This window comes from Sphaerodactylus townsendi, unplaced genomic scaffold (genome assembly GCF_021028975.2).
Source record: "Sphaerodactylus townsendi isolate TG3544 unplaced genomic scaffold, MPM_Stown_v2.3 scaffold_31, whole genome shotgun sequence".
NCBI lineage: Eukaryota > Metazoa > Chordata > Lepidosauria > Squamata > Sphaerodactylidae > Sphaerodactylus > Sphaerodactylus townsendi.
The window spans coordinates 41,314-113,402 of NW_025950484.1; the positions used below are offsets into that span (position 1 = coordinate 41,314).

Sequence of the window (72,089 nt, forward strand, 5' to 3'; positions counted from 1 at the left end):
GAAATTCTTTTAACCTGATTTATCCTGCTTGTTTTCTTTCTGGCTAGCCATCTGCAAGGCAAAAGCCTTTGTGTAACTGTGGCCTCTTTCTGTGTTTGAGTGAACCAGAGTTCAGGAACCAAAGTACAAAAAAGAAAAATAAATTTAAAACTTCCTTAACAAGAACCAATTAATTCTTAATATTTCTAAATGACAAATCGTAACCTATAACTTTATATAATGTAATTATCTATCATACTACAACCTTCTACAAACTTATTACCTTTATTTCATAATACATAGTTAGGTCAAAAATATAATTCCTGCCTACACATAGAAGTGAATTGATGGCACTTTACACACACACACACACACACACACACACACACACACACACACACACACACACACACACACACACACACACAGCACCCTGCTTAGGGCTGCTTCCCTTCTCAAGTAGGAATAGTCCCACCCCTTCCTTCCCCAGGAATGTAAAGCAGTTAAACAAAAGTTTTACAAAAAATTCACATGCTGGAAATAATTAATCCAAACCATTCAGTGTCCTTATGAATAATAGTTCCACTTGAGGAAAATCAGAATCAGTTAACAAATAATTCACACATCTCAAGTGTTTTTAATTTGCAGGGAACATTATTCATCCTGAATATCAAGATCTGATCTTCAAAGTATCCTGAATCAGATCACTGATGCCACTTCAAGCCCAAATGAGACACAGATTAAAATGTATTGTCGAAGGCCTTCATGACTGGCTTCAACTGGTTGTGGTGGGTTTTCTGGGCTGTATGGCCATATTCTGGTGGATCTTGTTCCTTTTTTTAAAAAATACTTTATTTAAGTTTCAACATAAAATAGCGAATAGACAAGAGTAGTAGTACATATAGAATTGATAATCTTTGGGAACATATAAAAGGAAATATACCATTAACTATAATAATGACATTTGTTCATTATGCTGCATGCTTCTTTGTTATCATTTCGTCTTCATATCTTTGAAGATGAAATATTGTGTTCCCTTATTAATATATTAATTAATATATACATTGTCTACTGCTTTAACCCTCAAGAATAGAAATGAAATGATAGGCACTGGAGGAGGAAGAAGAAAAGAGAGAAGGAAGGAAGGAAGATTCTATTAGCCTTCACATATATATAACAATTTTGTCTTCACTTCTACATGGACACTTTACTGTGCTGAGTAAAGATGAAAATTGAGAAGTGGGAGGCAGAGAAAAGAGTAGGATTGTATAAGATAAGCCCCATCTCCAACACCCTAGTGATTGGACTTCTCCTTGAACGTTGTATCGCTTATCTAAGCGAGACTGAAAGTTTCAACTTGTCTAACTAGTATGCTGATAGTTACTACTTATCCTGAACTTTTATTACATAGTCGTAATTCTACTCTTTGTCATCAAGATATAACTGAAAATAATGAAATTTTGCTTGTACAGCTTAACTCCTAATATATTGCTTAGTATTGTAAGGTTGTGGTTTGATTTCTGTTTTCTGTTTGCCTGCCTGGCCTTGGTAACATTCCACAGACTGGGCTGCATGCCGGGGATGGCTGTTATCGTTAACCTTGCTTTCTGTCTGCGCTTATATGCGTGTGAAGCCTTACTTTCTGTTTGCATGAGAACCAGCTTCGGAGGCTGGGGCTTTGGGGGAACATACTTTGTGTTATGGGCGGGGTAATAAACGCTCGTAAAAGCAGCGTTCTGGTGGGGAAAGGTCAGAGTCTGCATTCCGTGTATTGTGCATCATGGAAGTTTAAGAAAATTAAGAACTGCTGAAGTTACTTTGATTCTAGTCCTTTCAGGTTCCTTACATTATGCAGACTCTCGCTTTTTCCTTGGATTGAACGTCGTCTTCGCTCGGCCACGCCATCCAATCCTGTTGGACTCTGATGTCTTTCGACATGCAGAAGTTGAAATTCCAAGGTCAGCTGAATGCGGAATATGAGGAGGGTATGGTAGCCCCCAAAGAGGGCTTCGTCTCTTCTCTTCCGGCATCGGCTGAGTCAGAGGAGTCCATCTCCCTGGTGGCGCTCTCTAGGCCTCGGCTCAGTCGAAGCATGGCCTTCCTCCAGCTCCAGGAGCAGGTGGATGAGGCTACCCTGACGGCCAGGTGCACGGTGTCTGCCAAATGCCTGGAGGTTCGTCAGGAGTTCTGTGATCCAGGTGGCGGAGTGTCGATGGATCTGTCAGGGAAGCAAAATAAATATGGAGTGCATCTTGTGCACAGATCTTGGTGATCTAAATGACAGCACCTGTCATTCAGGGTCAGTTGGCAAAAGCCTAATGCAACTGAACCAAACCAGTCTGATCTGGTGCTGTGACCTTCACAGTGATTGGGCAGTGATTGTATATTAGCAGAGCATTATCAGTGCACAATGTCTGTTAGGGTTTCTTGTTTACTGTGAGGCATGCTGCCGGTTTGTTCTTTGATGTTCACTGTATATAGCTTGCACCTGAAAGTAAAATTCCTTCTTTGAAGTGAAGCTACTGTGTGGTGTGGAGTTATTCGTCTGCAGTGCCAAGCCATCTTCAACTGCGCTTATCTTACTCTGGTAACGCACCTATCCGCTGATAAACCGCCTACTCTGTCAGGTTATGGGCCCAGAGTTTGCCGTTACACAGGAGTAAGGTAGTGCTGAAGAGTGTTGTTGGTGTGAAGTGCACGGGCTGTGTGTGGAACAGAGGCAGTCATGGCATTTACAGCTACCACTTTGCCTTTTGAGAGGCTGGACAGGACGAACTACATGCCGTGGAGCTGCAAAATGAAGAGTTATCTTATCAGAGATGACCTGTGGGGCATTGTTGAGGTACCCCCTGCCGCCAGAGTTGCAGCAGAACAGAGGGCTGATGAAAGAGCAAGAGCTACTATTATCCTGGCAGTGGCTGATTCTCAGCTGGTGTATGTGCAGAACGCCGTAAGTGCCCATGATGTCTGGGAGGTGTTGAAGCTGTACCAGTGAGACACTGCAGGTTCCAAGGTTCTACTCACGTGTAAACTGTATAACCTGAAGCTGAAGGCTGGTGAGTGTGTCTCAACTCACTTGCAGGCTATGCAGACTCTTTTCGCTGAGTTAGAAAGCAGAGGTCTGGCATTCCAAGAAGCTCATAAATCTTATCTCCTCCTTTCGTCCTTGGACAGTTCTTGGGAGCAGCTTGTTTTGAGCTTACAGAATGTGAAAGAAGACGAGCTTACTTTCGATTTTGTTACTACCAGTCTGCTGGAGTGGCAGAAGCAGAGGGATTATCAGCATGAATGCCGTTTAGAGGAATGTGCTGGAGAGAGCAGTGCTCGGCCTGTCGGTGTCCGGAGAGGAAAAGCCGTGACAGAAGCCACGTCTGTGAAATCCTTTGCTGTGCATCATTGCTACACTTGCGGGTCAGACAAACATCTAGCCCGTAATTGGGCAAGTTCTGGATCTAGCCAATTGAGGCAACAGAAGGGGAAATACAAAAAGAAGCCTTTTTTGGGAAGCAAGACAGAGCTGAATCTGCTTTGTTGGTTATGTGTGCTGAAGATTCAAAGACTGTTTCCTGGCTTATTGACTCTGCTTGTACTGAGCACATTGTAAATTCCAGGTCCCTGCTGCAGGACGTGAAGGAATCAACAATTGCTCACGTAAGCCTTGCTGACGGCAGTCCAGTGGAAGTTAGCCTACAAGGAACTGCGTTTGGGCCTTCCTTAGGCAAGTCTCTTAAAAATGTATTGTTAGTGCAAAATCTGGACTTCTGTTTGTTATCTGTAGCTAGTCTCACACATGATGGCTATAAAGTTGATTTTGTTGATGATATGTGCTATGTGAAACTAAATGGCATTGTTTGTGCAAAGGGAAAGCTTGAGAATAAGTTGTATAAAATGATTCCCAAGAGTGCAGGCAGTGAAGAACATGTCTCTTGTTTATCTAACCATCCTATGCATGACAATTGTGTCCATGCCTTACACAGAGTACTTGGGCATTCCAGTTTTTCTACTTTAAGGCAACTTGCTAAAGTATGTGATGTGAATGTAAAGCCATGCCGCAAGTACCTTGACTGTGCAGTGTGCAGTAAAGCTAAAGTGAAAGCTCACCCCTCCACTGTAGTCAGTCAACAACAAACAGAGAAACCTTTTTCTCTAGTTCATGTCGACCTAACTGGCCCGTTTTCTCCCACACAAGGCGGTGCCAAATATTTCATGGTGCTGGTAGATGATTTCAGCAGATATACTGATACTGTGTTGTTGAAGACAAAAGCTGAAGCCTTTGAAAAGTTTAAACAGTGGGTGGCAATGGTTGAATGCAATTTTCCCTATTGTGTGGCCAGATTACAATCTGACCGAGGCGGAGAGTTCCTGAGCAATGATTTTCAACATTGGTTGGCCCAAAAAGGCATAATTCATAGGAAAACAAATCCTTTTTCTACATTTGAGAACAGAGTTTCTGAGTGTAAAATTTCCTATCTGCAAACCATGCGTGATTGTTTGTTGATGGATGCAAACTTGCCTTTTCACTTTTGGGGTGAAGCTGTTAGCACAGCCACCTATATCATAAATAGATTGTGGAGTGTGACAATCAATCAAACACCCCATTACCTGCTTTTTGGAAAAGCACCCTCCTTAAAGCATTTGAGGATTTTTGGAAGTTTTGCAAATGTTCTCATTCCAAAAGAACAAAGAAGAAAAGGACAACCCAAATACCGATGTTTAAGGTTCATTGGCTACCAGCCAGAAACGAAAGGTTATAGATTTTTTCTGTCTTTTGGCCGTGTAGTGATTTCTAGAAATGCTAACTTTGAGGACCATGCTGGTTGGGAGCAACTCCATGCAAATACTGAAGTTTTTTTGCCCCTGTTGTCTGATCAACATGCTGCTTCTAGCAGCAACCAGTCAACACCGGTTCCTCCTTCACCTATTCAAGGTCATGCTCGCTCACCTCCTGTGAAAACAGAAACTGTAGTGAAAGAGGAGGATGAGACTGAGTCAGAGCATAATAGTACTGACATGCAAAGCCCAGTTATTCCAAGAAGGTCTGAAAGACACAATAAAGGTGTTCCTCCTGATAGATATGGGTTCACATAGACAGTTAGAGTGTGTCAAACCTGGGTTGAACCAAAGTCATATAATGAAATGTTAACCAGAGATCCTGAAAAGCAGCAAAAATGGCAAGAAGCCATGCAAAAGGAATATGATTCCTTGGTTGAGCAAAAGGTTTTTGAGGAAGTAGAAAAGCCTCAAGGTTGTAAAATTGTAGGTTCTAGGTGGGTTTATAGAAGAAAGGCCTTACCTGATGAAAGTGTCATTTTCAAAGCACGTGTCGTGGCACAGGGCTATAGTCAAACCTACATGCAAGATTTTGAAGAAACCTTTTCTCCTACAGCTAAAAGCGAGTCTTTAAGACTGTATCTTACTTTAGCAGTTAAGAAAGGTTTGAAGATATGTCATTATGATTTTACAACTGCTTACCTTAATGCTCCTTTAAATCAGGAGATTTATATGCAACCAATACCTGGCTTTCAAACTAAGCAAAAGAACCAGGTGCTTCTTCTGAAGAAGTCTTTGTATGGGCTTCGTCAATCTGCAAGAAATTGGAATCAATGCTTAAATGATTGTTTGCTAAACCTTGGTTTCCAGAAAAGTGTTGCTGATCCATGTGTTTACACAAAAGGCTCAAATGACAACCAAATCATATTATTGGTGTATGTTGATGATTTATGTGTTGCAGCTAAAACTGATGAGACAATTGATTCTGTCTACCATGAGCTAAGCAAGCATTTCAAAGTGAAAGACCTAGGATATCTGAAATTGTATTTAGGTATTGAAATAGCTCACAATCCTAAAGGTGGTCTTGTTTTGCTACAATCTAAGAAAATAGGAGAGTTATTAAAAACATGTGGTGTAACTGATGCTAAAACATTTGATACTCCTATGTCTGTAGATTTTCTCAAAACCGAATGTGAAACTTTATTTGATAAACCTGACCTCTTTCGTTCAGTAATAGGAAGTATTTTGTTTTTAAGTAACTGGACAAGATTAGACATTGCTTATGCAGTAAGTGTGTTAAGCAGAAAAGTGTCAAAGCCAACGTTACGTGACTGGCAAGGAGTCAAAGAGTTGTCAGATATTTAAAAGGAACATGTAACAAAGGATTATTGATTTGTCCTGATGACAGTAACATCTTATCAGCAGTAGCTGATAGCTCTTTTGCGGAAGAAAGTGACAGAAAGTCGTGTTCAGGGTTCTTAATTAAATATGCAAACACTGTCATTAGCTGGAAAGCTAGAAAACAGAACACTATAGCATTGTCAACTTCAGAAGCAGAGTTCTATTCGCTCTCTGAAACTTGTTCAGAACTTTTGTGGACTCAACAATTGTTATCTGATCTGAATGAAGTGTATGAAAAGCCTGTGAAAATCTTAGAAGATTCCCAAACATGCATACATATGGCTAGCATGGAAAGCATGAAGGCTAGGACCAAATATATTGCAGTCAAATACCAAAACGTAAGAGAGTTAGTTCAGAAGGGTGACATTAAATTGAAATATGTACCTACTGAACGTAACTCTGCAGACATCTTAACCAAAGCAGGTACTTTGCACAAGTATAGAAACCTGTTACCTGAACTTGGTATTGTATCTGTACCCAATGTGTTGCATGATGTGTAATGTAACCATGTAAAATGTATTGTAAATAAATAATCTGTACAAAAGATGAGAAGGGGTGTCAGGGAAGCAAAATAAATATGGAGTGCATCTTGTGCACAGATCTTGGTGATCTAAATGACAGCACCTGTCATTCAGGGTCAGTTGGCAAAAGCCTGATGCAACTGAACCAAACCAGTCTGATCCGGTGCTGTGACCTTCATAGTGATTGGGCAGTGATTGTATATTAGCAGAGCATTATCAGTGCACAATGTCTGTTAAGGTTTCTTGTTTACTGCGAGGCATGCTGCCGGTTTGTTCTTTGATGTTCACTGTATATAGCTTGCACCTGAAAGTAAAATTCCTTCTTTGAAGTGAAGCTACTGTGTGGTGTGGAGTTATTCGTCTGCCGTGCCAAGCCGTCTTCAACTGCGCTTATCTTACTCTGGTAATGCACCTATCCGCTGATAAACCGCCTACTCTGTCAGGATCGTGCCCCTCATGAGCGGCACATCACCACCCATCAACATGTGGATTATAAACCAGTGATGCGAACAGTCACTGAAGAAATTGGACTATCGACCATCCATGGAGACACCCAGGGATCTCTGGAGAAATTCTTAGATCATTACCTTGAGGAACCTCCTCTTCAACACCAGTGGCAGAGCACCGAGGCGTGCCCTAAGGGTGGTGCTCGCTCGTCAGCTCCCTGAGAATCTATGGACTTTGCCCTACCTGGGCCTGGAGGTGCGTCCAAGGGCATAGTGGACCTAACATGAGCATCCCGAATCTGACTTTCCTTTGTGGAGGATGCCCGCGATCGAGACCCAACGGACTCAGATGACCTTGCAGGGGCTGCTGCCTTGCCTGGAAGGGATTTGGCGCAGCCCCTGGAACCAGAACCTACCCGATGGGTCGAGCAACTTGAGGCCCTCGAAGCGGCTAAACGCGATTGGCAATTGGAACGTGAAGCCCTTCTGGAGGAACGCGAGCAGCAGCGCCAAGAGTTTGAGGAAGAACTGGCCCGAGAGAAGGAGGTCCTTCATCAACAATTCCTACGTGATCTTACAGTCCAGGATAAAGTGACGGAACAGTCCAGGCTTGACCTCCAACACCAGAGAGAAAGTCTAAAAGCCCTTCACACCCAGGGTGAGGTCGACTCCACGATGCATCAGGCCAAGCATGTAATAATGCAACGCAAAAGAGACGCCCTGGATCAGCAACGGGATGCACTCGCACGTAAGGAAAGAGAACTCGCTGATTTGGAAAGGAGGCTCCGGATGGACAGGTTGCCAACCCTACCAGCAACTCAGCCCGCCCCGCCCCGAGCAGACGTTGCAACGAGACCTCTTCCCCCTGTCGCCGCAGGTCCTCGAATCGACGTGGTTGGCCCACCTCGTGCAGCAGCTCCCCATCCGCAACCCAGGATTATCCACCCTCCGGGTCAAATTCCACCACCACCTCCTCCGGCACCCATCCCTGCCCCACGAATTGCGCCGGCTCCTGGTAGAGGCCATCCTAAACCTCGCATCCCAGCGCGCTTCGATGGGACCGCTTCCAAATTACCCTACTTTATCCTGCAACTAGATGCCCACATGCAGGAATTTGATGATTTATACTGCTCAGAGGCGGAAAAGATCCGAGACATCAGATCCGTGTTGGATGGGGAGGCTGCTGAATGGTTTGTGGAATTATACGAATTGAATGCCGATGAACTTCGAACCGTAGCTGAACTGCTCCAGGGTCTCCGGCTTCACTTTGAAGATAAAGACATGGTCAATAAGGCTACTAAGACTCTTAAAACCATCAAACAGGGCAACCATCCGTTTGCTGATTTCGCCCGGGAATTCCGAGCAACGGCCAGTAAGCTTCCTGATTGGCCGGAACGCATGAAATGCAAATACTTCTATGAAGCTGTGGATCCGGAGATCTGTAAGTGGGCAGTAATGCACCGAGAACCATGTACTATTGCAGAATGGATTGAAGTGGGCAACGCCATCGCTACTCGGCTTACACATTCCAACGTGCCTTCAGGAAAACAACCAGCAGCCAAGTCATCCGCTGCCCCAATGAAAAAAGCGAGTGGGGGAGCGCTGACCACCGAATCTACGTCGGATCGTCGCCACCGTCTGGGATTATGCCTCTATTGCGGGGGTCCGGGACATATGGCAGCCAACTGCCCAAAGAAGCCGAAAGCCCCCACCCCGGCTCCACGAAAGTTAACAGCCAAAACTCCCTGCAAACCGGGGCCAAAGGGCCCTCAGGGAGTGTCGAAGGCAGTTTTGGAGGACAACTTGGAAGACTTTGAAGGCGGAGATGAATCGGGAAGCGCACTGAGCCTTTCATCAGCCCCGGCGGAGGAGAATTCCACTCCAGACGCAGTGAGTGACAGAGGTGCCCCCATAACAATTATGACTTCTTTGGCCAACCCTGCTAAACACACACACATCCTTGCGTGTGCCCTAGTAGACTCTGGTTGTTCTCACTGTCTAATGAGACACCAAGTTGCCGAGCAATTGGGCCTCGAGCGGATTGCCTTAGCCAAACTCATCCCATTCACCCAGATGGATGGCAGTCCATTGGGCAGCGAATGTCCTGCACGCTTTAGAACCCAACCGGTACTCCTACGTTGTGCCGAACACTGGGAAAGACGTAGCTTCATATTAGCTTCAGTCGCCAAACATCCCATAGTCCTAGGTATGTCCTGGTTACTGACCCATGAACCAACCATACAATGGGGCCAGCGCATCGTCCGTTTCACGGACCCTCCTTGCGGGGATCATATGCATGAAGGGGAAGTGCCAGAGGACTCTCAAGGACCCCCCAGTTGTCCACACCCCACGGCTCTCGATGTCTCTCCCAGCTCTGACCTAGAGGGCATTCCCAGAGTCTATTGGGACTTGTCTAAAGTGTTTGAAGAACAGGAATGTGACCAACTACCCCCCCCATCGAGACACGGACTGTAAAATCCTATTAGTACCAGGAGCCCAACTTCCCAAGGATAGGATTTATCGAATGAGTCCTACCAAGGAAAAAGAACTTTGTGCCTTCCTGGATAAAAATGTAACTCGAGGGTTTATTCGTCAAGCTACGAAAAGTACCTACACTGCTCCCGTATTTTTTTTTTAAGAAGAAGGATGGTACCCTTCGGCTGTGCACGGACTATAGGGGTTTAAATGCTGTCTCTATTTCTAATAAATATCCCTTACCCCTGATTAAAGATCTCTTAGACGCTTTAGGGACGGGACGGATTTTTACAAAACTTGATTTACGGGAAGCATATTATAGAGTGCGAATCGCCAAGGGTTTTGAACATTTAACTGCTTTCAACACTAAATTTGGGCAATATTTATACCTTGTAATGCCTTTCGGGTTATCTGGGGCCCCAGGGGCTTTCATGTCTCTCATCAATGAAGTACTACAAGAATTCTTGTTCAAAGGAGTAGTTGTTTATTTGGATGATGTCCTTATATATTCACAAACGGAAGGGGAGCACGTTCGTCTGGTTCAAGCCGTATTACAACGTCTCCTCGATAACTCCCTATTCGTGAAATTGTCTAAATGTGCCTTCCATCAGACCTCCATGCATTATCTCCATGGTTATCAAATCTCACCAGAAGGGTTGGAAATGGATCCCGCCAAAGTGGCCGCTGTAGTTAATTGGCCCATCCCAACCACCCGTAAAGACCTACAATCCTTTTTGGGATTCGTCAATTTCTACCAGGACTTTATCCCACAATTTGCTGAGCTTGTGCTGCCCCTCACTGACTTACTTCGTACAAAGGGGGAGGGACCATTAGCTTCCAAACCAGGGACACCCCTTCTTTGGTCTCCTGCCTGTCAGGACTCCTTTCAATTACTCAAATCAGCTTTCACCACAGAACCCGTGTTAAAGCACCCAGATCCCTCATTGCCTTTCGTTGTACATGTAGACGCTTCAGACAAAGCGCTGGGAGCTTCCCTTTTGCAGAAAAATAAAGATAATAAACTAGTTCCGTGTGCTTACTTATCCAAAAAGTTCTCCGGCCCTGAGCTCAACTGGACCGTGGGTGATAAAGAAACAGCTGCTACCAAAGAAGCTCTTAGCACTTGGCGACATTGGTTGGAAGGGGCTACCCATCCCTTCCAAGTTTGGTCAGATCATAAGAATTTGGCAGACCTCTCCACCCCCCTCAAAATGTCTGCTAAGCAATTACGGTGGGCTGACTTCTTCTCCAGGTTCTTCTTCTCGGTCCATTTTTTCCCAGGCAAGAGCAATAGACTGGCAGATGCACTCTCCCAAGGGGGTGGATACATCCTTGCGAGCTATTCCCCGTACTGTCCTATCGCCATCGCAACTGGGCTTGGTGGTTACCCGATCCCAAACATCCACTTCCGCCCCGCCACCTTCACCAATCATCCCTGATGTCATTTCGCCCTTTCTGCATCAGCTGGAAGAGGCGGGGCATCGAGACTTCCCTTCGGAGGATTCAGATCCCCTCCTGCAGCTTGAAGGAGGGGTCTGGAGAAGGGGTGAATGTTGGTACGTCCCGCCGATGGTACGTGAACAAGTCTTACTCGCTGGCCATGATGCCAGGCAAGCGGGACATTTCGGATTTTTAAAAACCCTGCACCTGCTACGGCGTCAGTTTTGGTGGAGCTCCATGCACAAAGACATTGAAGCGTACATAAAGGGCTGTCCTACGTGCGCTGAAGCCAAGTCCATCCCTGGCAAACCCCATGGGTTGTTGCAACCCATCCCTGCTGCTTCTAAGCCCTGGCAAATAATATCCATGGATTTCATTACGGACCTCCCGGAAAGCCATGGAAACACTGTTTTGTGGGTGGTGGTGGATCTTTTCTCGAAGCAGGCGCATTTTATTCCGTGCTCCATCATCCCGTCGGCCCCTAAATTAGCCAGGTTGTTTATTCAACATGTCTACCATTTGCACTCTTCACCTGAGAAGGTAATTTCCAACCGCGGCCCACAGTTTGTGTCGAAATTCTGGAAGGCGTTCCTGGAGCTTTTGGGAACCACCTCAGCACTCGCTGCCCCGTACCATGCGCAAAGCGACGGCCAGTCAGAACGGAACAACAGAACGTTGGAACAGTATCTACGTTGCTACACAAATTATCACCAGGACAATTGGTTCGAGTTATTGCCTTTTGCTGAGTATGCCTATAACGCAGTTCACAGTAGTACCAACAAAACTCCGTTTGAAGTGGTGTCAGGACGTTCTTTCCCTCCTTTGCCCCTCCTCCCGGATCAAGCCTTGCAACCCCCGGAGTTTGGCGAGTGGATCCAGTCACTGACTGAACGATGGAAGTCGGTGTCATCATCACTTACACAAGCACAAGAAGCGCAAAAAATGCAGGCAGACAAACATCGATCTGAGTTTCCCTTACAAGTCGGGGCATGGGTTTATTTGTCCACAAAGAACCTCAGAGATGTGCACAAATATTCCAAGCTGGGCAAGAAATTTATAGGACCCTTTCAGATTAAACAAGTGATTAATAATGTGACTGCTTGATTGGAATTACCCAACTCGTTGAGTAACATTCATCCTGTGTTTCATTCTAGCTTACTCAAGCGGGCTCCAGATTCAGATGCTTGGCGCGACCCATCGGAAGCACTCCCACCAATAATTATTGACGGCCACAAACATTACGAGATTGACGCCATCCTGGACTCCCGCTATTCTCGCAATCGCTTGCAGTACTTTGTGTCTTGGGTTGGCTACCCCTCCGGTCATAATCAATGGATTTACGTTGAGAATATTGATGCCCCCTCTTTAATTTCTGCTTTTCATAAGTCTTTTCCCCACAAGCCTGGGGGCAGGGAGCTTTCTTTGGGGAGGCAGAGTGTAAGGTTGTGGTTTGATTTCTGTTTTCTGTTTGCCTGCCTGGCCTTGGTAACATTCCACAGACTGGGCTGCGTGCCCGGGATGGCTGTTATTGTTAACCTTGCTTTCTGTCTGCGCTTATCATATGCGTGTGAAGCCTTACTTTCTGTTCGCGTGAGAACCAGCTTCGGAGGCTGGGGCTTTGGGGGAACATACTTTATGTTATGGGCGGGGGCATAAACGCTCGTAAAAGCAGCGTTCTGGTGGGGAAAGGTCAGAGTCTGCATTCCATGTATTGTGCATCATGGAAGTTTAAGAAAATAAAGAACTGCTGAAGTTACTTTGATTCTAGTCCTTTCAGGTTCCTTACAATTGTTATCTTAACAATTCTTTAAATTAAACATTCTTATTTATAGTCAATATAAGTTACATTCTACAATTTGTATCTTTGTCTAATAAACAATTTCCATCGTTCCCATTTTGAGTTTCTATCTTTCAGAAAGTCTATGTTTCTTGATGACATATTGATTTGCTGCGGTAGGCTATCTGCGATGTAATATTCCTGTGTCTTATGGATCCATTCCTCTAAAGAAGGTACGGTTGGCAATTTCCAATGTGTAGCTATCAACAGTCTTGCTGTTGATGATAAATAAAGAAAAAGATATAGATTATGTTTGGATAGTTGCAATTCTGTTATAACTGGACTCAACAGGTAAGTTTCTTTGGTCATTTTGAATTTTATTCCCATCATTTTTTGTATATGTTTATGTATATTTTTCCAAAATTTCTTGATTTTCTTACAGGACCACCAAGTACATAAGAATGAGCCAACCTTTTCCCCACATTTCCAGCATGTAGGTGAGTAATTTTTGTACATTTTGGCAAGTTTTTGTGGGGTATAGTACCATCTGTACAATACTTTTATATTGTTTTCCCTAAGAATAGTGCATGGAGTGAAATTGTAGATATTTTTCCTATATTTTTCCCAGTTTTCTAATTGAATATTGTGTCCTATGCTTTGTGCCCAGTTAATCATAACTGGTTTTATTATGTCTTGTTCTGTTTTTTTGTTAGTAAGATTTTATATATCTTACTAATCTGTTTATTTTCTTCATAGAGTAGAACTTTGTCTAATTCATTTTCTTCAGTGGTAATTCCCCAATATTTTTTGTCAGATTTGAAAAAGTTATGTATCTCTTATACTTATTTGTTCTCTGGTTTTGAAGATTATTTCATTATTATTTTTGACTGTGAAGTTTTTGTATGTTGGCCATCAGTCCTCTGATTTATTGTCTTTTAATTGTAATGATTCCATTCTTGAGACCCATTATTATAGAATATTTTTGGTATCTTTTCCAGATTTTTAGTAATATTTTCCTAATATGGTGATTTTTGATTACTGTAGTTCTGGATATTTTCATTTTTTGTTGTGGCCACATTTGGCTATGCCATCCGGTTGGGCAACCATAACTGTCCAAATTTAGTAAGTTTACATTTTCTAACTTCATCCATTCACTGATCCACTGTAGGGCATTTGCGTCATGATAAAGTTTGAAATCTGGGACCGATAAGCCCCCTTTCGTTTTCTCTTGGATCATATTTATATTTTTGATACAGGGTTTCTTCCCGCACCATATGAATTTGTTTATCTCCTTATTTTAATTTAGTAAGGGTTTTTCTGTCTCAATTATTGGAATATTTTGGAATAGATACATTAGTTTTGGGAGAACATTCATTTTTATTATGGATATTCTCCCCAAAATCGAGATATTTGTTTTATTCCATTTAGCCAAGTCTGCTTTAATCTTGTTCCAGGGAATGAAGTAGTTGTTTTGGACCAGATTTTGGTTATTCCCTGTTATCTGGATTCCTAAATATTTCATCTTTTGTTCAATTTTGAATTCTGAAATTAACTCCAGTTTTTCATTCTCCTTTTTGGTTAAATTTTTGGTTAGCAGTTTTGATTTGTTTTGATTTATTTTGAATCCTGCCACTTCTCTGAACCTTTTAATCTCATGTAATAGTGTTAGGATATTATCAGTTGGTTCTTTCATGAAAAATATCATGTCGTCTGCATAGGCTCTTATTTTGTATTTTTCCCCCTTAGTTCTATTCCTTTGATGTTATTGTTTTCTCTGATGTTATTTAATAGTATCTCTGCAGCCAAAATGAAGAGGAACGGCGACAGAGGGCAACCTTGTCGTGTTCCTCTGTGAATTCTGATTTCCTGAGAGGTCTCATTGTTAGATGTGATTTTAGCTGTTTGTTTTGAGTAAATTTCAGTAATTGCGTTGTAAAAGGGGCCCTGGACTCCTATTGCTGTCAATGTTTCTTTTAGAAATGACCAATTAATTTGATCGAAAGCTTTCAGGGCATCCAGCAATAGGAGTGCAGCTGGGAGGTCTGGTTTATGGTCTAGTAATTTTATGTTTATGACAACTCTAACACTTTGTTTTGTGCTCCTTTTTGGTAGGAATCCAGCTTGGTCTTCTTTAATTATTTCATTTAATACAACCTTGAGTCTATGTTAGAACTGATGTGAATATTTTATAGTCGACGTTGAGTAACGAAATCGGCCTAAAGTCTTCCTTGGTAAGTATGTTTTCTTTTACTTTAGGGATTTGAATAATGTTTGCTTCTTGCCATGTTTTGGGTATGTTTTTACCTGTCATTATGTCATTGAATATATTTGTTAAGTGTGGGATTAATTGTTGTCCAAATATTTTGTAATATATGGCAGAGTAGCCATCCGGACCTGGCGCTTTATTGTTTTTCAGTTTTGATACAATTTTAGTCACCTATTCTGTTGATATTGGTCGGTTTATAATTTTTTGTTGTTCCTCAGACAATTTTATGTAGGTTTTTTCCTTCAGATAATTTTGTATTTTATCTATTTTAACATTTTCCTCGTTATAGAGTTTTTAGTAGTATTCACAAAATATCTTTTCCATTTCCTTTTCATTCATTATAATCTTGTCTTTATTTTTAATTTGTGTTACGATATTTCTTTCAGTTTTTTCTCTTATTTGTGCTGATTGCCATTTGCCAGGTTTATTGGCATTATAGAATTCTCTTTGTTTTAAATATTTAATCTTATTCATAATTTCCTCCATTCTTAACTGTTCTAATTAAGATTTTAGTATTGTAATTCTGTTTAGAATGTTCTTTTTGGATTTGGGGTTTTTTTGTAGCATTAATTCTGATTTCCTTAGCTCTGATTCTAATCATGATTGGTTCTCTCTCTTTTCTTTTTTCTTTATTATTTTATATGCTATTATTTCCCCTCTAATTACCACTTTGTGAGCGTCCCAAATCATAGTTTTGTCTGCAATACTTAAATTATTGATTTTCCAATATTCTTCTAGAGCTTTGGTAATTTTCCCCTGAAATTTCTTATGTTTAATCAACCAGTCTTTGAATTTCCAATGATGTCTGTGTTTGGTTTCTGAGAGTGTCCAGCAGACAGGGTTGTGATCTGATAGGGTTCTTGGCAATATATCAATTGATTTTGTTTTATTACAGAGGAGACCTGATGTCCAGATCATGTCTAATCTGGAATGGCAGTCGTGTTGACCTGAAAAAAAAGTATATCCTCGGCCTTTCAGTTCTTCCTCCCTCCAAATATCATGTAATTGGAGCATTTCCATTAAATTAAAGAAGGTTTTTTGTAATTTCCCATTTACTAGTGTCTGTTTCTTTGATTGTGTAATTTTTGAATTGGCCAATTTTTTATCCAGCATTGGGTCAGCAAAACCATTATAATCGCCCATTAGTATCCAATGGTCATAATTAAGGTCCAGTAGACTGTCATTTAATTTTGAGTAAAATTTACCTTTTTTACTATTACTACTACTATTTTTTTTACTATTACTTTTTAGTACTATTACTATATTTTACTATTTTTACATATTCCCACAACTAGTACTGGCTGGTTTTCAAAGTATATCTCAATTGCCAGGTATCTTGCTTTTGGGTCACTTAGTATTAGTCTGGGTTTCAAGTAGTTTTTAACAAAAATTGCAATTCCTCTTTTATTTTTAGGGAAATTAGTATGAAATAATGTTCCTAACTTATGCCATTGTATATATTTTTCATCTCCAATTTTCAAGTGGGTTTCCTGTAAACATAATAAATCATTATTGCATTTACCTGTAAGGCTGGACACACTCAGACAAAGTCAACTTTGAAACAAAGGAACAAACTTTATTGATTTGTGTTGCCCTAAGATACAGGGTGCTGGAACTGAGGATTCTTGTCCTCAGTTCCAGTATATATACAGGTGGGAGTGGGCGGTCCTTCCCAAAGGCGGGAATGGGGATAACTGGGGAAACAAAAGTGTCCCAAAAGATCCTTGATCAGCGGGAGGGGGTATTTGTTGGACCTTGAGACCACATTGAGGCCCCGGTAGTCCGTGCAGAGGCGCAGGGTCCCATCCTTCTTTTTCCGGAATAGAACCGGGGCACCCATGTGTGAAGTCGTGGCCCTTATGAAACCCCTGGCTAGGTTCTTGTCCAAGAACTCACGCAGCGCATCAAGTTCCCTGGGGCTCATTTGATAAATCCTCCCCTTCGGCAGTTGCACCCCTGGGATCAGTTCTATAGAGTAGTCAGTGCTCCGGTGGGGCGGGAGTTTATCGCATTCCCCCTCATCAAAAGCCTTAGTCAAGTCCCGGTAGGGAGGGGGAACACCCAAAGGGGAGACGTGTGCCACCGAGGCAGAGTTTGTAACAGGCAGATCAGTCGCCCGCCCCCCCGGCCGGGGTGTTTGGGGAATGACACTCGATGTTCCGACCACTTGATCACAGGGTTGTGGCGTGCCAACCAAGGCATGCCCAGAACAAGGGGGAAGCTTCCCAACTTGGCAACCACAAATTGGCGGCATTCAGTGAGCCCCGCAAAGGAAACAGTCACTGGCTCCGATTTGTGCATGGCAAGGCCCCCCCCAATAAAGACCCATCAATTTGCTCGAAGTGAATGAGGTTCTTGAGTTCAACGAATCAGAGACCCAACGCTTCCACCAGGTTGGGGTGGATTAAGCAGCGTGAGCACCCAGAGTCAATGAGGGCTTCTGAGCGGGTGGCGGTCAAGGATCCTGGGACTGATAGTGTAACTATCGGCTACTGGCTTGGTGGCAAGGGCACTCACCCGGGTTGTTGTGCCTGTCGGTACGACCTGGGCCTCGGCGCTCCTCACGCCAGGTCGATCTCGTTTCCTGCTGGTTCGAAGTCCGGGATCGTTGAGCTCTCCGAGTCACTTGAGTATGCCTCCGAGTTGCCTTGGGAGGTTGAGTGCGACGCTCCGGGCATGACGCGGTGAAGTGGCCCTCCCCCCCACAGTCAAGACAGAGGCCCAGGCGGCAACGGTGCACACGGCTGTTGTTGGAGGCCCCCAGTTGAGGGCTCTTCTCGTCGGTGGACAGCTGGGACGGGCGGTTCGGGAGGCGTTGTGCTCGGTTCCATCAATGCTCCGACTGTTCTACCTGACGGATTCTCAGTTCAGCCTCCCCCACCCTCCAGATCCATTCCATCAGTGTTCTTGGATCTCCATTGATTAGGCTCCATTGCAGGATCTTCGGGTGGAGGGCGTCCTTGAACAGTTGTACTAGGACTAACTCCAGCCACCCTCGGAGGAGGCTGGCAAGTCTGTGGAACTCCACTGCGAAGTCGCTGATGGAGCGGGTCCCTTGCCTTAGCTGTTGTAGTGAGGCCCGGGCTTTTTCTTCGGTCAACGGGTTCTCGAAGTGCAGCCGCAAGGCCAGGAGAAACTGCTCCAGGTCGTAGAGCTCTGTTGCATTGGATTCCACAAGGTCCACCAGCCAGTTCGCAGCCTCCTCTCTCAGTTGGGTCCCCAGCTCAAATACTCCTTCCCAGTCTGTCCGGAAACCAGACCCATGAACCTCCATGTATGAGGGAAATGAGCCTGCCTGTATGAGGGAAAAGGCGAGTTCATCTGGGTCCCCGCTGAAAGTCACCCGAAAGCTCCGGTGGGGTCGTCGGGCAGAGGTTGAGTCGACTTGGTGGGGAGGTGTCGGGATGGTCACACGTTGGATGGGGGAGTCAGAGGCCACAGTCAGGTCATCTGTGACGTAGTCCACCATCATGCTTTCCGATCGCTGGACCCCCTCGCAGTCAGCCATTAGTGCTTCCACCTGGGTTTGCAGGGTCGATATATTGGTGCATAGCTGGTCCCGTTCGTGTTGTAGCTCCATTGTTCGTAGCTGTAAAACTGCATAGGTCCACCATTGCTTGTCGACATCCTGGGTTGCCTTATGTGTCGGTTCTTGGGATCTCGCAAGAAACGTCGTTAGGCGCAGCTGTTCCACCATTCCCACACCATGAAGAGTTCCCACTCCAGTCCACGATTCACATCGGGGTTGGGCTCTCTCTTCCTTGATTGGCAAAAAGTCGATAGGAATGGAGCACTCTCCATGCCCAGCCATGTTGGGGAGGTCTGAGCACGGAAGGTTGCAAACAAAGGCAAAGAGGAGTTCCAGCATAATGTAAGGGTGGACACACTCAGACAAAGTCAACTTTGAAACAAACTTTATTGATTTGTGTTGCCCTAAGATACAAGGTGCTGGAACTGAGGATTCTTGCCCTCAGTTCCAGTATATATACAGGTGGGAGTGGGCGGTCCTTCCCAAAGGCGTGAATGGGGATAACTGGGGAAATGAAACTTACAGAGAGGCGGAAGCTACTGGCAGGGTCGCGGCCCTGACATTTACCAAAATAGTGCAAGACATTTCTGCGTTTCCTATGATTGTTTAAGCCATTAATATTGCATGTAGTTAGCTTTTTAAGCATGTTACTATACAGTCAAACAAGAGATTGGGGTTAGTCAATCATTCAAATGGTTCATCACAAATATAGTTAAATTAAGACAGAAGTAATATAATACCTAATCTTCTTCCTGGAGCAAAGTTTTCTTATTTCTATGTAGAAAGTCCTGTGCCTTTGCTGCTGAATCGATAAAGTATTTCTTGGATTTGTATTCAAATATCACACCCTCTAGGTCTGCCCATTTAAATATAATTTCATTGTCTCTCAAAACTTTAGTAATTTTGGCATAAGTTCTACGTTTTCGGAGTAGGTGTGTAGGAATCTCTTTTAGAATTCTTATGGTAGTTCCATCAATTTTTATTTTTTGAGCTGAGTGTGTCTTTAGTATCAGGTTTCTCATGGACTTGCATACACAGTTCAATATAATGTCTCTTGGGACTTTATTTTCTTTTGCATAGCATGAATTAATCCTGTATAGTTGGTCTATCTCTCTGCAGGTCTCATCTTCTGATAGTTCCCAGATTTCTGCCAACATGGGGATAATTTTCCCCACTAGATTTTCCTTAGGACTTTCTGGGACTCCCCGTAATCTCAACATTGTTTCTTTTTGTTTTAATTCGATGAGAGCAAGTTGGTCTGCATGTTCTGCATTCCATTGTTGTAGGTTTTCAATTTTGTCTTCTAAGTTTGTAATTCTTTGTGCATTGTCCTTAACTGAGTCTGCCAGTATTTTCATTGAAGCTTCCAACTTTTGAATATGGCAGGTATCTTTCTTCTGAAATGTCAGTTTCTATTTTCTCAAATTTTTCAAGCAATAAATCCAGGCGGTGGTTCAAATCAGTGTTTTTCTCAGGGTTTTCCCAACTACTGAGCCTGAACTTTTAATTAGGGAGGTGGTATTGGGCTTGCTCCTTGTGTTTGCCATTGTTTCGTCAGCGCTCCGTTGCGTTGCCGGTATGAATATGCTTACATTTGTAGGTCGTCGACATTTCGTTATGATACCAGTACAGGAAAGTTTGTGTTTTGCAGTTTGTCAATGTTCCATTGATTTGCCGGTTCCGGAATAGTTTTTTATTACGTTGGCACTATGTTGCGTCATCGTGTTTGTTTACCTTCTGCCATAGCATCTCTTTCATTTTGTGCCTTTGCTCCAGAAGAAGAGAATGCTTTTAGCCACTCATTCTGGTTTGTCTATGTCCTCTCTTAAAGCACTCTTTCCCTCCAGTCACTCATGCAATCTTTGTTTTCCAAATGAAAGAAATTTTTATCTTACTTTCGTTTTATTCCTTCTGTGGATCCATTCGTGATCACAGCCGCTTCTTATTTTTCTGATGATGTCTCTGCTTGCCCTCTGTTGGATTGCGGGTGGTCGCCGTCAGCACTTTCAGCAGCTTCCTTCCCCGCCCCTTTTCTTGCTCGGAACTGTCTGTGTTTCAGGTAAGTTCCTTTCTGGGCATCAAAGCATGCTTTTCGTCACCCGTTCAAGGTTTGTAGATGTTTTCTCTGTAGTATTTTCGTATGTTAAATTCGGTTCGGTCTGCTGCTCCCGTCTCAGAATCCCTATTGGTTTGAACAGCAGGGCTGACCCATACCCTCCCGCTGAAAATTCAGGGTAGAGATGGTAACTAGCCACTTCTGCCTTCTTATGAGTTCTTCCCCCCTTTGTGAGGTTGAATTTAGAGATCCGTAGTTAGTGGATCAAAAAGATATTTAGGGATTTAAAACTGCAGTAGTTTAACTACGTCTTCCTGGAGCTATGACCTAATTGGAAGTCCCAAACACTCCTGGTGGATCTTGTTCCAAACAACTTCCCTCTGTGATACACCTCTGAAGATGCCAGCCACAGATGCATGTGAAACATTAGGAACAAGATCCACCAGACCATGGCCACACCGCCTGGAAAACCCACCACAACACATTAAAAAGTTGCCAGGGATCTGAAGCCGAGGATTTGCCCAGTCCTTTTGTATCCATACTAGTCTTGTTGTTCTTGACATCACATCACTCTTATGAGAGTCTCCTCACTGTCCTCTCTTTCTCAGTATGATTTCTGCTTGAGCTGGTGCAGGAAAAGAGATTCCACCTAAACATTAGAAAGAACTTTGTCAGGGCTGTTTGTCAGTGGAATTCACTGCCTCAGAGAGTGGTAGAGTGGGGGGGTGGGGGTGGGGGGGTGGGGTGGGGTGGGGTGACGAAACCTTTAATGGCATATATATATAAATTATACAATGGAAATTAAAATTGGCTGGTAAAAAGTTTTTAAAAAACAAGCATCATGAGAGGTGGAATATTAAGCCACTGAATTGGGATTGAGTCTGCTAAGCATTTGGGAATGTTCAGTGATGACAACACACAAGAATCTAGCAGTTTGTTCGATGGTAACAGTTGAGTTGCTGTCTAACAAGAACAAAGTTTTGACAGCATCTGTAGTGTTGCCTAGATCAGCTAAGAGAGGATTAAGTAGTCTTTCCCGCTCTACAGCATATAAAGGGCAATATAATAGAACATGATGGATGGTTTCTTCAAGACCAGGATTGCAGGTGCAAGATCTATCGGAGGATGGAAGATGGTGCTCTCTGTTGTATCGTCTGGTAGAAGGAAGAACATTGCATCTGGCTAAGGTGACAGCACGTCTCAGAGTGGGCTCATGTAGAAGATAGTCTAGGGCTGGAAATGGGAATGCTCTCCAATGCAGGGATATTTTTTTCCTTTTAATCCTTTTAGGAAGGGTGTAAGGCAGGTACTTTGCATGGCAGATATGGGTGAGCATAAGTCCAGAAAGCTTTTACTGTGTCCTTGTAGGTACTCTAGCAAATGCAGAGAATGGGCTCCCCATTTTGGCATGGCACTACTAAGCACCCCAAGGTAAAGCAGAGCCTTCACCTCCCACCACCACCATTGTTGGTCTGGTAACATAATAACTGTTAAAACCACAAACAGTGGCCCACAATAAAGAAGAGGCACCAAATTAACCAAAAGGCAGAAAATAATCAACAATAAAATGATACTTGAAACAAGGAAGGCAAAATTGGTTTAATAATGCATCTCTCCCTCCACAATGCACAGACAACTATACTCTGTCTCATAAAATATGTTAGTAGATTGTATATTCCTAGTACCCCAGTCAATAACAAGACTCAAAAAATAGCTTCAGGAGCTGTATTAGAACTGTGTCTACCCTATGGCCAGGTAGCTGAGACTGAAGTCCCAGCTCCCTGGGCCCCAGTATAAACCTTGAGATTACAGTATGGTTGGAGTTAGGTAGCCCCCACCTTTGCATTCCCCCAATATCAGCATGTGAAAGGATAGTTGAAGACAGTTGCAGTACATTGTTTTGGGAATGGCCAGGCTACTCCCAGAGAAAGATAGATAGGGAGAGCCAGTAAGCTCTAGTCACTACATTACCCTATCTATTTTTCTCAGGGAGTAGCCAGGCCATTCCTAAAACAATGTAACTACTGCAACTGTCTTCAACTGCCCTTTCACATGCTGATATTGGGGGAATGCAAAGGTGGGGCCTATCCCACTCCAACCATTCTGTAATCTCAAGGATATATTGGGGGCCAGGGAGCTGGGACCTCAGCTACCTGGCCATAGGGTACTGACCCAGTGCAAATAAAGCTCTTTAAGGCGTTCTTGAGTCTTGTCATTGACTGGGGTACTAGACCCTTACATTTAGCTGAGACTGCCACTGGATCCCCTTTTCTTCACCCAGACCTACTAGCAGTATGGCTGGGCCAAAAGGGAACCAAACCATCTCGTCCGACAGTGGGTCAGACAGCAACAATGGAGCATGTGGCAGGGACCTCCCTCCGGGGCCCTGGCCAGAGGACATCTTCACCTTGGCTCTGGACCAAGGCCTGGAAAACCCAGCTGGGGCTTCCAGGTGGGACCTTGTTGGCCATTCCCCGGGACTCTGGGATTCGTGGCTGGGGCCGACGGTGTTACCGCAGGTTCAGGGTACAGGATCAGAGGCAAATGAGCCAAACCGACAAAGGAATAAAATTAAAGAAATAATTTTATTCAAACCAACAAGGGCTCCGCTAGAATCAGGAGAGTCGCGCCAAGTGAGCAAAACCAGGGGTTTACAAAGGGTACAAGCCAGAGTACATCAAAAGAGTAAAGAGACCAATTTGTGCAGCTAGAATTACAGAGTAAGTGTCACAATTAAGTCATCAATATGCCAGATGTTCTTAATGTTCTCAAAACATGCAGAGATTTAGATCCGTAGTTTGACTTGATTTAGCATATTTCACACTATTGACATCCTGTTCTTCGGATGTTCCTATTCTCTTATCTAAATGTGCCTTTTATGGCCCTGACTTAAACTAAACAAAAGAAGCTAACTATTGACACTTCTTCTGGAATATGTCAGAACATTGGTGCCAGGGAGAGATTGTTTCTACGCAGAAGAAAAGAGTTATCCATTTATCATTGGGATTCCTGCATTCTTGAGCATGATTTAGAACAAAAGGGTCTTTCTGATAACACTATGAATTCCATTAGGCCAAATGTTAATGGACCAGAGCAGGAAGCCTATGTGGTCTCTTGCTTAGCAGATTATGGCTGCTGCCATCCAAGGCCTGACTAGGAGGAAAAATATATTTTTCTTTTCTGCGCTTACAACGGGACCCGCTCGACAGTGGGAATCAGAGCGAGAGTGCCTCAGGGCCAGCGATCATTGGGGAGTACAATTCAAATGTGGTCAGGACCGAGAGGCAGCAAGATGGCGCCACGAGGCCGAAGTCCTGCACCAGGAGAGAGAGGCCCTGCAGCAAGAACAGGACCAGATGCGATGGGAATTGAGGGTCATGCAATGCCAGATGACCGACCTGGCCCTCCAAAGTCCCCCAGCAGGGACACAACTAAATTAGATTCCCACCCATTGAATACTATACAAAACATAGCTAAACCCATTCTATATAAAGGGACAACTGAGCTTTCAGCACAAAATGCTAAGAATGCCTTTGGGGTCATGACACTCCCTGTCTAAAACTTCCTCTGGAAGTTTTACCTTTACTGAATCTTAACTATTAATACACTGCATTAATCACTATAGCTAACTATCAAACTTAATTACCAAGTTTACAGTCCGTTCTGGTGGTGTCACAAAATGAGATCTGCAATCGGTCTCTCAAATATCTTGCTACCTGTTGCTTTAGTTGTCTTTATTTTAACCTTACACACTCTGTGGTCCTCTCCTGGAACTACTTCTACCACAATGGCCAATGGCCAGAACCTCCGTGGAGATTCTTTTTCCTTCATCAAGACCACGTCTCCTACTTGAAGATCTGGTTGGGGTTCTTCCCATTTGCTTCTTTTTTGTAACAATGGCAAATATTCTCTCTTCCATCTCTTCCAGAATGCAATAGCCAAAGACTGAATTTGTTGCCATTGTTTGCAGTGTACTTCTTTTAAATCTGAGGGTATAGTTAAATCGGTCTTTAGGCGCAGAAGAAAGAAAGAGACAAGAAGTAGAGGCAGAGGGAAAGAGAAAGTAGAGAAAGAAAGAGAAAAGGGTTTTAGATTTAGCAAGAAAGGTTATTTCTTCCTTCCCTCCATTATTTTTCCTTTAATGGAGAGATGGCAACCATAAAAGCTGCTGACCAAAGAAATCATGCAGGCCTTAAACCTATTCTTTTACTGTTGCTAGCTTAGCCTAATGAACTTCAAAAATGGCCCTTTGTTCACAATTACACAAAAAGTGCAAGCCAAACTGTTTTAAGATCCTGTTGTACCCAAAAGATACCTTAAAGTTGCCCTTCGTTTTCCTAAGACAATAGGAAGGCCTATGAGAAAGTTCAGGCTCCTTGTCTAAAACTTAGGGCAACTAGAAACATTAATGATAAGAAGAAACAAGGGTTTTTGATTCACATAATGTCAAAGAGTGAAATGCTGACATCTTCCAATGGGGATTCTGGACAACCCCAAAATGCTGTGGGAACAGGGAAAATCTCCACCTTTTGTGTGATTGATTGATGATGTGGGCATTTTGGGGTGTATTCTTTGCTGCCATTTTGATATAGCTGTAATGAATACTATAAAAGTGAGAACACACTGCCATTTGGGTGTGGCTCCCCTGATATTGTCTTTGCCCACAGTTGGTCCAATAAAGATCTTTCTGATTTTATTCTGTATCGGCTTGAGCTTCTTTGGGCTTATTTAGTTTAACTCGTTACTTTGTTGTAACGGGTCCACTCTGGAGTTTTACAAGTTAACAAAGTTGCTGGTGTTAAAATGCTTGGATTTTCTGGGTCCGATGAAATTGGCGTTAAAGGCCGACTATTGGCTATAGAGACTACTTCTATTTATTTATTATTTAAACTTTTATACCGCCCCATCCCAAGGGGCTCTGGGCGGTGTACAACATGAATCTCAGTACAAATAAATATGGTTAAAACCTTTAAAAAACAGCAGTAGAATAATAAGAGGCGTCCAAATAACCTAATTTTAAATCCTCCCCTAAGAGGGAGGGAGTGGCGAGTCCTATTAGGTAGAAGGACTCAGGTGTTAAGAGCTAAAGGGGGGGGGCAGCTTCAGCGGCTGGTCCCTCCAAAGGCCCGGTGGAACAGCTCCGTTTTACAGGCCCTGCGGAACTCCCCAAGGTCCCGCAGGGCCCGGATGGCTGGTGGAAGAGTGTTCCACCAGGCCGGGGCCAGAGCAGTAAAGGCCCTGGCCCGTGTGGAGGCCAGCCGCATCATTGAGGGGCCAGGGACCACCAAAAGATTGGCCTCAGCCAAGCGGAGAGACCGTGTAGGGACATATGGGGTGATGCGGTCTCGCAGGTACGAGGGTCCCAAGCCACGTAAGGCCTTTACTTCTGCCATCAATGTAACTAAGACTTCATGTGTGAGATTGCTAACATTCAAAAGCATAGCATCCAGGAGTCTTTTTATTATCCCTATCATTCTCTCCCATGCTCCTCCCATATGGGAACCATGTGGTGGATTGAAAAGCCATTTGCAGCCTTCCTGCTTTAGAAATTTTTGTGTGTTTGGATTCAAAATGGATTTTTCTGGCCACTTTAATTCTTTACAAGTGCCTTTAAATTTTTGAGCCACAATCTGACCTCATAAGCCTTACTGGGCCTAGAATGGTCCACCCCATCCCTAACTTCTGAGCAAATGGCATTCCTGGGGAACCTTTCAATTGCTCTTTGACTACAAACACCTCTGGACAATCTGTGCCGATAAGCGGCAGAATCTTAGCATTTGGGTCAAGCTCTGTTATCCTGTCTGCTATGGACTCCAGGTGCTTGTGATGTGTGGTGATGCTTCTTGTTGGGATTTGTCTTTCGTCTTTTGGAATGTGTTGACATTCAAGGAGAGTAGGTAGTTTAAATTGCTCTGTCCCATCAGTTGATTGCAGAACAAATCCTGATGCTGTTCTTCCTGTCATGATTTGATTTCCACTACATGTGGTCATGACATATTCTATCTCTTCTGAGTGGATGTTAAAACTCTCAAAAAACTCTGAAGTGGCTAATGAGGTATCGTTTTGTGCGTCTAATGCCACATACATACGTTGGGCTTGATGCGGTGAAGCTTTTGAGTAAACATCTGCGAGACAAATCAGATGGCAAGTACGTATCTTTTTTGTTCCATGGCACATAGTAGTGCATGTCACTGTTGCAGTTCTGTCCTCCTTTGGTTGTGATGGTTTCTCCAGGGTATTTTCTGCCTCTTTGGTCTCTTTGGTAACTGAAGTGGTTTTGTGCGATGTAATGCTGAACAATGCTTTTCACTGGAACATTCTTGGCACTTTACCTTTCTTTTGCATTCACTGGCCATATGGTTCTTGAAAGAGCAACGTTTAAAACACAGTTTCTGTTGCTTTATGCAGGACAGGCGCTCTTCATAAGGCATGTCTCTGAACTCTTTGCAGTCATTGAGGTTGTGCAGTTTCTTATGAACTGGACACATAATTTCCAATGGCTTACTTGAGAATTGTTTAACTGAGTTTGTATTTGTCTGTCTTTCTAACCATAACTTGAGGTTTAAATTTAAACTCTTGGAACGACTTCTTCTCTTCTCTAACACCTTGGTACAAAGAAGGGAATCCTGTTTGAGGATCATTTCTTTCTTTAGCCATTCTTGATATAAATCTTACAAGATATGAATATGGTGGATACCTTTGCTAATGGTTCTCTTTGTAATTAAAAACTTCTTTACCCCATTGCTCTTCCAGGAGGAAGGGCAACTTGTCAACAACTTCTCTTTGGGTCAAATGCTGATCCGAACATGCAAGTCCTGGCAGCTTGGGGTTTTCTTTCGCAGACTCCATCTCTGAAAGCAGATCTGTCAAATCCCACAGTTTTTTGCAATCTTTCATTGCAAGCTTGGGAAAGGTTTTAAGTCTTTGTAGAAGTGAAGTTTCTATTTCTGATGATGCTCCATATCTTTCGTCTAATCTACTCCATGCTCGTTCTAAAGCCATGTGAAGGTTTCTTACATGGGCTGCATAGACTCTTCTTATTTGCGTTGATGATGTTGTTCCCAACCAAGCTATAAGCAAGGTCAGCTCTTCCTCTGCCTCTAGTTTCAAGTCTTTGAGGGCTCTCTGGAATGTAATTTTCCAAAGTAAGTAGTCTTCTGGTTTATCAGAAAACTTCTGAATGCCTCTTCTAGGATTTCTGGAAAGGGTAGCTTTCAAAACATCTGACAAATTTGGAATGTCAGGTTGCATAATGGAATTTGTTGCCTGATGATGCAGAGTAGAGTATACCTGTAAAGCTCCAGGTACAACTGTGTCTTCAGGAGACTTCTGCTCCTGTCTAAAAACTGTAGAGTCGAAATTGGGCATCCCAACTGGATTTGTAAAGGTTTTCTTCCCCTCACTCTGTTCATTTGCTAACTGACTTTGCTTGTTGGTTACTTGGGGAAGATCATTTTGTGGTACTGTCTGCTGACTCACCACTACTGGCGCAACCATGCTATGCTGTGCTCAGAACTGGACCATTGATTGCTGCACTCTGGACATCTGTGACATTAGTTCTGCTGATTCTGCAGCTGCCAGCTGTTCTGTCACTCTGAATTCTTCCGAATCAGCAGTCACTTCTTCAACGTTGGATGTCTGTTAAGAACATAAGAACATAAGAACTAGCCTGCTGGATCAGACCAGAGTCCATCTAGTCCAGCATTCTGCTACTTGCAGTGGCCCACCAGGTGCCTTTGGGAGCTCACATGCAGGAGGTGAAAGCAATGGCCTGCTGCTGCTGCTGCTGCTCCTGAGCACCTGGTCTGCTAAGGCATTTGCAATCTGAGATCAAGGAGGATCAAGATTGGTAGCCATAAATCGACTTCTCCTCCATAAATCTGTCCAAGCCCCTTTTAAAGCTATCCAGGTTAGTGGCCATCACCACCTCCTGTGGCAGCATATTCCAAACACCAATCACACGTTGCATGAAGAAGTGTTTCCTTTTATTAGTCCTAATTCTTCCCCCCAGCATTTTCAATGAATGTCCCCTGGTTCTAGTATTGTGAGAAAGAGAGAAAAATGTCTCTCTGTCAACATTTTCTACCCCATGCATAATTTTATAGACTTCAATCATATCCCCCCTCAGCCGCCTCCTCTCCAAACTAAAGAGTCCCAAACGCTGCAGCCTCTCCTCATAAGGAAGGTGCTCCAATCCTTCAATCATCCTCGTTGCCCTTCTCTGCACTTTTTCTATCTCTTCGATATCCTTTTTGAGATGTGCCGACCAGAACTGAACACAGGACTCCAAGTGCGGTCGCACCACTGCTTTATATAAGGGCAAGACAATCCTTGCAGTTTTATTATCAACTCCATTCCTAATTATCCCCAGCATAGAGTTTGCCTTTTTCACAGCTGCCATGCATTGAGTTGACATTCCCATGGAACTATCCACTAAGACGCCCAAATCCCTTTCCTGGTCTGTGACTGATAGCACTGACCCCTGTAGCATGTATGTGAAGTTTGGATTTTTTGCCCCTATGTGCATCACTTTACATTTTGCTACATTGAACTGCATTTGCCATTTCTTAGCCCACTCACCTAATTTATCAAGGTCCGCTTGGAGCTCTTCGCAATCCTTTGTGGTTCTTACCACTCTACATAATTTGGTATCATCTGCAAACTTGGCCACCACACTACCCACCCCTACTTCCAGGTCATTTATGAATAAGTTAAAGAGCACTGGTCCCGAAACGGATCCTTGGGGGACACCACTCCCTACATCTCTCCATTATGAGAACTTCCCATTTATACCCACCTTTGTTTCCTGTTTCTCAACCAGTTTTTAATCCGTAGGAGGACTTCCCCTCTTATTCCTTCATTGCTGAGTTTTCTCAACAGTCTCTGGTGAGGGACTTTGTCAAAAGCCTTTTGGAAATCCAAGTAGACAATGTTCACTGGTTCCCCCTTATCCACATGTCTGTTTACACCCTCAAAGAACTCTAGTAAGTTTGTAAGACAGGACTTGCCTCTACAAAAGCCATGCTGACTCTTCCTCAGCAGGTCTTGCTTTTCTACATGTTTAATAATTTTATCTTTAATGATAGATTCTACTAATTTACCAGGAACAGATGTCAAACTGACTGGCCTGTAATTTCCTGGGTCCCCCCTGGACCCTTTCTTAAAGATTGGTGTGACATTGGCCATCTTCCAGTCTTCAGGGATGGAGCCTGATTTCAGGGATAAGTTGCATATTAATGTGAGAACATCAGTAATTTCATGCTTGAGCTCTTTAAGAACTCTTGGATGAATGCAATCTGGGCCAGGGGATTTGGTAGCATTTAGTTTATCAATGGCTGCCAGAACTTCTTCCTTGTCTACCACTATCTTCACTAGTTCCTCGGATTCACCTCCTAAGAAGCTTGGTTCAGGTGCAGGAATTTTCCTCACCTCCTCTTGGGTGAAGACAGATGCAAAGAATTCATTCAGCTTCTCTGCAATCTCCCTGTCATCTTTTAGCACACCTTTTGTTCCTTCATCATCTAATGGGCCTACCGCTTCCCTAGCTGGCTTCCTGCTTTTGATGTACTTGAAGATTAAATAGGAATTGGATTAAATAGGAAGATACCATCATCATAGGGTCTTCTTCTTCTATTTCTTCAGAGCGGAAGGTAAATAAACTCTCTTTAAGGCCTTGCTCCAAAACTTGAGCTCTCATCATCAGCTCTTCTGCCTTTGCTCTTTGTTTTATTGTTGACAAGGCTGCTTCTACTTTTGCTTGTCGAGCCTCTTCCTGGGCTTTCAACTGGGCTTGACGGGCCTCTTCCTGGGCTTTCAAATGGGCTTGATGGGTCTCTTCCTGGGCTTTCAAATGAGCTTGTTCTTCAATGATTTCTTGTTTTCTCTTCAAGAAATCTACTTGTTTTGCAGCAACCGCTGCATCAGCTTTGGCTTCCAGGATCTTCATTTCCATAGCCAACCTTTGGGAATGACAAGAGTCACTGCTATAATTTGAGCCTGACTTTGTGCTTCGAGTTCTAGCTGAAGTGTGGGAAGACAAACCCTTACACCTTGTTGACCCTCATCCCTGCCTCCCATGCTTTCTTTATTTGTCTTGTCCTGAAAGATGCATTTTTTCTGTGGCTCTTGCCCCTGAATGTAGGTATATTTTTGCTTTTGAATGGACTTTTCCGGATGGACGTAAAACCCAATTTAATTGGTGTTGCCTGCCTCAAGGGTTTAAAAACAGCCCTACACTTTTTGGCTTAGCTTTAGAATGCCAGCTGTGGGACTGGTCCCCTCCCAAGGGTGTCAATTTGCTACAGTACATTGATGATTTACTTCTGTCTGCCGCCTCTGCGGAAGTCTGCCTTGAGGCTACGATGGCCTTGCTTAATTTTCTTGCTGCTGAAGGGTTTTGGGTCTCCTGTTCAAAGGTTCAAATCGCTCAGCAGGAAGTGCTGTATCTTGACTACCAATTGAAAAGGGGGGAGAGGGTCCTGACAAGTGATAGGAAGGAGGCAGTAGCCAAGACACAGCTTCCAGAAAATCAAAAGGTGCTGCAGAAATTCCTGGGAATCAGGGATATATGAGAAATTGGATTCCAAATTTTGCCACATTGGCGAAACCCCTCTATGAAATGCTGTCTGGTCCTGAATTGACTACCTTGGACTGAGAAAAATCAGCAGTAGAGGCCTTTGAAGCTGTAAAATGCACTCTAGTGAGTCCCCTGGCTCTCGGCTTGCCAGATGCACGAAAAGAGCTCTACCTGTTTGTGCATGAGCAAGACGAAGTTGCAAAGGGCGTTCTTACTCAAGAATTTGCCGATACACAGCGCCCAGTAGCTTATTTGTCTAAACAGCTGGATTTGGTGGCCCAGGGTTGGCCGGCATGCTTAAGGGCAGTAGCGGCAGCCTGCATATTAGTAGAAGATGCCCTGAAGTTTAGTTTGGGTGGGGAAATGACTGTTTTTGTAGCTCATGCAGTTTTGGCAGTGCTGGAACAAAAAGGAGGACATTGGCTGACCCAACAGCACATGGCTAAATATCAATCCATCCTCATAGATAGTCCTGTGGTAAAATGCGCAACCTCGAATAGATTAAATCCAGCCACCCTTCTCCCTGCAGATGGAGGCCCCCTTGAACATGATTGCATTGAAACGATGGATGTTACATATGCTGCCCGAGCAGATCTCCAAGATACTCCTATTGAATCTCCAAGATACTCCCATTGACTTTCTCCAAAAACAAGCGTCACAAACATTGTGAGTAGAATGTTTACTACTCTCATAGATTTGAAAGAAAGGGAAGGGTTAGCCCTCCCTGACTTAAAATTATACCATGATGCAAGTGCATTACTTTGGATCAGAGAGTGGGTACTCTTAGAGGATACACAAATCTTAAATCTTGAACGTAAGGGAAAATGTGGGGGCTGGCATGCCTACCTTTGGCCAGAAACAGTAAACCACTGGGGAAATTCAAGGAACATGTCATCAGAAAGGCTCTGATTAATACATGGCAAAGATATAAAAGGAAAATATATCAAAAGATACCACCATGGGTATCACGGTTGGAATCCCTCCAAAATATTCAAAACAGAGATACAATGGAAATCAATGGATGGTTAAAATATGAAAACATCATCCTTTGGAATCAAGATGTACCAGAATTGAAAACTTGTGACCAAATAAAAGTAGGTGTTTCTAAGTGCCATTGGTTTACGTACTTTCAACTTAGAGAGGAATTTATAAAAGATCAGCAGACGATAGGACTGGAAAAGGGACTGAATGGCTTTGACCAAATCTTATTAGGCCCAAGAAAGAAAATAATTAGTAAATTGTATCGATACATTCTAGAACTGGAATTAGAACAGTAAAAGAAACTATGATTAAATGGGCACAAGACCTGGGCAAGGCTATACATTTAGAAAAATGGGAAGAGATGTGGAGAAGGCATTGGAAATATACCCTTAGCTCAGATTTAAAGGAAAACTTCTACAAAATATGTCATAGGTGGTATCTCACCCCTCAAAGAATGGCCAAGATAGACAAAAAAGTTCTCCTCTATGTTGGAGATGCAAAAAGAGTATAGGCACACACTTTCATAACTGGTGGAGTTGCCCTAAAATAAAAAGATTCTGGGCACAAGTGCATATAAAAACCAAAAAATTCTAGGAGAAAAATTTGAGATGTACCCAGAAAACTATCTACTTGGAATCTTTCAAGACAACTTAGCAGTGAATAACATGAATCTATTTCTGTACCTTTCAACAGCAGCTAGATTGCAAATTGCAAAAAAGTGGAAAAATTAAAAAACCCAAACTGTCACAGCTGGATAGAGACATTAGTAGAATACAAAGACATAGATAGATTATCTACTTACCTGAAGGACCTGCCAACATCAAGGTACGGAAAAACATGGACGACCTTCAACCAATACCTAGAAAGAAGATGGAAATGAAATGAAATGAAATAAATTTAAGAAACAACAAATGAAAGCAATAAAATCAGATATGTAAAATGTCGAGAAAGTAAATTTGATAGAACTATAGAATTCTCCTACTTTTTTCTCCCTTGTAATTAAACTAGATAACTAATAAGTGTGCTTTAAAATGAAACACAATAAGCATAGTGATTTTGATTATGATTTTTGTTTGTTTGTATGCTTGATCTTGTCATCTGTCTTTTGATTTGATTTTAATTAATGTTATAATTGTATAGGATGAACTTGTGTTAATTATCTTGAATTGTCAATTATTTGGATATATGACGATTATCGAGATAAAAATTAAATTTGAAAAATTTAAGCAAAGCTCTTAGGAAGAAACCTAGAGATTAAAATGAGACATAGATTATTGAATGAAATAGGATATATATTCTGAAGGCAAATTAACTCCTGAACTACAACAAGGAAGTCTATTTAGCTTTTTAATATTGTTTATCTTTTTAAAGATTGTATATATGTGATATGGTAAAATTCTAATGACGATTGATGTCAGAGATTGACTCGACTCATATGTTTGTTTTTTGTACACACAAATAAAAATTTTAAAAAGATACTCCCATTGAATCACCACAATTGGAGGTCTGGATGGAGGGCAGCAGCTTTGTTGTAGAGGGGAAATGGTATTCTGGTTGTGCAGTATTCACCCAAGACAGGGTGCTAGAAGCAATACCCCTCCCTCTTCGCATGTCAGCACAAGCCGCAGAGCTGGTTGCTCTGCTAAGGGCTCTGCACATTGCTAATGATTTATGTGTAAATATTTTCACTGATTCGCATTATGCTTTTGGAATTGTTCATGCATATGCAGAGCTCTGGCACCAGCGGGGATTGCTGGCAGGAGAACAAATTAAGCATGCTGCCCTCATTCTCAAAATTCTAGAGGTTGCCCGCCTGCCCAGTTCTTTTCATGAGTTTGATTCAGTTTTTGGGATTCTGACAAATGCATTGTAAGGGTCATGCAGCTGGAAATTCTGTGTTAGCCAGAAGAAACAGGAGGGTTGATGCGTCTGCTAAGGAAGTAGCTCGCTCCTGAGTTCCCATCATTTATAGCCCTGAAACATGGGAAAACGAAGATGAGGAGGATTCCCAGGGCCGGTATGACATGGATGACTATGGTTATTTGCTAAATGAGTGGGGCGAGCCCATGATGAAGCTGCGGGAAGGGTTCGAAATGGTCTGCCCCTTGATTCTGGCTATATCTAACTTTAACCCAATTTATTCTGTCCAAGAAGACAAATTTGCCAGCCAAGAAGTTTTTTGAAAGACCCCTGACGGTTGGTGGGAAACCCCCAATGAAAAATCTTGGTCCCCGCGGGGTTAGTGTTTCCTGTCCTCAAAGCTTTACACAACGGGACTCACGTGGGGGGACAAGGGCTCGCTAATTGGCTTGATTCATACTTTGTGGGTTTCCTGGTCTGGATGCATGCAGAAGCAATTTCAAAAAACTGTGTAATTTGCCAACGGACCAACATTTCGGCTAACTGACCTCACATCTCTGGGTCCATGTTCCGAGGAACTCACCCCAGGTCTTGCTGGCAATGTGATTTTACAGAAATGCCAAAATCCATGGGATACAGGTATTTGCTGGTGTTTGTTGACACTATGTCAGGATGGCCCCTTGCTTACCCCTGCCGGACCGAATAAGCGAAAGCAGTGGTGAAGGTGCTGTTGTGTGACATTGTCCTAACGTTTGGGTTCCCATGGGAGGGTATCAATTCCAACAATGGCCCAGCATTTGTTTCTCGTGTAGTACAAGAGGTCAGCAAGGTCCTAAGGATCTTTTGGGTTGCAATTTCGGCACTTGGTCTTGAAAAGGTTCGCCATCACTGCTCTCTCTCTCTCTATATATATATTTGGTGTATTGTTTTTCCAATTAACAAACAAGAGTAACATTTTGAATTTTACCTTCAGATACTACGATCCAAGGCCCTGCTAATAGTCAGTCCAACAGACTGATATATTTTTGGACCTCTATTGGTAGAGTTGCCAGCTCCAGGTGGGAAAGAACCTGGAGATTTTGGGAGCCGGAAGAAGGCGGGGTTGGGGAGGGAAGGGACTCCAGTGGATTATAATGCCACAGAGTTCAGCCATTTGGAGAAGCAGCCATTTGGAGATCAGTTGTAATCTCATGATATTTCCAGCCAGCATCTGGAGGTTGGCGCTGAAAGACTGTGCTGTGAGCCAGGAGGTCCCAAATTCTAATCTCACCTTTGTTTTTGAAGTCTCTAGGTGAGCTTATCTCCTCAAAATGCCATCTATAATATGGCTATGATCACAATGTTACTGTTTTATGTTAGTAGGGCAGCAGAGGATTTTGGGCTGTGTTATGGTTGAAAAAAAGAAATTGAACACCAAGATGCTTGTGGTCACACCACATTACTAAGTTTCCCCCAGTGACATATAGTTTTGAGTTTCAAAGCAAGGTTTGGATGCAATGAATGTAAAAATATAGGAGAGGAACACACACACCCCTCTAGGTTTGTAGTTTGATTTGAGAAATCCGTCCATCTCTATCTGATCTGTCTGCTAGGTGGGGCCAGTCTGACTCCTGGCACCACATTTTTTTAAAAGGTCAAGATATAATGGGTGGGGATTGCTGTGATTGGTTGCGCATGCTGAAAAATAGCTGGTGGCGCAAAAATTGGCACATTATTGGTGCTATTCCTGTCATCATGGGGGTAGTAATGCTGATGAGACTAATGACTCACAATTTGCTTCCTTCCTTTTCTTTCTGTGTTTATCTATCACCTTTCCTTGTCATTCAAGCCAGCTTACAATAACAGCTACAAACATTTCCAATCCAAACCAAACATAAAATAGCCAACCCCAAATCACTGCCCCTGCAAAAGATGCTTGTTGTTCAAACTGCCTCTAGAAGCGCTTTCTAAAGATCTTCAAGGAGGACCCCACTCATCTCCTCAGGGAACCTATTCCACACAGCTGGAGCCACAGTGGAAGAGGCCCTCACTCTGGTGGGCATCAGGTGGACCAACCAAGTGGTGGGATGGCCAATGGATGGCTGCTTGATCACCATAACTCTGCTATTGCAAAGGAAAGACCATAGCTTTCCTTCTAGTATTCCAGAGAATCCCGGCTGTATCTAGCCAGTGGGGCCCCCTAGAGGGTCACTTTTAGTAAGGGGGAAGTAAAGCAACGAACCTGACCCTTGATCAAATAGTCTACAGTTGCTTGAGTACCCTTGAAAATTTCATTTGTTATCCCGTATATATGCCCCGTTTGTTTTGGCAATCAACTCTCCCCCAGCTTACCATTTGTGATTGCCAAGTATACGCTTTAGGTCCAAGATGTCCACGCATACGTTTCTAGCCAACCTTAGTTTCCTGCTATTGGTTTCTGCACTTCCCAATCACCCTTTAAAGCCTCCTCTGCAATATATCACCACCTTGGGAAATCTTTCTGATGGTTGGCTGTGCTATACAACCCAAATAGCTTATACAGGAACCTGGGCACATTATACTCACATTCCCAAGACTTTAGCCTGGTGGTTTGACTTTGCTGATGGTCCTGGTGATTTCTATGACTACACGGAATGGCCTGCCAACTCCCCAAAGCAGTTCAAATGGGTTCAGGTATCTCCCAATTAGAAGTTAGACACGGTTGGGAACTGTACACCACCTCAGTTTGCACAGACCATGTGCAATTCTTTCCATTATGTTTGCAAAAGACAGAGGGCACCAAAGACTACAGTTCCTTGGATCCAGAAAAATGTGGTGCCATCCTGTCTTTCAGCCAGTTTGAATGGATGCCAGAAAAAGGAGACGTCGTTTACATGGCCCGACCCAGAGGCAGCCTACATAGCTACTTGAAAGTTTCTGACTCCCGCACCACTGTTTATGTCTCAGTCCATTCTCCTGAAGCCTATGGACACATATACAAAATTGCCCAATTGAACAACATTACTCAAGCCTGGGAAAGGACAGCAGATTCTATTTTACCCTGGTTAGTTTTAATGTATACTTGTACCTATGAAAAAGTGTTAACTGCCAGTATTACTGAGCCCTGCCAAGTTCTAGATTCCATCGCTCAGAAATTTGGTCGACCTTTACTGCTTTCAGAAAAAGGATTGTATTTTATATGTGGCCCTGTTGGCCAGAAAGTGATACATGCTGAATGGAAAGGTTTATGTTCTTTTGCGACTGCTGTATTAGAACTTGATTCCCTGAATAGTGTGAAATATGTTAATACAAGTCAACAATGTATCTAAATCTCTGAATGTTTTGGGAATATTAAGAGCATCTCCTGACATATTGATGATTTAATTGTTTTACTAACATTGTAACTCTTTTCCCATATATCAGACATTTCCCTTTTGATGTATTCTGTCTTTACCCTTTATAAGCCCTTGGTTTTGACCATTTGATTGCGACTCTCCTGATGCTAGCAAAGCCCTCGTTGGGTTGAATAAAATTATTTCTTTAATTTTTCTATTGTCGGTTTGGCTTATAAGCCTCTGGGTCTATACCCCGCTCCTTTGGTAACAAAGGTATCCCAGCAGCTTCTATATGGAGTCCTGCTTTGGATAGTCCTGGTCTAATTGTACAGGTACAATCTTGATTCCTGTATAGGCTCCTGGGTATGCCCCACTGTGTGCCTCACACCACTCTGTGCCTTGAAACCAGACAGCATCTATTGGGAACATGGGCCTGGCTTAGCACATTCAAATTTTGGCTACATCTGTGTTTCAGTTGTGAAGCCACTACTCTGATCAATAAGTCACTACAGCTTTTCCATCAATCTGAATGGTGGGGCCATATCAAATCCAAAATTCTCAAACTGGGTTACTCTCTGGACTCTCTGACCATATTTCCATCTAAAGAAATATTTCCACTTCTGAAAAGGAGGCTGCTGGATAAGGAGCACCAAACTCTAATTGAAAAGGCCACAAAGTCTTGCTCTCCTCTTGCCCTGGGTATCCCCTGCTTGGGAAGCAGGGTGGCTAAATATCTTCATCAATTAATCTCATCCAGGTCTCATAGTGATGCTTGCCCACTGCAATGCTCTTCCATCAGTTGTGTTATCAGGGAGGTTTATCAGCAAAGACATTGTGCATGTAATGGGGACTGTGTAGACTGTAGTACATATTTTATTATACTCTCCCCTTCATATTGCACCCAGAACAAAATGGCTGTCATCGCTGTTAGCAAAAAATGAGCATACTTCTGATTTGCAAAAGATCATCTGCAACACCAGCAGTGAGGTAACAGATCCAGCAGTCAAATTTCTTGACCTGTATATACTCCAGAGATCCAAGGGTTAACTTGCCTAATCCCGACTCCCCTTCTCCCACTTCTTTTAGCTCTCACTTTATATAGTGATATTTATTCAAAGTTTTATTTTGTTACCTATTTGATGACTGAATTTTCTGTTGATAGAATTGTATTTTTATTCCAATAAAGGTTATTGAAATTAATTTTTAAAAAACCACCGAGTTTGCAGATTTTCAGAGGATTGCAGGGGCAGTGATGTTTTCCCTTCCCATGCCCCCTCCCAAACAGCTTACAGGGAGCAGGAGCATGGGCTGACATCATGGAATCATACAACTGGAAGGGGCCATACAGGCCATCTAGTCCAACCCCCACTCAATGCAGGATTAGCCTAATGCATCTCGGCTACCTCAGGAGCTCTCTCATTTATTCTCTCTCTCTCTCTCTCTCTCTCTCACACACACACACACACACACACACACACACTTACTTTACTTTGGAAATGTGGCCAACTTTGTTAAAACTCTCCCTTGTTTAAAATTTCTCAGGTGTTTTTCACAGGCAGGAACCTCCAAAATTATCTCCATATTTTCTCTCAGGAAAGCTTTGCTAGCAAGATGAGCAGCAAACTACATCAACACTGAATAATAAATAACAGAAAACATACCAGCACTGCCTGCAACAAAAATGAGGAAAAAGAAAAGTCTTACAACAGTGACAAACAAGAGAAAAAGGCACAGCAGTACTGAGACACAGTGATTTTGATTCCCAGTTTGCATGAAACAAGACATATAGGGAATCCTTTGCAGAGATGGTATGTGACCAATGGGCCAGGGTTGCCAACCTCCAGGTGGTAGCTGGAGATCTCCCACCATTACAACTGATCTCCAGGTGACATAGATCAGCTTACCAGGGCAGAATTCTGCTTTGGAAGGGGGACTCTATGGCATTATATCCTGTCCGGGAGCAGGGGTAGCTTCGACCCCCTCCCCGGCCTTGTATCAGACTCTCGAATGCGGAAATAACAGAGACCGTAGAAAAGTCCCAAAGCAGTTTATTTCTACAACGCGTAGAGTAACAGAGAAAGCTGAATCTAAGCTCTCCCACTTAGATCTAGCGATTATAACCTTCAATCCCCCCCATTTGATTCCCACCAAATGTGTTTCACAAAGTGTATAACATTTGCACTACAGAGCTTCAAGAAACCTGGGAACGTTCGCACCTTCCCGCAGGAGGGCTGGCACCAGGGAATTGCCAGGAAGGGGAGAGGGAAACAGGAAAGCATTTACAGGAAACATTTGCAATTCCCACACAGCAAGACATCTAAGCACTGACAGGCATGGACCTGACATTCTGCTTCCCTTAAGACCTCCCCCCCCACCTGGGCGATCAGGGTAGGCCTGGTGGAAAGCCTTCACCAAGCGAGGGGGCTGAACATATTCAGAGTCAACCCACTCGTTGTCTCCAGCCGGGAAATGAGTCCATGCGATCAAATACTGTAGCTGGCCCCTGTGCACCCGGGAGTCTAAAACTTCCTCCATCTCGTGGTGCGGCTCCCCCCGCACCATTATTGAGGAGGCACGGCCGGCTGAGGGTGCCAATCATCTGGCGGGGATGCCTTTTTGAGGAAACTGCAATGAAAAACAGGATACATGAACGTCAAGTTTTTTGGCAACCATAATTCGGTTGTCACTTCATTTATCACTCTGAGTACCTGGAAAGGGCCTATGTACTTCTTCCCCAGTTTCCTGCACCCTTGCAGCCCCTGCAAGTTCCTGGTAGATAAATACATCCAATCCCCCACCGTAAGAGTCACCGGCTACCGCTTCTTGTCGGCCTGCTGCTTATACCCCTGCTTCGCCTTCTCCAGGGCCCGCTGCATCGGCCCCCAAGCTTGCCAGATGGACTGCATGCATTCCCAGAGCTCTATGGGCCCCTGCTGAACCTCCCCCAAGAAAGGAAATGGCTTTGCTGACTGCCCCGAGACGACCTCGAAGGGAGTTTTCCGCATGCTGCTATGCACCGCGTTATTATAGATGAATTCAGCAAAAGGCAGCAGGTCAACCCAATGGTCTTGTTGGAAATTTATGTAACATTGCAGGTACTGCTCAAGAGTCGCATTTGTGCGTTCACTCTGGCCGTCTGTGGCCGCGTGAAACACCGAGGACAGTGCGAGTTCTGTGCCCAGCAGCTTCAGAAAATGCCGCCAGAACTGTGAAATTAACTACCCACCGTGGTCTGATACTATCTTATCAGGAGCAGCATGGAGCCGGTAGATGTGAGTTATAAACAAGGGTCCGGCAGCTGAGACAAAGCATCAGCCAGGTGATTGGCCTTCCCAGGGAGGAAATGCAGAGTAAACTTGAAGCGGGAGAAGTCAGCCCAACGAAGTTGCTTAGCGGACAACTTCCCCGGGGCACGGAGCACCGCCAAGTTTCAATGGTCGGACCACACCTTGAACGGGAGGGCCGCTCCCTCCAGCCAGTAACGCCAAGCGGTCAGAGCACACTTGATTGCCCCGTCTCCTTGTCACCAAGGATACCCCCGAAAACTTGCGGAAAAGATAGGCGCAGGGGTACAACCTCCCATCCTCCCCCTTCTGCAGTAGGGCCACACCTATAGCCTTTCCCAAAGCGTCGACGTGAACGACAAAGGGCTTGGATGGGTCTCCATGGCGTAAGAGGGGCTCCGACGTGAAAGCACGTTTGAGCACCCGGAATGCCTCCTCAGATTCTGGCGACCACAGCAGCAGAGCCAATGGTCTTGTTGCCCCTGGCCCCTTCTCCCTTGTGCGCAACAAATCGGTGAGAAACAGCGCCAGCTGGGCGAAGTCCGGTATAAAGTCCCGATAGAAGTTAGCGGAGTCCAGAAATGACTGCAGCTGGCGCCTGCTGCGGGGCTCCTGCCGCTGCACCACATCATTAACCTTACCCGGGTCCATCTCCAACCCCCGACTGGAGATCCAGTAACCCAGAAAATCCAGCCGCTCCTTATCAAAGTCACATTTAGAAAGCTTCACGAACAGGTCATTGTCCAGGAGTTGCTGAAGCACAGCCCGCACAGTTGCGACGTGCTCCTCCTCCGACTGGGAGTAAATTAGCAAATCTTTCAAATACACTACCACCCCCTTGAACAGAAAGTCCTGGAGCACCTCGTTAATCAAACATATGAAACTCCCCGGCGCTCCGGCTAACCCAAACGGGAGGACGCGGTAGGCGAACTGGTCCAGCCTCATGTTGAAAGTCATCAGGTGCTCGCAGCCCTTGGCGATCCGCACCCGGTAGTAGGCTTCCCGCAAATCCAACTTAGTGAAAATCTTGCCCTCGCCTAAGCAACTAAGCAAGTCCTTGATCAGTGGGAGGGGGTACTTGTTACAGGCGGAGACCGCGTTCAGTCCTCGGTAGTCTGTGCACAAGCGCAAGGAGCCATGCTTTTCCGCACAAACAGGACAGGTGCGGCAAAGTCACTGGTCACCCGTTTTATAAAGCCCCGTTTCAAATTTTTGTCCAAAAACTCTTGGAGCTCCTGGGTTTCTGATGGGCTCATGGGGTAAAGACGGCTTTTTGGTAGCTTGGCCCCAGGGAGTAACTCGATCTTACAGTCAGTCTTACGGTGGGGCGGCAGCTTGTCACACTCTGTCTCTTCGAACACCCTCCGGAGGTCCCGATAGGGCTGGGGGATGGCCAAGACGTCCAGTGCGCTTCCAGCCCGCTTGTGGGAGACCCCCGCCTGCATCTGCAGGGGCCCAGACATATGGTCGCCGCAAGGGGGGTCAACAAAGCAAATAGAGTTGGAGGGCCAGGGGATATCCTGGTTATGATCTCGCAACCAAGGCACCCCAGCACCAGGGAATATTTGGCCACCTTCGTGATGATGAACTGCCACTCCTCCCAGTGCCCCCCCCATTGGATCAGGACCAGCTCTGTCCGAGTCATGGCAGGTGCACCCCCCCAATGTGGCCCCATCCATCTGCTCAAACAGAATGGGGCAGCACAGGGGAACCCACCGTAGCCCCAACTGGATTACAAGGGCCGGCTGCATTAGGCAGCAGGTGCAACCTGAGTCAACAAGGGCCTGCGTCTGCACACTAGTCCCACAAGTCTGATTCGACACAGTCACCGAGAGAAGGAATGGGCTGTTGGTTTCACTCACCATCCCTTTCGCACCCTTCGAAGGGACCTGGCATCGGGCACGCATCAGGCCAGGTCACTGTCATTTCCTGCCGTCTCCTCGCTGGAATCAGGGCCGCCCGCCTCCTCGGGGGTCGAGCTCTCCTCACGCGATGTAACTTGCAGTCCCGACCCTTTCTTGGATGAGGATTTCTTCCCAGGACCCAGAGTTGTCCTGGCCATCACCGCACCATCGGTGGGACCCACCGGGGAGTCGGACTTCTTACTTGGACACGCCGCCACTTTGTGTCCCTTGCCGCCGCAATTCAGGCACAGTCCCAGCCGCCACTGCCAAGCATAGAGCGACTCCTTTGCCTCCTTACCACTGCGAGCTGGGGAGGTACCCTCCAACGAGGGACGGGAAGATGCTGGTGGGAGTTTGTCCCATTTTTTCAGTAGCTGCACTCTCCGTAGGCAGATCTCTGCCTCACCCGCCCGCGTATACCACCCTGCCAGGGAGGTCGGCTCCGCCATCACCATGGCCCATTGTGCCACCTCTGGGTGAAGCCCCTCTCAGAAGAAGTGGATTTTCACCTGCTCAGGCCAGTCCTGGACCACCCCAGCCAGCTGGTGGAATTCTGACTCACTCACGGATCGGGACCCTTGCCAGATCTGCCGTAGCCTGACCCAGGCCATCTCCTCCTCAAACAGATCCTTGAACTGCCGCTGCAGGGGCAACATGAAGTGGGGGAAGGAGCGCAGTTCAGGCGCCCGACTCCTGTAAAGTCCCACGTACCAACTGCCAGCCGCTCCCTCCAGGAGAGCCCCCACCTCATATACCCGCTCGATCTCATCCTTGTAGTCACCGCCATACTTCTCCATGTGCACCTCGACCTGTATGAGGAAGTAGGCCAGCTTCTCCATCGTCCTGTCAAAATGAGCCTTCACACGCCACCGCCTCTGCGGTACCTGCAGTTCTTGCAGCCAGGGTGGACCCAGTGGCCCCGGCTGCCCGGGCAGCTCATTGTTGGGGGGCGAGGGCACCGGCCGTTCCCCCTCCAGAGGCTCCTGACAATCCCACTCTGCCGCCTCTGCGTGGGCCAAGAGGAGTTCCATGTTGTGCTGTAGGAAGTGTATGTCCTGCCGCATTTCATCTCACTCTCACCACCAGGCAACCGCACCTCGCTCAGGGGCCCACACCCCTGCTCGAACCTGGGCCCATGACCACTCGTTTTGTGCCACCGGGTCCCACTCCGAATAAATGTCCTGGTCTATGGGTTGTGTGAGCCAAGTGGACGCACGCCGCTCAGTTGTCTTGGCCCCCCGGCCCGCCTGCCGAGAGGGGACCCATGCATAGGGCAATCCCACACTCTCCCTGTTGCTGATGCTCTGTGCGGCACCCAAGGAGGGATTGTGACAGTCGAGGATGAGGGCATCCTTCTCCTCATCTCCTGAATCCGGGTCACAGGGCTCCTCGTCCTTGTCCAGGACCAGTCCCCTCTCTTCATCAGGTTCACCCGTAAAGGACCCGCTTGTCATTCCATCCTTTCCGGCCATGGATCCGAGTACGGGTCAAACTGTGAGATTCAGCTTAATGTCAGATTCTCGGACGTGGAAATAACAGAGATCGTAGGAAAGTCCTAAAGCAGTTTATTTCTACAACACGTAGAGTAACAGAGAAAGCTGAATCTAAGCTCTCCCGCTTAGATCCAGCGATTATATCCTTCAATCCCCCTCCCATTTGATTCCCACCAAATGTGTTTCACAAAGTGTATAACATTTGCACTACAGAGCTTCAAGAAACCTGGGAACGTTCGCACCTTCCCGCAGGAGGGCTGGCGCCAGGGAATTGCCAGGAAGGGGAGGGAAACAGGAAAGCATTTACAGGAAACATTTGCAATGTCAACACATTAAGACATCTAAGCACTGACAGGCATGGACCTGACACCTTGCTCCCTGGCCCACGGACAGCGGGCGGCGGCCCGGCAACGCGGGACGCCACAGGAGGAGGGGAGACCAGTCACCGCATTGAGGCATCCGACTGGCGCCCTGCTCTCCTCTCGGCCACTGGGGCGCATGGAGGCTCTGCCGGAGGGGAAAGACGCGTTGTTCCTTCGACAAAGGAACGAGGCGTTGAAGAGTCCCATCGCCACGGCAGCAAGAGGAGGGGCGCGCCGGGCGAGCGGGAACAGCATATCCCAGTTGGGCTGACGACGGGAGGTCACAGGGAGTGCAGAGGAAGGGGGCGGGGTTTTCAACCCCCCAGCCAACAAGGGAGGAGATAAAAGAGGGGAAGTCCGGCAAGCAGGGGAGAGAGAATGGGAAGGAGGGAAGAAAGGAGAGCGTGTGTGTGAGGGAGGAAAGAGAAAAGGACATAGAGAGACAGGGAGGAGGCTACCGAAGGGAAAGCCTAAAGCGGGGAGAGGAGAGGAAGACAGGGGTGAAGGTCCGGGGGAGGAGGGAGAGCGACAGACTGGCAGAGGAGAAAGGAACTGAAAGAGAGGGAGAAGCTATCAGCCCAGGGGCTAACAGGGAGACTGCCCTACTCTCCCTGCCTAATGTTCTACATTCCCTGCATCAGTTGTGGGCAGTGGGGACACCCAATGGCTAAAGCGGCTGTCCCACTTAGTCCACTCCCCGGAGAACGGGAGTGAGGCCAGTAGTTCTAGCAGCTGGGCAGGGGAAGGTGGGTTGGCAACAGGGGTCTCGGTGGGGACCCCGCCCCAGGTGCAGGACATATCCCATTAAGGTACCTCCTCTCCCCAACCCCCCAAGGCTCCACCCCAAAATCTCCAGGTATTTCCCAGTCTGGAGCTGGCAACCCTACCATGAGCCCAAGGCCCAGATATTATTCCTGCCTCCAAACCCTCCCAGTCCTACACAGAAGGATCTTTTTTCTTGTACTTTATTGCCAATTCAAGAGTGACATCCATGGGGTCCCTCAGGGCTACAATTGACATGGTCTCCTCAAGCTCTTTGGAGCTGAAGGGGCACTAAGGCATGGGGAAGTGCCCTTTTCCCCACTCCATCACCTTGCACCACAGTTTGAAGAAGCCCCTCCAAGCTGTACCTTCCTCCTCCCTCTGCACAGTTGCTGAGAAGGCTGGCAGGCACCCTCATCGATTTCTGCCAACCATCAACACTTCAGCACAGGAAAATTACATGTCCTTCTAGATTACAATTATCTTTAAAGTTGCCGAGGGATAATTAGCGTTATGTCAAGAGGCCTCTGATGATCTCACAATATCATGTATTGCTCCTCAAGAGGATTTTTTCCCCTTCAAAATGCACACTAGATAATTACCCAATGAATAATTACACGCGACTGTGCTGGAATTGCTACAGCAATTATCGAGGGACAAAACAAGGATGGGGCTGAACCACTTAACACGTTTTCTGCAAAACTGTAGCATAAAGTACAGAGTAGTGTTCTGTTTTATCATAAACTTCAGGTATGATGGAAGCAATTAGGAATGAGACGTTTTCAATGTAAATTATTTATTTATTTATTACACTTAACTCTACTCTTCCTCTATTTAACTCTACTCTTCCTCTGTGTATCTTGTTCCCCCTCCGTTTTACCCTCCCAGCACTCTGCAAGGTAAATTACGTTGAGAGAGACGTGGCTAGCCCAAGGTGAGCCTGTGAGCTTCATGGCAAAGAGCAGATCTGTGCCTCGATCTCCCAAATCACTGCCCGACACAAACCACTACACCTAGCTGTAACAACTATGTGCACACAAATCTGGTTGGAGTTAAAAACAATTAAAAGCATTGCTTGCACACTTCCTGTGTGAGGTCACTGATTATTTTATTTTGCTTATTTCCCTTGATCACCTTCCACTTACAACTCCTTTGCATGAAATTCTCTGGAAATGTTTCCCTCACTAAAACAGCCTCCCTCGCAAATTCCCGCCAGAAAGGGAAAGCACCCCTGTTCTACAGGTCTTGAAAGAAACATCTGTGGCTTTAACTTCACCCCAATCTATTTTGGAAGAAATTCCCAGGGGTGCTATCCCACCTTCTGTGACCATTGATGGCCTGCAGCACATCCCCCCCACCAAGCCTCAGGAATGTGAGGGGAAAATAGACCAGTCTAGAAAAAATGGAACTGCATTTGAGCACAGTGAATTATGTTAATTAATTATGTAAATAATAACAGCAGCTATAAAGGGTATCAATAATTTAAGCTGACATGTACTCACCATTGAAGGAATTAGCTGGTGACTGTATTCTGCATTTGCTACCATTGTGTGTGTTGGGGGTGGGGTGGGGGATATTATGGCAACAACACTGTTGATGTTGTTACTTACAGAAATCTTGCCATACACGCAACATGCTCCTTCATCCTTCACAAAGAGGCTGGAGCACCTGGTAGGGAGAATACAGATTCAAATTATTTTTCTAATTCTAATACGATTCAATACTTTTAGTCATGATGATTAAATAGAGCCTCCATGCTTAGAGTCAGCTTTCTCTCCCTTTGAAATAGGGGGGCAGCCATTCTTTGAGAGACATTTGTGGGGAAGCCACTTTTGAGTCAGTCTTTGAAATCAGGTTTGGAGTAGCCATTCTTGAGGAGCAAAACATACTGTAGCCATTCTGGAGAAAGATTAATGCTGAAATGAGCATTAGACCCAGAATCAGTAAGATCATTCTGCCTTTTTTTTCAAATATCATAGAGCTAAACCTATAATTGGGGGAAAAGGGATGCCTTTTACATCTTTTGTTTTCCTATGCTCAGATACTTATAATATTTACTCATGTGTCCATTTTTTCCTTGAGATATTTGGTCTCTGTAACCCGCATTAAGTCTAGGTCAGTCCACACTTGAGAGGAGTGAGAAGTAAGACAGCAGCTCTCCTAGGATGCTTTTTCTTTCCCTGCAAGCAGTCCATGGGCCTTCACAACTGCAGAGCAGCTGCCAGTTTCCATGGGAATGTGTGTGTCCAACATCCTGGTGCCATTTTGGTAGAATCATAGAGTTGGAAGGGGCCAAACAGGCCATCTGGTCCCACCGCCTGCTCAATGCAGGATCTGCCAAGAGCATCCATGACAAATTTTTGTCCAGCTGCTGCTTAAAGACTGCCAATGAGGGGGAGCTCACCACCTCCCTGGGCAACTGATTCCAGTTGGAACCTTTCTGCTCATAATTTAAATCAATTATTGCTAGTCCAATCCTCTGCTGCCAACATGAACAGCTCTCTGACCTCTTGCAACATTCCCAAGTTCCTCAGCCTTTTGTTGTAGGGCTTGGCCTCCACAACCCTGATCATCCTCATAGCTCTCCTCTGCATCTGCTCCATTCTGTCCACATCCACAGCAGTGGTGTAGTGGTTAAGATCAGGTGTACTCTAATCTGGAGGAACCAGGTTTGATTCCCCACTCTGCCGCTTGAGTTGTGGAGGTTTATCTGGGGAATTTAGATTAGCCTGTGCACTCCAACACATGCCAGCTGGGTGACCTTGGGCTAGTCACAGTTCTTCTGAGCTCTCTCAGTCCCACCTACCTCACAGGGTGTTTGCTGTGAGGGGGGAAGGAGTTTGTAAGCCCTTTGAGTCTCCTTAGAAAAAGGTAGGATATAAATCCAATTCTTCATTCTTTTTTAAGTGAGGCATGTTCGATCAAGTAGTCGGAGCTGTGGTGGGGTGGCAGGCGGTCGCACTCCCCCTCATCGAAGGCCTTAGAGAGGTCATGGAAGGGCCTCGGAGTGAGGCGTGAGGCAGTGGCATCAAAGGTGGTAGCCATGTCTCAAACTCGTTCCCCATCATTACGATAAAAAGGGTCATAATCATGCATATGAGTATCAACATGGATTAAAAAATAAGGCAGTTTCTGAGAAGCACCATCAAAACATACAGATATCTTGGGCGAATTGCAGGTCCTGTTGGGGGCCCCTGTATATACTGATAGGGCATGCCTGCCATCGGAAATTGAGGTGGTGTCAGATTCAGAGCAAAGGTGCTGTGAGCTCTGGACATCATTGGTGGTTGGCGCTGCAGCATTGGAACACTCTGGATTGTCTGCTGTTGATGCCCGGAAGCTATCTGCTGTAGAGTGGGTGCACTTTGGGTCATTTGGTCCCAGTGGAGTAGAGGTTTTCACTGGACTACTAATCATAATGTAGGCAGATGGGTGAGCGGCAGAAATCTGTTGCTGATACTCCCATAGTTTTGACTTGGCCCATTGTGGTCTAGCTTCCATTTGCTCTAACTGGGCTTGCATGTCAAGGAAGCTCCAGTTCTTTGCATTCGGTTCAGTCAGACTCCTCCGAGTCTGACTGAGACAGTGGTCGCAGTGGGGCTTCCTCACGGTCCATGGCAGGATTGCTGCTCAAGCAGTTGCATTGAAGAACTTGGATAGCTGTCAATTTAGGCCGCGCACCCCCAAGGGAACCTGTGGGGTAATCAGTAGAAAAACAAACGCTGGTTTGTTTGTAATCCAAGATTCGTGTGGAATGACCCCCTCCAGTGTTCAGTAGTGGAGAATCAGGAACCACCAACGAGTCCAAAAGAGGTTCTCCTCCTGGGTCTGAGAGTCGGTAGTCCAAGGGAAACATGACTAAATGACTACCACAACTCATGGCAGGAGGCCAATCAGTTGAGCCTCCTAGTCCAGGATCCAACCAAGTTAAAGGATTGTATGATGCACCACCAGTGGCTCCATGTAACTGTGTTCCCAAATCAATTCAACTTGCCTTTTGCAACACAGGACGGTTGGTCTGGAGGACCAGTTGCTGTAACTGTCTAGTAATCTGTTCCGTTCCTATTTGGTAATGTTGAAATGCATTACCAAATTCTCCTTGGGTAAAATCCTGTAGTCCAATCTCTCCACTCAAATAACTGCCATCTTGTGAGGTTGTCAGAGATTGAGGGAAGTTGTGATATTCCAAAGAGTCCCGAGAAATAACAGAGCCTTGAAGAAAAAAACTCATCAATCTCCTCCTGAGTTGCTTGCATGATAAAGATGGAAAAGTAGAAAGAGACATCTTAATGTCAGAACCTCCGTGAACCAAACAATTGAAACAGTTGTAATGAACAATGATTTCCTTGTTCAGCCGAGGCGTCTTGGTCAAAGGCACCCAGACAGTACTCCCCCCCATCCCCTACAGTTTCTCAGCGGCACTACTAAGAACCAAAACATTTGGCCTTCACTAGGAGCGAGAAGAGATAAGCGGAGACTGAAAGCAGCAGTAACATAGTTTCACACAGCAAAAGTACACCATACAGAGATCCTATCCCCCAACAAGTCAGCCATCCCGACAGAACCATTCTCCACCTCTAAGGTTTAAAAAGTATTTATTAAAAATAAAAAGCACAAGCCTTTTGTGGTGCATGTTGATGCTTCGCACATGGCTATGGGTGCTGCCCTGCTGCAGAAAGGGGAGGATGGGAGGTTGTACCCCTGCGCCTACCTCTCCCACAAGTTTTTTGGGGTGGAGCGTCACTGGACTGTTGGGGACAAGGAAACGGGAGCAATCAAATGTGCTTTTACCGCTTGGCATCACTGGCTGGAGGGTGCCACCCTTCCCTTCGAGGTGTGGACTGAGCATAGGAACCTGGTGGTGCTTCGTCCCCCAGGGAAGTTGTCCTCCAAACAACTCCATTGGGCTGACTTTTTCTCCCGTTTCAATTTCTCACTGCATTTCCTCCCAGGGAAGTCCAACTTCTTGGCTGATGCCCTGTCCCACTTGCCCAACCCCTTCCAGGGGCACCCTGCCCCAATCAGAACAGTGTTCTCTCCCCCTCAACTAGGGTTAGTGGTCATCACCCACGGTCAGGCGGCACTCCACTCCAGCCCTCCCACTTTGCCCACATCGCTAGAGGGGGCCCTGAGGGAGGCGGGGGCCCTTGTTGTACTGCAGGATGAGGGCAGTTACCTGCTGGAGAAACGAGGGGAGTTCTGGTGGAAGGGGAAGAGGCTCTACATTCCGCCCAAGGCACGCCTTCTGGCTCTACAGGCCTCTCATGACGTGTAAACGGCAGGCCACTTTGGGTTTGTGAAAACATTACATTTAGCCCGTAGACAATTTTGGTGGAGGACGTTGAGGGGCAATGTGGAAGCTTATGTTAAGGGGTGCACCATGTGTGCGATGGCCAAGAAGGCGCAGGGGAAAGTATCCGGCCTCCTCCAGTCCCTGCCAGCACTATCTGTGCCCTGGAAGGTGATCTCCATGGATTTCATCACCGACCTCCCATCCAGTAAGGGGAAGTTGGTGATTTGGACGGTTGTAGACTTGTTTTCAAAGCAGGCTCATTTCATTCCTTGCGCATCGCTGCTGATGGCGAGCAAGTTAGCCTGCATGTTTGTATCCCACATCTACCAGCTGCATGCTGCCCCTGACAAAATAATATCGGACTGGGGTGGGCAGTTCATTTCACAGTTCTGATGGCACTTTCTGAAGCTGTTGGGCACGAAACAAGCTCTTTCCTCTGCTTTTCACGTGGCAACCGATGGTCAGAGCAAACGCATGAACGCAACACTTGGACAATATTTACTGTGCTACATTAACTTCCACAAGGACAATTAGGTTGACTTGCTGCCCTTTGCTGAGTTCGCCTACAACAGCATGGGCAAAAACCCCTTTGAAGTAGTATCGGGACAATCGGCTAAGTCATTCCCTTTCCTGGGGGAGGTCCAGCAGGGGTCCATGGAACTTCAGGAATGGGTGCAGTCCATCCGGCAAGCGTGGGGGCCGATGCAGAAGGTGCTAGAGAAGGCTAAGCAGGAGCACAAGCGACAGGCTGATAAGAAACAGCGCCGGGTCACACTGGCGGTGGGGGACTGGATGTATTTGTCCACCAAGAACTTGAGGGGGCTACAAGGGTGCAGGAAACTGGGGAAGAAGTATACTGGCCCTTTTCTAGTGCTTAGGGTGATTAACCATGTAACAGCCGAGCTGCAGTTGCCTAAAAACCTGAAAGCTATACATCCTGTTTTTCATTGCAGCCTCCTCAAGAAGGTGTCTCCCCCGGATGGCTGGCATCCTCGGCCGGCGGTGCCAGCGTCTGTGTCTGTGAGGGGAGAGCCTCACCATGAGGTGGAAGAGATCCTGGATTCTAGGGTGCATCGTGGCTGGCTGCAGTATCTGACCTCATGGACTCATTTCCCAGCTGGGGACAATGAATGGGTCGACTCCCAGCATGCTCGCGCCCCATGCCTCATGGCGGCATTTCATTGAGCTCACCCCGATTACCTGAAAGGGGGGAGGTCTTAAGGGGGGCAGAATGTCAGGACTATGCCTGTTAGTGCCTCAATGTCTTGCTGTGTGTGAAATGCAAAGTGGGAATTGCAAATGTTTCCCTGTTTCCCTCTTCCCTTCTTTAGCAATCTCCTGGCACCAGCCCACCTTCAAAGAGGTGTGAAAGGTTCCCAGATTCTTTGAAGCTCTGTAGTGTAATTGTAGTAGAAACAGTAGTAACCATTTGGTGTGGGGTGAAACGGGGGGGGGGGGTTAAAGGATATAAGTCCTGGATCTGAGCTCTCTAGCTCAGATCCTGCTTTACATTGTTACTCTTCGTATTACCTGGAATAAACTGCTTGAGGACTTTCCTATGGTCTCTGTTATTTCCACGTTCGAGAGTCTGACATTATGGAGCAAAACAGGGAGAAGCTGCATGCTGCCTTGGCTCAAGCAGCACCACCAGCTCCACCAGCCCCAGTTCCGGTCCGAGTGCCCTCTCCGCCGGTGCCACCCGTGCCAGCCCCTCCAGCTCCAGTTCCAGCTCCAGTTCCTGCTCCACCAGCTCCTGTGCTTCCAGTTCCACCAGCACCCATGCCTCCAGCTCAGCCAGGGCCTGTTCCTCCACCCGGAGGCCTGCCACCCCCAGCAGGGGTTCCCATCCCACCAGTGCAGCCAGGACCTTTGCCTGTCCTGCCTCTGATGCCACCACTTAACCCTACTGGTTGGTGGCCTCCTGGAGGGGCCCCTATGAACTTTGCTCCTTACGGGGCTCCCCCTCCGTTTCTGCCACAAGTCCGGCTGGCCATGAGGTTTGATGGGACTCAAGAGTTACTTCCCACTTTCCTGGTCCAGGTGAACACTCATATGCTACAGTATGGGCGCCAATACTTGACTGACATTGAACGTGTGTATGAAGTGGGATCCATGCTGGATGGCGCCGCTGCCAATTGGAAAGTGGGGCTGTTTCAACGTGCAGCTGGAGAGCTGCGAAACTTCCAGGATTTCATGATGGCCTTGCGATGCCGGTTCGACAGCCCGTTTGTTGGGGAGCAGGCCAAGCAAGAATTGATGGAGATGCCGCAAGGCGAGATGCCTTATGTGGAATTCGTAGAGAAATTCCACACTGTGGCCAGTAAAATCCCTGATTGGGATGATCCTGTCAAGATTTTTGCCTTCAAGAAAGCTTTACATCCGGAACTGTTGAATTGGGCTTTGGTCCGAGACAGTTCCAATACCCTGATGGAGTGGATCATGCTTGCTGGAACAGCGGATGCTCGCATGCATGAGGCAGCCACCCTCAGGGCAACATCTAGTCATTCTCTGCTTGCACACCTGCATCGTGGAACTCCCGCCAGTTCCAAGCCTGCTTGTGCTACTCCCCCCACGAAACATCAACTGTCAGCCAATGAGAACGCCCGTTGTAGGCGGCTCGGCCTCTGCCTGTATTGTGGGGGTGAGGGGCATATGGCAGCCACCTGCCCTGCAAAGTGCCCAGATACCCCAACTACCTCCACACCAGTTGCCAAACCATCCAAGCCAGCGAAAGGGGTCGCCCGCACAATGATGCCTCGCGTAGAGGAGGATGAACTGCCTACCCCATGGGAAACTGCCAAACCTGAGCAGGTGAGTGAGGCTATTGTCATCCCCCTTGTGTTGTCCAGTGGACCTGGTTGTCCCACACTAGTAGTGCAAGCTCTTGTCAACACTGGCTGTTCCCACTGTCTGATTTATCCCCATCTGGTTGAGGCCCTGAAAATCATGCCCGTCCTACTACGGGAGACTATTATCTTTGACCAGATGGATGACAGCCCCATGAGCGGAGGTCCCATTACCACCCGTACTCCCAAACTGCTGGTAAAATGCGAAGAGCATTGGGAACACCACAGTTTTGTGATTGCTGGGATCTCACAGTATCCAGTGGAGTTGGGGCTCTCAGCTTATGGATCATGATCCCACTGTGAAATACTCACAACGCATCTTGACTTTCACTGAACCGCCTTGCAGGGGTCATATTGGACCTAATCCCCCTGAACACTTATTGCACCCTAATGATGGACTCACGTGTGCGCTAGCATTGGCAGGGAGCACTCCGGATCTGACCATTCTACTGCCCTACAGAGATTTATGACCTTCTTGGAGGCAGGCAAGTCTCTGGTTCCTTCGGATGAGGATGGAGATGGTCTGTAATTGTGTAATGGTGTTTGGTGTTGCGGCTCATATGTCCCGCCCCAGCTGCGTTCTCAGATTCTCCACAAGGGGCACAATTCCAAGTCCGCCGAGCATTTTGGCTTTGTGAAAATGCTGCATCTCCTTCGGCAACAGTTTTGGTGGAGATCCATGCGCAAAGATATTGAGGCTTATATTAAGGGTTGTCCTGCCTGTGCTATGGTGAAGACTATTCCTGCTAAATCCCAGGGCCTCCTCCAAGACTGACGGGCCCTGGAAGGTCATCTCCATGGACTTTATTACTGACTTGCTCCTAAGCCATTGAAAGACTGTGATTTGAACAGTTGTGGACTTGTTTTTCAAACAGGCACATTTTATTCCTTGTACATCCATTCCCATGGCCCAGAAGCTTGCGGACCTGTTTATGTTGCATATCTATAAACTTCATTCTGCCCCAAAGGAAGTAATTTCCGACAGCAGTAGTCAATTTGTATCTAAGTTTTGGAGAGCCTTTATGAAGCTTTTGGGCATTGAGCAGGGGCTCTCAGCACACCACCCCCAAAGTGATGGGGAGTTGGAGAGATCCAACCAGACTTTGGAGTAGTATCTCAGATGTTATGTCAATTATCAGCAGGACAATTGGGTTGACCTGTTACCCTATGCGGAGTTTGCCTACAATAACTCTGTTCATAGTAGCACAGGCAAGACTTCTTTTGAGGTGTTGTATGGCCGTTCAGTGCCCCCCCCACCCCGCCTTCATTATAGCTGGGGGATGGTTCTGGCCCCAAAGTTAAGGATTGGATGCATTCTGCTGCTGATCAATGGTCCCCCATTCTGACCACTTTGCAACAGGTGAGGGATGCTTACAAACACCAGGCTAACAAACGTAGATGTGACTTCCCCCTAGTGGTGGGTGATATGGTGTACCTGTCTACCAAAAACCTCCAGGACATTCATAGACCATCTAAATTAAGTGCCAAGTACATTGTACCTTTTAAAATCATTCGAGTGAGTAATCGGTTCATTGCTGAGTTGGAATTGCCAAAGGCTTTGCATAAAATCCACCCTGTGTTTCATTGCTGCTTGCTCAAGAAGACTACTTCCCCAAATGTCTGGCATTCTGAGAGGAAGACTCCACCTCCAGTGCTGATTGATGGAGAAAAGCATTTTGAAATCTCTGCCATTCTGGATTCATGCTTTTATCGTACCCACTTGCAGTATTTGGTCTCCTGGACTGGATGTTTACCTGGGCAGAACGAATGGGTGTTTGCTGACAAAGTCAAAGCCCCCCGCCTCATTAAAGCTTTCGATCAGTTGTGCCCAAGCAAGCCAGGGGGAGGGCGCTAGAGGGAGTGGAATGTCAGGAGGCCTGTTAGAATTGGGGATTTGCTTATGCTGCTTTCTGTAAGATGGGTGGTGGTGGAATGGGTTAATTGCATTACTGTCTGCCTTTTGCCTGTTTCATGTATATGATTTAACTTCCCAGGTGCTGCCCAAGGTCAGTGGCTGGGCATCTTTGCTGTTATCTTTCTTACAGTTACTTTTGGGCATGCTTTCCCAGAATGGGGTGTGTGAGCTGTTTTAATTACTGGATTTTGCACAGGCAAAGTCAGTTCTGGCTTTGTCCAGGGAAGATCCACAGGCTGAATAAACTACTGTTCTACACAAGAGTTTGTCTCCGTTTTTGGGATACTGACAGGTGGTTCATGCCCTCATTTATTCATGTTGTTCCCATTGTCTGATGCACCCATCTGTAGTGGAAGGCTTGGGTTTAGAAACTGTTCCTTTAAGACAACCCAGCCACTTCTGCCAAATGGATGGGAGCCCGCCTGGGGGGGGGGGCAGTGGCTATGTTTAAAATGGAAAAAGTGTTGCTCCATGCCAGGCAGCACTGGGAACAACGCAGTTTTGTTCTGGTTCCCATAACTAAGCACTCTGTTGTTTTGGGCATGTCCTGGCTACAAGATCATGATCCTACCATGAAATGGTCGGATTGCATCGTACGCTTCACAGTCCCCCGTGTGGTGATCATATCATGACTAATCCAGTGAATCCGGTCACCCCTACGCTCATATCCAATACCCAGGGGCTTGTTGGATCCGAGATTCCCAAGTCATATCAGGATTTATATCATGTATTTGAGGAGGCTGAATGCAACCTGTTCCCCCCACATAGACCAACAGACTGTGAAATCGAACTGTTGCCTGGGACCAAACTTCCCAAAGACAGATTGTACCCGATGAGTCCTCTGGAGGATGTTGCCCTACGGGTATTTTTGGATAAAAATTTTGTGCGCAATTTCATCCGAAAGGCAACTAAAAGTACATTTGCTGCTCCAGGTTTATTTGTCAAGAAAAAGGATGGTTCTCTGCATCTGTGTGTGGATTATTGGGGTTTAAATGTGGTATCTGACTCCAACAAATACCCGCTGCCACCCCTCAAGGATCTTCTGGCTTCCCTGGGGAGGGCAAGATTTTTCCCAAATTTGATTTATGTGAAGCATATTATAGAGTTCGCATTGCAGAGGGTTTTGAACATTTGACAGCTTTTATCACCCATTATGGCCAGTTTGAATACCAAGTAATGCCCTTTGGTATATCCAGAGATCCTGGAGTGTACATGAGTTTAATAAATGAAGTCTTACAGTAGTTCAAAGGTGTGGTTGTCTGTTTCAATTCCCTTTTTGTGAAGCTCTCTAGATGTGATTTTCACAGACAAACTGGATTTTTTATGCTACCACATTTCTTCGGGTCGACCAGAAATGGATCCTGCTAAAGTAACTGCTACCCAACTACCCATAAACAACTTAAATCTTTTCTTGGTTTCACCAATTTTTATAGAGACTTTATTCCTGACTTTGCCCTGCTGGCCCTACCCCTTACAAAACTTGTAAAGATGAAGGGGAAGGGTCCGGATGCAGCTCGACCGAATGCCCATCTGCAATGGTCCCCTACTTGCCAGAAGACTTTTACGGCACTTAAACATACCTTTACCACTGAACCTATCTTGTGCCATGCTGATCCATCGAAGGAGGAGGAGGAGGAGGAGGAGGAGGAGGAGGAGGAGGAGGAGGAGGAGGAGGAGGAGGAGGAGGAGGAGGAGGAGGAGGAGGAGGAGGAGTTTTGATTTATATCCCCCCTTTCTCTCCTGTAGGAGACTCAAAGGGGCTGACAATCTCCTTGCCCTTCTCCCCTCACAACAAACACCCTGGGAGGTAGGTGGGGCTGAGAGAGCTCCGAGAAGCCGTGACTAGCCCAAGGTCACCCAGTTGGAATGTGTGGGACCGTACAGGCTAATCTGAATTCCCCAGATAAGCCTCCACAGCTCAGGCGGCAGAGCAAAGAATCAAACCCGGTTCCTCCAGATTAGATACATGAGCTCTTAACCTCCTATGCCACTGCTGCCATTGCTCCAGAGGGATGACTTAGGTTGTGTAACAAACTGAGTCCATACAATAGAATCTTCTTAGGAAAAGATGGATCTTTATTGAAATAGCTAGATCAGTCCACACCTGGAATGGATGAGCAGCCCCCTCCAGCCAATGCCACCAAGCAACCAAAGTTTGCTTGATCACCCCCACCTCCTTATCCCCCACAGTCCAGGCCAATCCAGGCTCCAAAAACTTATTGGACAGGTACGCACAAGGGTAGAGTTGACCATTATCATCAGCTTGGAGAAAGGCTGCCCCAAGGGCTTTACTGGAGGCATCCACATGCACAATAGGGGCAAGCAGGATCAAGCTTGGGTGCCTCAAGATGGGTTCAGAAGTGAACGCTTTCTTTAAAGAGTCAAAAGAGGCTTGGCAGGAAGACCAATGCAATGGGGCTCCCGGCCAGGAGGCAGAGGAGTCTTTGCCCTTAGTCTTTAATAAATCAGTCAACAGAAGGACCAAAGAAGCAAACTGAAGAATAAAGTCATGGTAAAAGTTTGCAAAGCCCAAAAAATGATTGCAACTGCTGGCAGGTCTTGGGGGCTGGCCACTGAACAACGGCTGACACCTTAGCAGGGTCCATTTCCAACCCATCATCTGAGACCCTATAGCCCAAAAAATCCAATTTTTCCTGGTGAAAGGCACACTTGGACAATTTAAAAAGAGGGAATTGTCAAGAAGTCTCTGCAACACCTTGTGGACCAACTGGAAATCATCCTGTTCATTCTGCGAGTAAATAAGCACGTCGTGGGGGCTGATTTCCCATATGGTCACCACAAGGCAGATTGGTGAAACGAACCAGTCGGTTGACCCAACAGACCATGGGGTCATGATCCCACAACCAGGACATCCCCAGAACTATGGGGTGTCTTGCAGTAGGAGCAATGATAAAACTACGATGCTCCCAGTGTTCCGAGCAGCACAGGAGGACCTTTTCAATGTAGTGGTGAGTGAGTGCATCCCCTAAGCGGCTGCCATCCATTTGGACAAAGGGCTTTTTAACAGGAACAGTTCTAAGCCCAGCTCCTCAGCCACCTCAGGTCTCATCTAGCAATGCAAACATCCAGAGTCCATTAAAGCATGAGCAATAATCCAAGTATTTTTAGATGGACTGAACAAGTAGGTATCAAGGACGAGGGGGGAACACTTTCACTCACCTGTCCACTGGCGTTGTTGTCTGGACCGGCCACCAACTCCATCACAAGTGCATGACCGGTATCCTCTTCCTCAGAGTCCACGGAGGATGAATCAGGACCCACTGCAGTCTTGGCACTACCCCTCTTTAGTTTAGGAGGTTTGGTGACTGCAGGCTTGCTTCCAGACTTAGGTGGAGCGGCCGGAGGAGGCTTGGAGGGACAACTGGCCAGCAAGTGGCCCTGACCCCTGCAGTAAAGGCACAAGCCCAGGTGGCATCTACTATCCAACACTGATTCAATGGGACCTGGTGGCTTCCTGGCCACCGTCAATGTAGCGGGTCGCTGACTTGACAAGGCGCAGGCATCCAGCATCTTTAGGTGCTTCAATCATGCCACCACATCTCTGGCCAGATCAATCCATTCCCTCATGTTGCGGGGCAGTGTTCAGCACTATCCAGTCACAGATCTCAGGATTAAGTGCTACTTGAAACTGCTCCACCAGCATATGGTCCGGCCAGTCGGCAATCTTGCAAGCCAACACCCGAAACTGGCTGGAGAACTCGGATAAGGACATGTTGCTCTGCTGCAGCAACCAAATGTCATGGACCACCTGGTCGCTGATGTGGGGGTCCTCAAAGCAATGGTGGAGGGCTTCAAGCAAATTCTGGAGAGAATCTGTAAAGCTGGACACACTCAGACAAAGTCTACTTTGGAATAAAGAAACGAACTTTATTGATATATGTTGCCCTATACTACAGGGTGCTGGAACTGAGGGTTCTTGCCCTCCGTTCCAGTATATATATGGTTGGAAGTGGGCGGTCCTTCCCAGTGGCAGGAACGGGGGTAATTGGGGAAACAGACACTTAACATGAAACAGAAACTTATGAGAGGGTCGCGACCCTGACATCCCGCTCCCCTTAAGGCCCCCTCCCACCCGGTTTGTCAGGATAAGCTCGATGGAAGGCTTGGAGGAGGCGCGGGGCTGCGACGTGTTGTGCGGCCACCCACTCGTTGTAGCCAGGGGGAGGTTCTTCCACTCAACCAGATATTGCAGCGTCCCCCTTTGCAGTCGAGAGTCCACAATGGCCGTCACCTCCTGGTGTACATTGATTATGTCCATTTCCGGTAGTGGTGCATCTGGGTGCCAGTTGTCACAGGGGGCAGCCTTCTTCAGGAGGCTAATGTGAAACACCGGGTGCACACGGGTGAGTGTCTTTGGGAGCTCGAGTTCAACCGCGACCGGGTTGATGGCTCGAGAGACGTGATAAGGTCCGAAAAACCGAGCTCCCAGTTTTCTGGTGCCCAGGAGGCCTTTTAGGTTCCTCGTGGATAGGTACACACGGTCGCCCACCTTATAGTCCATGGGGCGACGTTTACGGTCCACGTAGCGCTTGTAGTCCGCCTTCGCCTTGGTCCAAGTGTGGCATAGGGAGACAACCCATTCCTGTAGGTCCGGCGGCCTGTCCGTGGGCTCCCCCTCTAGGGGGAAAGGCGCATTGTCGTGCCATATATGATTTTGAAGGGGCTTTGTCCTGTGCTGGAGTGAACTGCGTTGTTATAGGCATATTCCACGAAGGGGAGGAGGGGCGTCCAGTCGTTGTTGTGCCTGTTCACGTAACAGCAGAGATACTGCTCCAGAATGCAGTTAACACGTTCGGTCTGGCCGTCAGTTGCAGCGTGGTATGCTGACGAGAGCCCCACTTCTTCTCCCAGCAGCTTCATGAACTCCCTCCAGAAGCGGGAAACAAACTGCAGCCCGCGGTCAGATATGATCTTGCGGGGGGGCCGTGTAGGCAGTAGATGTGGGTGACGAACATGCATGCCAGTTTTGGAGTTGACGGGGGTCCCTTGCAGGGAATAAAGTGAGCCTGTTTGGAGAAGAGGTCCACTACTACCCAAACAGCCATTTTCCCCCTGCTGGCCGACAGGTCCTTGATAAAGTCCATGGAGACGTGCTGCCACAGAGCGTCGGGGCTGTGGAGGGGTTGCAACAACCCAGGTTGCCTCCCCGTTACATTCTTCACGCCCACGCAGGTTGGGCACCCTGCTACGTAATCTGCTACATCCTTGCAGAGGGAGGGCCACCAGAACTGCTGTCTCACTAGGTGGAGAGTCTTGACGAAGCCCCCATGCCCCGCCAACTTAGCATCGTGGCAACTGGCGAGGATTTTCCCATGCAGGGTCGCTGAGATGTAAACCTTGCCCCCCTCCACCAAAGGCCTCCCCTATCGGTGAGAGCGCCAGCCTCTCGATCTGCATTGGGGATGGACATTGAGAGCGCACGTAGATCTGCCTCAAGGGTCAAAGGGAGGGTTGGCGCAACACCAGGGCTAGAGTTGCACGGCCTGGCACGAGATCTGGTGGCTGCTTGCAGGCCAAGTTGAAAGGGGGAGAACACCATCCCGATGGGCCATTCCTCCACAGGGGAGGAGTCCGGGAGGCGGGAAAGAACGTCAGTCAACGGGTTGCTTTTCCCCGGGAAAAAGTTCAGGGTGAAATTAAACCTGGCAAAGAAGTCAGCCCACCGCAGTTGTTTGGCCTACTGGGGGATTTCAGGAAGGCCAGATTCTTATGGTCTGTCCAGACCTCGAACGGCAGGAGGGCTCCCTCCAGCCAGGGCCACCATGCAGTCAAGGCACGCTGGATCGCACTCGTCTCCTTGTCCCCCACCGTCCAATTCAGTTCGGACCCAGAGAACTTACAGGACAGGAAAGTACAGGCATGGAGTTTTCCATCCTACCCCTCTGTAGTAGGGCAGCCCCCATGGCCACGTCGGATGTATCGACGTGCACAATGAACCGTTTATTCGGATCAGCGTGGATCAGGACAGGCTCCGTAGTGAAAGCAGCCTTCAGGGTCTGGCAGGCTCCCGGCCGCCCCCCTCCCGGTCTGGCCCCCTTTGTGCGAAGGAGATCTGTGAGGGGGAGTGTGATGAAAGCAAAGTCTGGGATGAAGTCCCTATAAAAGTTGGCGAAGCCAAGGAATGACTGAAGGTGCCTGTGGGTGCTTGGAGCTGGCCAGTCGATGACCGTTTGCACCTTGCCCGGGTCCATCTCCACCCCCCGCCCCGAGATCCGAGATCCCAGGAAGTCCACCCTGTCCCTGTGAAACTCGCACTTGGAGAGTTTCGCGTAGAGCTCGTGGTCGATGAGGCGGCGGAGTACCATGAACACCAACACAGTGTGTGACGCCATGTTGTTGGAGTAAATGAGGACATCATCCAAGTATGGGGTTCTTTAGTTTGACCAATCGGAGACCCAGTGCTTCCACCAGGTCAGGGTGGATTAGCGGTAAGAATTGTAAATCTAAGTAGTTGAATGTTGCAACAACTAACCCCACTGAACAAGCATGCTTGTGTATTTGGCATAAATGCATTGGGCACAGGAATAAGGAATGTATAAGTGACATGGTGAACAAAGGTTTGCTTGAAGTGATTAAGATGTCAAAATGTGATGGGTGCCCAATGGAGCTTGAATCTTGCATTGTTGCAAAGGCTAAGAATGCTCCTTATCCAAAGGAAGCAGAAAGAAAGAGCAATAAACCACTCCAGTTAATTCACAGTGATGTGTGTGGCTATCAGAACGCTCTAATAAAGGAATTGCACCAGCAAGGCTGTCCTACATTATTAGATCATCAGGAGCATTAGAGTGTGCACCTTGGGAAGAAATGTGTGATCTATCCTGTAATTTTACATGAATGTAATCAATGTATTTATGTTTTTATTTTGCCTTGCTAAGAAGGAACTGCCAATCCAGATATTAAGCATATGGACAATAAATACCATTTTGAAAGAGACCTGCAAAGCAATGGGATTATTGAAGTAAAATACTGCCTGACAGAGAGAATGGTTGCTGAAATTCTCACCAAGCCTATGAAGATCTGCATGGGAAGATGAACCTGTTTTGTTGATTGTTCAATCTTTCCATGTGATTATTTTTGTCCTGTAAAGATTGAGAGGGGGTGTTAGAGTATTTGGCATCCATGTATGTTTAAGTTTTGTAGGAGCAATACTACTTGCCTCCTTGGGTTAATGCTGAGCAGCTGCCTAATTGGAGTGACCTTTACCAACTGCTTAATTGGGGTTTGGCTTCTACATTCATCCCTACCTACTGCTACTATTGCTACCTTTCTCTCTCACTATTCATGCACGTAACTGTGTAAGATTCTTCTTTGTAATATTGCTGTGTATGTTTTATGCCAGTGCTTATGCACTCAAGTTTTTTACTGCTTTCTTTTGTATATATGTTTTGTAGCCTGCTTTATCTTTTTAAACTCCACATTAAAAAGTAACTTTCTTAATAACTCTGCTGCATCTATTATTCAACTCTGCTAAGGATAGGTTATGTGAACAAACCTTCTATCAGGTTTTGCACCCAGGTTCTATCATATTATGCTGACAGTACCTGATGAGCCCATGGTAGATTGGGGATTCAAATCCTAATCTGAAAGCTTAACCACTGTTCCACACTGGTGTATGTGTAGTGGTGGCTACTGAATAGAAGCAAGCAGCTGGGGCTGAGTACGGCATGCAGGACATGTGGTAAGAAGGAGTCCTGTGGTTGCTGGATAACCTGACCCTAATAATTCCTCCCTCAAAGCTAAAAACAGCTCTAGAAATGACCCTGTACTCTCCCTGTATCTTTTCACTGACAGAAACCAAGGCTGCCAATATTATTCTGACTGCCACTGTAAGGGCATTGGTTTCTTGAAGCTATAGACTTCTTCTATTGTTCTGCAGGACTTCAGCCCCCAGTGAAGCATTATTATAGTTGTTATTTTATTGAGTCACAGCTGCCAGATTTTCAACTGGTGTTGACCTACACACATTGGGTTCTTCCCAAGAACCTAGGATGTCATAATATATCAACATAGAATATGTACAGATCCAAGCAATGTGACATTTTGTAATTGATAGATGAAGATTTTATCAATATGGAGGTGGTTCAAGTGCCAACTGCTGGTTTGTGCCATAATTATTGTCCGCCTTATCTCATTGCTTGGGAGTCTGACCTTGCAGCACTCCTTGGAGCTAGTGTATGATGATGTCTTGCTTTTAAGCTCACCACCCTCCAGCCAGGGATACCTAATCACCTACAAAGCAGCAAACACTATATACATACTATCAGGCATGTAGATGGTGCAGGATACAGTATTGAAACCCAAGACTCTGACACCCGCCCCCGCCGGGTGGCTTCCTACCTACTTGTCAATGATTCTCTGGTGGTTGGAGTTTGGTAAGTGGGGACAAGTGGTTGAAGGGGGAATGGGTTTGTTTGGGAGGAAGGATGGGAAGGGGAAGCTTAGGGTGGGGAAGGGGAAGAGTGGACACTCAGGCCTGGCAGGTGGAGAAGGGGAGAATGGAGGGTTTCTACTGGACTCTGGTGGTTTAGGGGGAATCAACTGGCAGGGAATTGGAGGGCAGGCCAACCAGGTCATACCCTTTTCATAGCGCACGGGTGGTCTTGTGGCAGGCACCTCCTTTCCATGGTGGCCAGTCAGCCTGTTGCCCTCTGTTGGGCAGGCTTGCAGCAGGTATAGACACTGGTACTAAAATACTAAATACTAAAATATATACATGGTCCTTCTGTAACTATAGGACATTCCTTCAGCTAAGTTAACTCACTTAAACGTCATCGGATACTGACAGAAGCTAGAAAAATTACTGCTGGCTATATGTGGTCATAATACATAGACATTGGTTGGTATTCATCTAGACTTACGTCTATTATTGTTAGCAGAAATTTTGCTACATTCTCACACACTGTGGGATCCATGTTGTTCAAAAGCATAGGTATCTTAAGAGCATCAGTTAGATTGTTATACAGAAATAGGATAAGTGCAGATTGTGACATTCTGATTTTTGCAAACCTTACACAATGAAAGAGGGTATGATCGAGTGTCTCCACCTGACCCATATTGCATGGACATAGCCTCCTCTGTTTATCAATTTGTTGATATCTGCCATAGAGCAGCATAGAAGGCATTAGATTGAATCTGGCCAGTGTTAAAGCTCTTCTTAATTTAGGGTTGGTGATCCACTGTAAATAATTGGCCATGTGTCCTTGTTCAATTGGAATAAGCAGGGTCAGGGGGGAACACGTTTTCCTCGCAGCTGTTATCATATCCCGATACTCTTGTTCTAATAGCTTAGTTTTCAAGCAGCTATATGCTTCTGATAGGGAAAGAGGGACTAACGACTCTAATGAAAAGCCAAGAGTGTTGATTTTTCCCTCAACTAGTTTCAGCCACCCAGAATTTGCATAGTCGGAAAGCATGAGGTGTAACAAACTGGAGTGATCCTGCAAATAGTGGATACGTAGCCAGTATCTGACAGTTCTCAGCCAGGCCATCGTGGCATATGATATTTGCCCGAGTTCTAAACATAGGGCTGCATATGAAGCACAATTTGGTACGCCCATAATTTTGTGGAAGAAACGGGACTGGGCTGTGTTTATATTTTTGTTTATAGCTCCGATCCAAATAGGTGCTCCATAGAGGAGCTGAGAGCCGCATTTAGCATTGAACACCTTCAATGCGGATGGTATATACTGGTGGCCCACAGTGAAAAAGAAACGCTGAATTGCTAGGGCACTGTTGTTAGCTGCAGCGAGTGCTAATTAGGGTGGCCTCTCGCTGTCTTTTGAGTGTGATACTGAAGCCTGAATCAATGGCACCCAGGACCATCCCACATGCCCACCATCGTTGCAATACTTTGCATGTGAGCAAATTATATAGGGTAAGATTAGATATATTTACAAGCAGCAATCTGCAAGGACATGTAAGGACATGTAATTTCCTCTCCCCTACTAATTCCAACCTTCTGGTATCTGTCCGTATGCATTCAGCTTCCCCTTCTTCCCTACCCTTAGCAGCTTGTACCTGGGGAAACCATGTTGAAGTTGTGTGGTGCCAGCAGCCAGGCCAGGCCCAGCCAGGCCAAGAGAATAATGGTATAATGCTAACCAAACTATTCCCTAATTGTTCTCAAACTGGAAACCTCTGTATCCTCACATTTTCCTGCATCCTTCTGTTTTTCCCACTCACTAACCAGCATATATTTTATCCATCCCTAGTTTTTAGCTATGTTAATTATTTATTTACTTCATTTGTACCCCACCATTTTCCATAGCAGGGATTCAAGGCTCCTCACATCATTCTCCTGTTTTCCATTGTGTGCTTACAATAACCACCCTGTGAGGCACATTAGGTTGAGAAGGTATGACTGGCTCAAGGTAAGTTAGTATCAGACTTCAGTCCAAAACAAAGAAACTGCAGATGTTAGCTATAGTCTTTATTGGGAAACCAAAGATCAGAACAAGCAACAGACAATTCTAAAGAATCACACTGCCACTCTTGGGCTTAACCTCTTCCTTCCCCCGCCCCTATGGCTAAAAGGCATGAACCTCTGTTCCCACCAAATCAAAGTAAGAGTATACAAAGGAAACCAAAAGTACAAAGGGAGATGGCATTTCACACTGATAGCAGTTTGAGACCCTCAAACCAGACCCTCAAGGACAACTGGCTGAAACAGGAGATAGTTGACACCTGGGTGAAAATAAGCATCCATCTGTCAGATCCCCAAAACTGAAACAAACTCCATAAGAAGAACAGAGGTTTATTCAAGAACTGGAGGGCAGCTTGGAAAAACCAAGACTGGCTTTTCCCACACAACAGAGAGTAATATGTTTTCACATCCCCCCCCCCCCACACGAGAACAGTACTGAGAAAATATGCAGACAGTGAGATAGCACAAACTGACTCCACTGGGCATGGCCTTGGCCAGCACCTGGCGGTCCGAAGTAGTGAAAGACATCCCATTCCCCACCCATGTAATGCACCAAGCAGCCCCACAAGCATCCCAACTACTAGGCATCCTAACACCATCACTCTGCACTCCCCTCCCCAATGACAGAATGGGGCCATTCTGACATTCCGCCCCCCAAAGACCTCCCTTATGGATGAGGATGGTCAGGGTAGGCTCGATGGAATGCCTTCAGCAAACAGGGGGCTTGCACATGACCCACATCCACCCACTCATTCTGACCCTCAGGAAAATGAGACCAAGCAAAAAGATACTGTAAACATTTGTGATGGAGATGAGAGTCCAAAATGTCCTTCACTTCATGATGCAATTCTCCTTTCACCCACTGAGGCAGCAAAGCTGCTACTGTAAGGTTGTTTCGGTTAGCTAAAAGTTTGATTCAACCTTGGCTCTACATTCCTGCTTCTGGGCGTCTTGCCCGGAACTCCCGTTATCTCTTGCTTAGCCTTGCTGCGTGCTTGCTACTGTCTTGTGTGAACTTGTTCTTGGTGGGAATAGTGAGATGGGAGAGAAGGATTGTTTGGCTTGGGGTTTTTCGTGGGAAAACGTCAGCCCGTAAAAGCGGCTGCTTGGGAGAGTCTGGTCAGAATTCGCATTGTCTGTAGAAGATCATGATTGCCAGATCAATAAAGAACTTTTAGAGTTACTGTTGGCCTGGACTGTGCTGATTCCTTACATCTACGCACGGGTGCCACTGTTCTTGGGGTCATGCTTTCTTGAGAAGGTTGCAATGAAAAACAGAATGCACATCTCTCAGGGTTTTTTTTTGGCAAATCCAGTTCCGCAGTCACATTGTTAATCACCTTAACAGGAAACGGTCACAAAAACTTCTGTCTCAGCTTTCTGCAAACCTGCACCCCTTGCAAGTTCTTGGTTGACAAGTAGACCCAGTCACCTGCAGCCAGAGACAGGGGGCGTCATTTCTTATCAGCCTGCAATTTATAATTCTGCTTCGTCTTCACTAAAGCACGCTGCATGGGAGCCCAGTCATCCCAGATAGACTGCACCCAATCCTGGAGCTCCACAGGCTCCACAGAGGCATCAGATAGAAAAGTAAAGGGCTTAGCCAATTGTCTGGACTCCACCTCGAAAGAAGTTTTATCCCACTCCTCTTTTTTGCTGCTACTCCTTCCACTGCTTCCAGAGAGTGAGCAACAGAGCTAATAGCAAACCTCACCTCTCAATTAACCCCACCTCTCAGCAAGCACATGGCCTAAACAAAGCCCCTCAGCAAGCACATGACCTGAGCAATGCCCAGACACTCATTTATTTCTTAGCAAAGTTTTAATAATACAGTGCTCTAAACTGTCTAAATGTGGTCCAGGGAAAATAATACACTCTCCACTTCAAAGCAGAGATATACCACAAGCTCCTGTCTAGCGGAAACCAAATTAGAGCATTCCTTGCCCGTTGTCCTTTGATTTTATCCCAGCTTACTTTATTTCATTATTTAGGATGTAGTCAAAGAATGCGGTTCTTGTGGAGAAATTCATTTTTCTATATATTGAATGAAAAACAAAAGGTGTAAATTCATGTTCATATGCTGTAGCCTCCGGGATCAGACCATTAGGATATTTATATGAGTATACTGCATCACACCTAAGCTCATCTCAATACAACAGACAATTTAAAACGTGTGTGTGTGATTATTTTGTCCTCTTCCTTTGAAAGGTGGCATGTCTGATAGCAAGAAAGGTGTTCCTCAGGCCTTTCTCCATGAGACCAGCTTCAATGAATGCATTCTTGGGACTCACACATCTGTACTCATTTGGCAGGCTTCTTGATTGGGCAGGCTTCTTGTAAGGGCCTTTCTGCCCTTACAAGGGCCACCAAGATGGCTAACAATTTAAAGAATACATGATAAAATCACATTTTAAAAGCAGCCCTTACATATTATTAAAGCATTTAAAAAACAGAGTTACATACAAAACATAAAAACAGCAATTAAAACATTTGTCAGGAAGGAGGGATTGCTGAGGACACGCTCAACAAAACAAAAAACCTCTACCAGATGGCAGAAGACAGAAGCACAGGGAGACGGATGAGTGTCCCTGAGGTGGTGAACCAGCCTTCTGGGGAGCCTTATGTTCCTTCCTCTGAAGACTCTTGGCATACTCAGGAGTGCTTGTGGCATCATCTTGTGCCTTCACAGATCCTTGCTGAGCTGCCAACTCCAATGGAAGCTATCCAAAGAGATGAGGGGTCCCCCATCAGTGGAGAAACTGATCTGTTTCTCTTCATTTGGGGAGTTCCTCACAAACTCTTCAGGCTCAAGCCTCCTTCCATGACCCCCCTTTGACTCACCTGCCCTGCAAGAATGGAGGTAGGCTACCAGTGCCCTGCAGGCTTCTCAAGCAGCACCAGGGGGGGTAAGGACTGCCAATCTACAGTTACCAAACATCAGATAGAGCCTGAAGTTCAGTCTATGATGACAACTTTGTGAACTGGATTCTACCTCAACCCTGCTGACCTATCCCTATCCCCAGCCCCAAAACCTGTCCTCCCTAGGCTCCACCCCCAAATCTCCAGGAATTTCCTGACCTGGAGTTGGCAACCCAACATTTCCAGCCTCCTCTGTGACCAGTATCGCTTCCTTCCCAGCTAGAAAAGGGAGACCCCAAAGGGCTTCCCTCCCAGCCAGAAAGGGGAATGCCCCAAAGGGCCTGGGTCTGTTATAGTGCTCCTGAACAGATGAGTTGTGTTGGTTGTTGTGGGTTTTCCAGGCTGTGAGGCCATGGTCTGGTACATCTTATTCCTAACATTTCTCCTGCATCTGTGGCTGACATCTTCAGAGTTGTATCACAGATAGAAGTCTGTTATTCAATGTGCCCACCTCTGAAGATGCCAGCCACAGATGCAGGCAAAACATTAGGAACAAGATCTACCAGACCATGGCCACACAGCCCAAAAAGCCCACAACAACCAGTTGAATCTGGCTGTGAAAGGCTTTGACAATACGGATGAGTTGTGGTTCCTTCCTGATGCTGCCCTGGGTGACTGGAGTCCTATATTTTCATAAAGACCAGCTCTGGAGCAGTGGCCATTCATCCATCATGCCAGGGACTTGGCCTTGTTAAGCATTTGTATTTTTGTGCTTGAGAATAGCTTGGGAAGAAAGGAGAATGTGGGACTGGCTCTAAGGCCCAAGCAGGCTCACTTCTGGCAAACATTCCACTCAGAAGGTGCAAAGACAGTATATATGGGGAAGCAGGTGGGAGGTGGCAGAATCTCCAAATGCCTTTCTATCAGACATGAAACTTTGGTTCTGGGAACAACAGGAAGGGAGCAGAGGCCAGAGAGAACATGAGTGAGAAAACATTTTTCTTACCAAAACTATGGGATAGGAATGTGTTGGGTTGTCTCTTTAAAAAACAACAGTCCAAATGAAGAAAGACATTCAAAGACCCAAGGAAAAGAAATATGCACACAGACAATTCCTGGCACAAACTCTCTCATCCACAGTCAGAGACATAACACTTAAACAAAGTTCACTAGTGGAGTGTGAGCGGGGGAGGCAGGAATGACAAAGAGCCTCCATGTCTATTGTCCTCATCAGGCTAAAGCATCAGGCTTGCACAGTCCCAGCCTGGCTTGCTAACTCTTGAAAATTCATGGAGGTTTGAGCTGGGTGAAGGCAGGGTTTAGAAAAGGGTGGGATCTCCACAGGGAATAATGTCATAGGCTGTTTACATACATGTGGTCTCCTTTCTGTTGAGTGTACATTCCTTTCAGGTTTGACTGTTGACTCTTTGGCAGTCACTACACCCTCTGATCAGAGAATCCCTGTAGTTTCTGAATCCTCTTTAACTGACTTTTTCTCTCAGTTTGCAAGGAAAGCAAAAGAGATCCAAATGCATTAGACTTTCTTTGGGTTTTCTTGCCCCTCCCCACCTTCCCCCGCCCACACCACAGCAGTTCCTCCCATTCTTCAGGCCTAAATTTCAGAATGATCAGAAGGGCTTTCTTTCTTTTCTTTAAAACTTGAAGCTCTGTTGCTGGAGTGATAGTCCTTCTGAAGTGAAACTGAAATGACCTAGTGACAACACTAGACCAAAGACAACAAAAAACCCCAACAAAACAAGGAAACAACAAAGAAGCACCGGGCAGGAAAAATGGTGGATCAGCTCAGCTAGATACACCAGGGACGTAGGTATAGATTTTTATGGGGGGATTTGGGGGTGGGGTCATGCCCCCACCCACGCCTGGGGTGTGGACACACCTCCCCAAGCCCCGCCCCCAGCCTCAGTGCTTATAAAAGCAGCTCTCCAAGACCAGGGGCAGCAGACTCCCTCCCCCACCCCCATCGGCTGCGCTCCCAGCAAGCAGAACCTTCTGCCCTCCCCTTTGGGCAGAGGCATAGCTAGGAAAAATGGAGCCTGGTGCAAAATCTGAGTTTTGCAGGGGGGCTCCCAATGAGCGGTCACTGTGATGCAGAATTCCACCCCCAAACAGCATCACTTTCAATATCCAGCAGGATCATCTGCTGGAGATCCCTGGCCCACAGAAGATCCGGCTGGCCTCCACAAGGGTCAGGGCCTTTACAGTCCTGCCCCCCCACCTGGTGGAACAGGCTCCTTAAAGAGATCTGGGCCCTGCGGGACCTTCAGAGCTTCCACAGGGCCTGAAAACAGACCTGTTCCACCGGCTTTTGGCTAGCTGGGCTAACCCATCGGACCCTCGTATCACCAAGCCAGTGGTGGCGACTTATGGCACAGGTGCCAGAGGTGGCACTCAGAGCATTCTCTGTGGGCACACACAAACAGAGTTGCCCCCCCCCAACATCTAGGCTGGTCTGGGCCACTGGGCTCGATTATTAGCATTAAACCTAAGATCTAGTTTTGGGGAAGCAGTGTAGGTAGCCCTGTTAAGCACTATTAAATCCCACTGATTTTCATGCAAAGTACTAAAGCGTGATCCTTCACCTGGGAGTAAGCTAGGTTGTTGGCAATGGGGCTTGCTTCTGAGTAAACCCTCCTAGGGTCATGGTTCACCCTTTGGAAGATTTCCACAGTTGCTTGAATGCAAAGCCATCGACTACCACCAAGCTTACTCCCAAGTAATGCACACCTCTGAGCCAACCGTTTTTTCTAAACAAAAACCTCAGTATTCAGGTTAAATTGCTGTGTTGGCACTTTGCAGTAAATAAGTGGGTTGTGTGTTGCAATTTGGGCACTCAGTCTTGAAAAGGTTCGCTATCACTGCTTTAGGAAAATCCCACAGCCATAAACTGTCTTCCTAGGTCCCTGTCAGGAGGCCTGTTATTATGGGGATTTTGCTATTGCTGCTTTCTGTATGCTGGGGGTGGAGGAATAGGTTAATTGCATTTCTAACTGACTTTCAACTGTCTTCTGTATGATGTTGTGCTGTACCAGGTGCTGCTCAAGGTCAGTGCCTGGCCATCTCTACCATTATCTCTTTCACAGTTCCTTTTGGGCATGCTTTCCCAGGATGGGGGGTGCAGCCTGCTTTAACTACAGGTTTTTGCGTGGGCAAACCTCAGTTCTGGCATGACCAGAGAAGATCCTCAATACTCAATAAACTACTGTTCTTATACCTGAATTTGTTTCAGTTTTTGGGATTCTGACATTATGCCAGAACCCCGCTTAGGTTGAATTCCATGCTGCCGTGCATTGTTGGAATTTCAACTTCTACTTTTGCAACTTTTATCAAAGACTTTTCTTGCCAGTATGATCTCTTCGGAGACCCAGCCAGCGGGAGCATCTGCAGCTGCAGACCATGGGCGCCCCATTCCTGAAGACTTAACAGGAACTTCAAATTCAGGAACTCTGACCCAGCAGAGGGGTCTTGGATCCCGATTGGAGGTGCAACACGTGGAGAAGCCCCTACCCCAGGTGGATTTTTGGACTCCATCAACCAGT

The 72,089-nt window shown here is 46.2% G+C and overlaps 1 long non-coding RNA gene across 1 annotated transcript; it reads left to right on the forward strand.

Moving 5' to 3' along the window:
- The first annotated feature begins 12,942 nt into the window (after window positions 1-12,942).
- LOC125425347 lies at window positions 12,943-31,895 on the forward strand. Its single transcript, XR_007243352.1, has 4 exons — window positions 12,943-13,042; window positions 13,252-13,306; window positions 14,922-15,040; window positions 31,766-31,895. It is a non-coding gene; the product is annotated as an uncharacterized LOC125425347 (long non-coding RNA).
- Window positions 31,896-72,089: the final 40,194 nt, after the last annotated feature.